The sequence below is a fragment of the Lactuca serriola genome, chromosome 4 (assembly GCF_051521515.1).
Source record: "Lactuca serriola cultivar US96UC23 chromosome 4, Lser_US96UC23_V15, whole genome shotgun sequence".
Taxonomy (NCBI): domain Eukaryota; kingdom Viridiplantae; phylum Streptophyta; class Magnoliopsida; order Asterales; family Asteraceae; genus Lactuca; species Lactuca serriola.
The window spans coordinates 301,229,892-301,301,980 of NC_136411.1; the positions used below are offsets into that span (position 1 = coordinate 301,229,892).

At 39.0% G+C, this 72,089-nt stretch overlaps 1 protein-coding gene and 1 long non-coding RNA gene across 3 annotated transcripts; one reads left to right on the forward strand and one right to left on the reverse strand.

The window, feature by feature from the left end:
- Positions 1–23,162: 23,162 nt before the first annotated feature.
- LOC145097206 (putative protein phosphatase 2C 60) lies at positions 23,163–26,946 on the reverse strand. 2 transcript variants are annotated; one of them, XM_079034727.1, is made up of 5 exons: positions 26,611–26,946; positions 25,953–26,358; positions 24,977–25,344; positions 24,056–24,292; positions 23,163–23,673 (listed from the first exon to the last, which is right to left on the reverse strand). In XM_079034727.1, the coding sequence occupies exons 2-5, from the start codon at positions 26,251–26,253 to the stop codon at positions 23,419–23,421; spliced, it is 1,161 nt and encodes a 386-aa protein (XP_078890853.1). In that variant the 5' UTR covers positions 26,254–26,358; positions 26,611–26,946; the 3' UTR covers positions 23,163–23,418. The 2 variants fall into 2 exon arrangements, with proteins under 2 accessions (XP_078890853.1, XP_078890854.1); XM_079034728.1 differs by lacking the exon at positions 26,611–26,946 and adding an exon at positions 26,451–26,596.
- Positions 26,947–61,930: 34,984 nt separating this feature from the next.
- Positions 61,931–63,080, forward strand: LOC145100658 (uncharacterized). The gene is made up of 3 exons (XR_013705184.1): positions 61,931–62,305; positions 62,552–62,695; positions 62,804–63,080. It is a non-coding gene; the product is annotated as an uncharacterized LOC145100658 (long non-coding RNA).
- Positions 63,081–72,089: the final 9,009 nt, after the last annotated feature.

The following is a 72,089-nucleotide window of genomic DNA, read 5'->3' on the forward strand; positions in this document are numbered from 1 at the left end:
TCTAGACCTCATTTGGTTGATATTTAGGGTTTTTATGGTTTGATGGAGATGATAGTGTGGGATATGTGCTAGATCTGAAGTTGTAAGTTCAGATCTGGACCCTTCTTGGGTTCTAGAGTCATAAATCTCCGAGCTTGGTCATGTATGAAGCCTCCTTGAGTATGAAACCCCCATTGTGAGCTTGGATTTGACATTAAGAGCCTTTTTAGCCATGCATGCATGTAAAGTTTGCAACTTTACGTGAAATGCATGCCTTAGAAGCTTGGATCTGTAATTTGGAGCCACTACATGGCTTAAAAGAGTCTTTATGGCTTAAGGATAGAAGGAACTCGGCGAGTCACCAGGTCAACTCGGCGAGTCATATGAAGATAGGCCTAGATCCGATGATTTGGATGAACAACTCGGCGAGTCCGATGAAGATTGCCATAGAACTCGACGAGTTGTATGAACAACTCGTCAAGTCGGTTTAGGTTTCCCCAATTTATGTGTGCGTGTATAACTGTCGAGTTACAAGAAGGAACCCGACGAGTGGCATTAGGGTTTCGCTCGTAAACCGAAGGACCTCGACGATTCACTCCGGTGACTCGACGAGTGGACAAGTACTTTAAGGAACTCAGCAAGTAGCCGAGGGCACTCGACGAGTTAGGGTCAACATGGACTGTTCACCTTGACTGATTACTTTGACTTGCACCAGGGTTTGATTAGTTGGCTTTTGGGGTACCTTAAAAGGTTGGGAACTTATGGGTATGATTATATTATGGTAATATGTGGTGGAGTTTTTGACAGTGATCTGAGGGTTGGGGTTCATCTACCGAGTCGACATATGCACGGTGAGTTATCCTTACTATATCAATAGGGTCTACGACACCAAGGTCGACCCTTAAGTTGTTATTTTTACGGTGTGCTACATGTGGTTATGATCTATTAGATCGGAATCAGGATAGACAGTATATTATGCTCTTATGATCTGTAGCGATTGGTATGTTAGTGACATGATAGGTCGGTGCTCTAGTTACGAGAGATTTCTACGATTGATGATCAGTGAGATAGATATGTTTGATGTTTGTGTATGCCAGTATATAATAGTTATGCGCACTTGATTATTTGATTGTTGGTTGGGTGGAGGCGGTCCTGCTTTGTGCTGAAGGCCAACATATCCTATGAGCGGTCCGGGGCGACTATAGGCCCACGTGGCAGTCTAGTCATGCCGAAGGCTCGGGATAGGAACAAATAGACTGTAGGCCCTGCAGGGCGGTCCAGTTAGGCCGATGGCCCAGTATGCATGTTATTGATTGTCTGTTATTGAAATGGTATTATCAACGTGGTATTGATATTTTGGGGGTAGCTCACTAAGCCCTCGGGCTTATAGTTTTCAATTTATTGTTTTAGGTACTTCAGGATATCATGGCAAGGCGAAGGCGTGACCGTACCGCTCCTCATCCTTTTGATCTAGTTATTGGGACACTCTAATGAATAATGACTTGAAAATACTTTGTAAACAAATACTATTTGGTTTTATGTATGATTGAAAATGTTTAAATTTGGCGTAATATTTTTGGATGGGTCAAGTTGGTATCAGAGCCTTGGTTTGAGCGAATTGGAAGAATGCTCGTGTGAATCCAATCTCAAATCAAGGGAATTTTTGGAATAAATACTAAAATGGTTTTCAAAATAAGGATGGAGGATGCAAAGGTTGTTGGATTAGTGTCTAAGTCCATAACTATTTTGGTATGTACTTGACTCGATTATGAGCATGGTCCTTTTGGGCTGCCTTCACCATAGTAACTTGTAGGAAGAATTAAGGAGAGAAAGGATTAATTATGATTTATTAATATATTGTAAGAAGAATATATTAAAGGATAAATCATATTGTTTAATGAATATTAGTCAAGAATTAATTGATAATTAATTTTGTGGTTAAAAGAGATTAATTAAATAAAGGGGACTGATGTTGTAATTATAAGATAGTTGCAAGAATGGGCTAATGGACTCCAGAGAGTGGAGTGGATGAAATTAATGGGGAAGCCCATAATATTTTGACCGTGGCTCTAAAGAAAGGAGTCCATGGGCTGCTTAGAGCCTAAGCAGTCATATTAGGGTTTCCTAAGTTCAAAACCCTAATAGCCTCACATATTTAAGGACCCCTAGGGCACCAAAAACTTGGCTAACTGATTCCTTAGGGTTTATAGACGTTTTTGGGTGCCTCTCCTCTTCTCCTTCTTCATCCTTATTGCTAGTGGTATTTGTAACTCCATTAGAGGTGCAACTCTTAAGGCACTAAGCTTTCTGAAGCCAATTACAAGGAGGAATAGATTGTTATTGCTACATAACAATCAAAGGTATTCTCTAAACCCTAATTCAGTTTATAATATGTTAGATCTAGGGTTTATATCTTTGGATAATTCAATTGCATGTTCATTTGACAAACTAGATCTGAAGCATTAGGGTTTTCATGTACAGCATAGGAATGATGTAGTGCTCAAAACCCATCAGAGGGTAAGATCAGTCGGAGCCTGTAAGTAAACCCCAAAATACCATACAGTTATTTGATATTATGATATGATAGAACAACATGCTAGTGCTAGGCTAGGAGTCTTCAGGAATCGCATGATAAGATTTGTCTGATTAGATGATGCCTACTAGCCTAGGGTTTCTTTAATATGGAATTGACATCATAACTGTAGATGTTTAGTGTATGCATCATGGTTGTGTATAATCAAGACCTTATAGCCTGAGAATTTCTGATTTGACCTTAGTGTAGGATTGGATATTCGAAAGTGTATCGGGTCCAGTGTTATGTGTGGCTAGCATTCACTTGTGCTGCAGGCTTGGTGAAAGTTTCATGGATGTGTGAATTGTGAGAAGCTGTAAGACCAGTTACGAGATATTTGATATTCCCCTAGGAGTGAGGGTTGAGCGCATATTATGTTGATGATAGTGTTAGGGCGTTGTAGTGATACTTGAGACAAATATGGGTAGGTGTGGAAGGTAGTATGGGTCCGTACTACTTAAAGCACAGGACCCATACGCGTAGTAAGGAAGTCACAACCTAGAGTTGTGGGAATTGGTCTCCTGATATCATGTCGTTTATCTTATGTCTTGGTTATATTTTTCAGTATGGTGGTGACGAGACGTTTTACAACTGGATCTGGATCAGGGTTAGGATCAGGATCAGGATCGGGAGATGGAGGGTCGGAGGTGCCGGTAGCACCTGAGCCCATGGTACAGATAGGTACAGAGGAGTTGGATGCCAGGATCCGGGAGATTCTGCACTTCGAGATTGCTGCGGCGTTCCAAGCGCAGCTGCCAGAGATGTTTGGGTCAATTAAGACCGCGATGGTTGAGTACTTTGATGAGCGATATGTAGCTCTAGCAGAGACAGCTGCCGCTACAGCCACATTTGCGTAACCGTGGCAGGGGTTGGAGGAGGAGCCAACAGGGATTTCCAGTATCGGGACTTCGATAACATGAAGCCCCCGACGTTTGATGGTACGCAGGATGTGATCAGGGCTATGAGGTGGTTATCTGACGTGGAGGGTTGTTTCTTCACGTGTTCATGTCCTGCTGACCAGAAGGTCAGGTGTGCCCTAAACTTGCTGAGGCTTGGGGAAAAGGACTGGTGGAGATTGACGACGGGGTCGTACACTGATGATTAGCGAGCTGCTGTTACTTGGGAGTAGTTCCGGGATATGTTCCGCACCCTCTACGTTCCACGCGTTGAGCGGGAGTGGCTTACTCAGGAGTTTTTAACATTGAGGCAGGATGGGGAGTCAGTGATGGAGATCACTCGTATGTTCACGGAGAGGGCTATGTTTTGCCTGGAGTTTGCTTCAGATCAGTCTCAGATGACTTGTTATCTGAGTATGCTTAAGACTGATATTCGACAGTTTGTTGCTACGCAACGTTGTGAGACTCCTTTGGATCTTTAGGAAGTCACGATGCGGCGTGAGTTGGAGATAGAGTTGCAGTTGAAGGAGCAGCGTCAGGTTCCAGCACAATCTCAGCTGGCACCTAAGCGGTGCAAGACCGCTGATACTCGGACCGGGGGTCAACAGAGCCGCACTTGTGGAAAGTGTAACAGGGGTCATTCTGGGGTTTGTCGAGCAGGAGGTGGTTGCCACAAATATCGCAAGGAGAGGCACTATGCCAAGGACTATCGCCAGTCCTCCCCTCCAGCAGATATAAGGATTTGTTACCATTTTCATCAGGTTGGTCACATGAAGAACAATTGCCCGCAGCTCGCCGCCAAGCCGGCGCAGTGATCCGTATCGGCTACTTTGAGGATTGGGTATGGGAGGCCAGTCAAGGTGGAGCCTTCGAAGGCTCAGGGGCGCGCCTTCTAGCTTACGGCCGAGGAGGCCAAGGCAGCACCGGATGTGGTTGCTGGTATGTTTCTATCTTCTGTTTCAGTTATTATATATCTGGTATGCTTATCAGTTGTACCTATGATTTGGTACATTTTTAGTAAACTCTTTTCCTGCTTTGGTTTTATTCGATTCGGGGGCGAGTCAGTTGTTTGTATCTCAAACTTTTAGTAGATAATTCAGTGTGTCGGTGGATGAGCTTGAGTGTCTGTTGTGAGTTTTGATCGCCAACGAGCACAGGGTCTCTTCTTCTTCAGTCTACCGGGGATGCAAGTTGGAGATTTTTAGGGTATCCTTCCCGATAGATTTGATTCCTATTCCCATGGGGGAAGTATGTGTGATTGTAGGGATGGATTGGCTCAGTCAGTTTGGCGCCATGATCGACTGTGAGGGACAGTGAGTGGTAGTTCGAACCCTAAGTGGGGGAGAACTGGTGGTGTATGGTGAGGGAATTAGAGTGGGAGCAGGGTTTTGTTCAGCCGCCAGAGCTTGGCAGTTAATTCAGCATGGGTGTGCCGGTTATCTAGCGTATGTGATGGATACGTGGATTGGAGATCATGCTTCAGTTTCAGAGGTTCCAATGGTTAGAGAGTTTGCTGATGTGTTTCCAGAGGAGCTACCTGGAGTGCCTCCGAAGAGGCAAGTAGAGTTCAGGATTGATCTAGTGTCGGGTGCAGCCCCTATCGCTAAGGCGCCATACCGTCTGGCACCGCCAGAGATACAGGAGTTGGCATCTCAATTGCAGGAGCTGCTGGGTAAGCAGTTTATTCGCCCGAGTAGTTCTCCTTGGGGAGCACCGATCTTCTTCGTCAGGAAGAAGGACGGTTCGCACAGGATGTGCATTGACTATAGGGAGTTGAACAAGTTAACGGTGAAGAACCGTTATCCACTCCCGATGATAGATGCTCTTTTCGATCAGTTGCAGGGTGCATCTTGGTTTTCCAAAATCTATTTGAGATCCGGATATCACCAGGTCAGAGTGAGCCAAGAAGACGTGGAGAAGACTACGTTTCGGACTCGTTATGGTCATTATGAGTTTGTGGTGATGCCATTTGGGCTCACCAATGTGCCGGTAGTGTTCATGCAATTGAGAGCCTTGAGTATGAAACCCCCATTATGAGCTTGGATTTGACATTAAGAGCCTTTTTAGCCATGCATGCGCGTAAAGTTTGCAAATTTACATGAAATGCATGCCTTAGAAGCTTGGATCTGTAATTTGGAGCCACTACATGGCTTAAAAGAGTCTTTATGGCTTAAGGACTGAAGGAACTCGGCGAGTCGCAAGGTCGACTCAGCGAGTCGCAAGGTCGACTCGGCGAGTCATACGAAGATAGGTCATGACCCGACGAGTTGGATGAACAACTCGGCAAGTCCGATGAAGATTGCCATAGAACTCGACGAGTTGTATGAACAACTCGGCGATTCGGTTGAGGTCTCCCTAATTTATGTATGTGTGTATAACCATCGAGTTGCAAGAAGGAGCCCGACGAGTGGCCGTAGGATTTCGATCGTAAACCGAAGGACCTCGACGAGTCACTCCGGTGACTCGGCGAGTAGACAAGCACTTTAAGGAACTCGACGAGTAGCCAAGGGTACTCAGTGAGTTAGGGTCAACATGGACTGTTGACCTTGACTGATGACTTTGACTTGGACCAGGGTTTGATTAGTTGGCTTTTGGGGTACCTTGAAAGGTTGGGAACTTATGGGTATGATTATATTATGGTAATAGGTGGTGGAGTTTTTAACAATGATCTGAGGGTTGGGGCTCATCTACCGAGTCGACATCTACAAGGTGAATTATCTTCACTATATCAATAGGGTCTACGGCACCAAGGCCGGCCCTTAAGTTGTTATTGTTATGGTGTGCTACATGTGGTTATGATCTGTTAGATCGGAATCAGGATAGACAGTATATTATGCTCCTATGATCCATATGGATTGGTATGTTAGTGACCTACTAGGTCGGTGCTCTAGTTACGAGAGATTTCTATGATTGATGATCAGTGAGATAGATATGTTTTATGTTTGTATATGCCATTATATGATAGTTATGCACACTTGGTTATTTGCTTGTTGGTTGGGTTGAGGCGATTTTGCTTTGTGTTGAAGGCCAACATACCCTATGAGCGGTTCGGGGAGATTGTAGGCCCACGTGGCGGTCCAGTCATGCCGAAGGCTCGGGATAGGATCAGATAGACTGTAGGCCCTGCAGGGTGGTCCAGTCAGGCCCATGGCCCAGAATGTATGTTATTGATTGTCTGTTACTGATATGGTATTATCAGTATGGTATTGGTATTTTAGGGGTAGCTCACTAAGCCCTCAGGTTTACAGTTTTCAATTTATTGTTTCAGGTACTTTAGGAGATCATGGCAAGGCGGAGGCGTGACCGTACCGCTCCTCATCCTTCTGATCTAGTTATTGGGACACTTTGATGAATAATGACTTGAAAACATTTTGTAAACAAATACTATTTGGTTTTATTTATGATTGAAAAAGTTTAAATTTGGCGTAAAATTTTTGGATGTGACACTAACTGCAAAGAAAACATACCCTCACCCCCTTCTTATAGTCCTGACTGTAAAGACCCTCCTGAACACATCTGAAATACCCAGATGCAAATACACGTCAAGAACTCTCATATGCCTTCCCCTACTTTCCATAACAATTGTAACTTACCTAACCTCAAATGTATATAACCTTGAAATTCTTAGTTGCAGTCATTGATGCATGAACCTGAATATGCTTCCTCTTCCATTGTTGGGTCTCCAATTCTAGTTCCCTAGTCATGGTCACAACTACAATCTCAGTGAGATTCTGACAATTGGTAAGACTCATGAATTCAAGGATCTCCATCCTCAACATGTCACAGTAATGATATATCTTCATCCTCTTTGTTCCAACATACTCAGGGAAAACCATATCCTTCTCCATAAACTTGCAGGTGATCTTTATCATCGAATTTATAATCAACTCGAGAATCAGACACTCTCGAGCCACCTGCTCCACCTTTACTGGATGCACATGATCTTCCCTAAATCGTCTCCTAAATATTCCTATCACATAGCCTCTAGCTCGAGCACATAAATGGTTTGAATAATCAGACCCCACCAATCATCCCATAGAAGGTTGACATCGTACCCTACCTTTCCCTCTTGTAAAAAGAGTGTGTGCAAAGCACTATCCACATTCGATATCCATTATATACTCAATATCGAGTCCTTCTCTCCCTCGAACATGGGAGGCTGGCAAGATGCAAAGTCGCAATAAGTGACGTCTCTAACTCTTGGCTGTCTGATCCAACTAGATTTTAAAGCAACTAAAACCCCCTCATCAATCATAGCTTCCAACTCATCATTGATGATATTTAACATACCGAAAACTCCTCAATTATGACCTTTTAAACTCTACAGCTACCAATTCACATAGGTCTGTATCACTTGAACCCGAATCTGAACCACTCATATTCTGCCTAGTCGTAACCATACTGTAGATATAAACATAAACATGATTCAAACAATACAGAATGTTACCCCATATGATGTATACCCACCTATAAGCCCCTTAGTGCCCTTATGACCCTCCCTTGATCCAAGTATGTATCTTGTGCTTTTAGTATTACGGGCTCATACTACCTTCCACACCTATCCATACTTTTTCTAAGAACTATCTCAAGTTCCCAAGTTGCCTCTCACCACTTCACTATACCTTCGATCATACATGCATGTGTCTATACACCTGCATAACACTAAACTTCCTAGACTCTGTTTAGGATTCTCGATCCCCCACTTGGTTTAATTCCAAATGAAGTTCCTATTAATATTACCAAGTTGCCACATGAATGCACAATTATACATAATTTAGAATGGTATATACATTAGAATGAATGTCTCTACACTAAGACTGCAAACCAAACAATGATTAAGCAATAAGGATGACTAAAAAATTCTACTATAATCACATCCTAATTATGTACAACCCTTATGGATTTCTCTTAACAATTCCACAAAATTAACGTAAACTCCAAAAGCATATAATAAGAAACACATCATGAAACTAGGAATCTCTACAAATCAGGTCATTCTAAAATGGAATTCCTGAACAGGTCCTTAGTCTTCATTCTAGTATATATATATATATATATATATATATATATATATATATATATATATATATATATATCAATTGCATAAATAGCACACGAAGTAATATGAGTATATTGGGAATCAGTTCCCTTCTAAGCTCCGACTAATTGTACACATCATATATCCATTCCTTTTACAAACCGAAGTTAGGTACAAGAACAATATTCCCAGTCTCAAAACAAGAACATGTAATCAGATTGAGCTTAGGTCCCAACATAACTAATTTTAAATTTTATTGACAGAAAGGTTCTCTTTTTCAAAAATCATTTTCTAAAAGTCTTTTAGACCTCGGTTGAGTTTAGGTACACGCTTGCGTTAATCCAAATCCCTTAAACTAATGCTTTGATACCAATTTGTAACGTCTAAATTTTCAAACGGAAATTTTACATTTTTAAAGCATGGTTAAAGGTTCTAAACCCATTCTTTTAAATACATATCATAACATTCGTTTTTTTTCAAAAGCATAAAGTTAAAACAGAGTTTAATTATAAAAACTAGGGAAAGTGTAAAAATAACAATATTGCTCTGATGCAAATGTACAATCATGTCACGCCCTTCTATCTCACACTTGAATAACCTGAAAAAACGTTTAACTTAACAACCTATACATCATAAAGCTTAGTGAGTTCCTCTGTATACCACACATTCTACTACACATACTATGCTTATCACAACAAGTTCGTAATTCCACATAAATACTAACTATAGATTCTCCACCATTATACAATCGCCGACTCTCGGCCATCAAAAAAACTCTAGGGTCCCAACCATCATACAAACATGGGATCTAAACCATCCTACACTCATACAAAAGCTACTATTAATATTGATGTATCACCTTATGAATGCATAGTCACACGTAGCCGAGAAATAAGATAGATGGTCGAACAATTGATCCTACCCGAAAAAACATACCAAATAAGAATGATGCAATAAGGCTAGATCAAGAGTTCTAAGGATATATAATTTAAACTACGTACAAGACCTATGGAATTCACTCAATGATCTACTAATGTTAATAATATCTCAACCAAGCAAACCTTCTAGATAACTAATACAAGACTATCCAAGTCCATCACATAATCATAAACTAACATAACACATTCAACCTACCACATATTGGACATATAATATCACGCATAGTATAGTGAGAAAACTCTCTTTATTCTAGCCGCACAATGTCATTAGCAGCCTTTGCAATGAAACAACTAGCACCAACCACCTAACACTTAACTGAGACTACTCCTCATATAATATTCAAATCCTTCAAAGTTTAAACAAAAGTCAAATTTGTGATAAAGGCAATATATAGGTCAAAGGTCATACACATCACGACTAGCTATGAATGCGATGCGTATACTAGGTGTCACACCCCCAAACCGGAACGGCGGAAATGTTCGGGGGCGGACGACTTCATGTAGTACCGTAACAATTAAATACATAGTAAAGAAAGAAATATAACCATCATATATATAATTGAAAGTTTACATTGTTAAAAGGTACATGTTCAAAACCAATTACAATATGATGCCAAAATATGAAATTAAACTGGCGCCGCATCGTCCCTTCTTCAAAAGCTGTTTGTTACCTGTAATTACTGAATCCCAAGGACATACAAGTAGTTTTGAAAGAGTAGATCAGCATTTAAGCTAGTGAGTTTCATAAGTATTAAATGACAATGTTTGTATGAACTAAAAAAAATGGTTTGTTTTTGTTTGTTTGTTCCTAGAAAATCCCATATTTTCTACTGGTATAAATGTAGCCTTCTATCAAGACCAATGTTTGTTTCTAGAAAATTTATGTTTTTCCGTATGTGGGTGGCAGTTTAGAAGTTCCAAAACTGTAACACAATAATGTTTTTCATGCCTAAAGTAGTTAATTTATGTACGTATAAAGTTCCCAAGACGTCTGAAAAACTCCGTAAATCAATGTGTTTTTAATACTCCATGTGAGTTTTATAACCATGCTATTCACTAGGACGGACTATACACAATGTTCTTCAGGCGTTGGAATGTTCTAACGTTTTTCACCCCAAATGGTGTACTGTAGCTAACAGTCAGGGCGCGGGGTTGTCAATCCCATATAGATCTATACACAAACACCATGCTCCCCCTCCAAGGGATTCTGGTATATAATACATGACTTGAAATGTGTACTCGAATGTACGTGAAGCTTAATGTCTCACAAAACTTAGTATAAAACAGATTTACGTATGAAAATGTTTGTTTGTTCTTGTACATGAAAGTATCTCTTTGAAATAGTGTTTCTATTATGTAAAAGTTCGTGATGTTCTCGTAAAACTATACCTATTATAGTTTTCCAAAAGTGTGTTTCGTTTGTATAGTAAACCCTAGTGAAATGCTCACTTGTTATGAAAAGTATAACTTTTGTAGTGCCAAAGATGGACACATATACATACAGTATAAGCAGAGTGTTTGATTTGTACATATATATAACAACATTTTTCATTTCAAAAGACAAGATGTTATCGGGATATATTTTGCATATGAAAGTTTCCCTATAATAGTTATAATCACATATGATTCAATTGATAAAAAGTGTATAATGAAACTTTATATTGTTGGATTAGCGTCTAAGTCCATAACTATTTTGGTATGTACTTGACCCGATGGTGCATGGTCCTTTTGGGTTGCCTTCACCAAAGCAACTTGATAGGATAAATTATGGAGAGAAAGGATTATATATGATTTATTAATATATTATGAGAATAATATATTAAAGGAGAAATCATACTGTTTAATTAATATTAGTCAAGAATTAATAAGAATTAAGTTTGTGGCTAAAAGAGATTAATTAAACTTAAGGGACTGGAATTGTAATTATAAGATAATTGCAATTGGGCTATGGATTGCCTTATATTATAAGGTTGGACGAATTCTATGGGGAAACCCATTAGAAATCGTCCTAGGCCTTTAAGGAAAGGAGTCCATGGGTTTCTTAGGGCTTAAGCATCCAAATTAGGGTTTCCTTGTTAGATAACCCTAATAGCCTCACTATTTAAAGAACCCTTATTCCCCAAAAACATGGTGAACTTGTTCTCTAGGGTTTCCACACGTTTTTGAGAGCCTCTTTCTCTTCTCTTCTTCATCCTCTTGCTCTTGGTGTTTGTGAACCATTAGAGGAGTGAAATTTGTGACTCTAAGCTTTCTAAAGTCAATACAAGGAGGATTTGAGATTGTTATTGCTACATAACAATCAAGGTGTGATCTAAACCCTAATTCATATGTTATATTGATTATTATATGTTAGATCTAGGGTTTATAGTCTTGGATGAATTGCATGTACAATAGAGAAACCTAGATCCAAGCATTAGGGTTTGTATGAGCACATAGGATGTTCTTATGGCTAAAACCCATCAGTGGTATCAGAGCCTGGTTGGTTTCTATTGTATTGATGCCTTGTATGTTTGTTCAAGTTGCAAAATCGAGTTTTGAGCCATCTGCCTGATGAACTCGGCGAGTACCACAGTGTACTCGGCGAGTAGGCCTCAACTCGGCAAGTACAGTGTGGTACTCGGCGAGTTCGAGCGTCAGATGGAGCTATTTTCGGGATTTCTTGCTGTTTTACTCATGGATACATGCCTTATCTGTTTTAAGTCATTAAAATCCGATTTTATACATAATTTTGAGTATATCCTTGATTAAACAAAAAATAATTACCAATTGATTAGATAATAACTTCCTTATATAATAAAGTTTAATTATTTGTATTAATTGGGTAACTTATTTTGCAAGAAATTGAAATTAGGTCAAATATAGATAATAATGAAATTAGTTGTTTAATTATATTATTTGTTATTTGATCCTTGTGTTATGAAAAGTTTCAATTTTCCCCTTTAGGTTTTATAGCTTAAATTTGAACTCAAAAGTTTGTTTTGAAATTTAAATAGTTGAAACCCTAGTGTTTTGAAAAGTCTCAAACTTTCCCTCAAGTTTTGGAATTTAAATTTTGATTAAAGGTTTGATTTTAAAATATTTAAATTCTAATCCCTAATGTTTTGAAATGTTTCAAAACTTGCCCTCAAGTTTTGGAATTTAAAAGTTGATTAAAAGTTTAATTTAGGAATGTTAAATTCTAAAACCCTAGTATTGTTTTGAAAAGTTCAAATCACACCCTTATGGTTTTATTAATTAATTAAGGTGTATAATCAAAGGAGGTTTAATAAATCCATAAAGTTTTGGTTCACAATTTAATTGAATTAAAAGTATAATTATTAAATTTGACCACATAGTATTTTAAAAGTATAAAATACACCTTATACTATATATAACATTAAAAGTCTCACATTATATATATGTATGAGTAAAAGTCAGTCTTACCGTTAGTAGGCCTCATTCACGAAGTTGGTCTATAAGGGGTGTTTAAGGAAATTGCCTATAAAATGGCGATTGAATGGGTATCCACTCTTACCCACTGCACTCTTGACTAGTGGAGGGTCGTTAGCCGAACGGGTAGGATAGGACAAAACCTTCCATTATAAGTATAATGAAGTACAAAAGTAACTAAATGTTTTACAAATTCTCAATCTTAGTTACTTTAGGCAAAAGTGAATTGATGCAATTCCATGAAATTACACTTTGTGCCCTTGCGAAGACGTTAGTGGAGCGTGTGTGGTTTACCGGCACACTAAATGGTTCTAAGCAAAGGTAGCAAAGGGTGACTCAATGTTTGTCATAGTTCGGTGGAGCGTGTGTGGTTTACCAGCACATCGAATAGGTAACTGTAACATGTGAGGGCACCATGTAGATTTGCATGGTTATTCACACCCGCTTTGTGATCCTCGGCATCCCAGTCACAAACTAGAGGGGCATATCGAGATTTAAACATGCCATTGAAATGTTCAATGAATCTCAAAGGATCTAGGAGTTTTCATAGATTTAAAACTTAAATTTCTTTTTTAATGGTGGAAATCAGTGAATCGTCATTCACTTACCTTCAAATATTTTGCAACTAGATTACGTCATCCCTTTTCTAGGTTGTAGCGTATTGTGTTGGGTCCTAGCCTTAATATCTCATTTGGGTGATTTATTAAGGACTCAATCGATCAACTAACTTGAATTTGTTTTCTCCCATTTTGTAGATGTCAAACTTCGACAACTATGGTCTTCCCAAATCCTGTGGGACAAGCATTCCACATAAAGATGATATTCCACGATTCGATCGAGGAACAAGAAATCATGTTTCACTTCCTCCACTTCCTCCAATCATTCTCCCTAACCCACAAGATCGAAGAATTGAAAGGTTCAATGTCACTAAAACCCTATTGGAAATGAAACATGAAGATGGTAAACCCGTGTGTGCCCACGTTCTAGGAATGAAATCACACATCGATAGGTTGATAATGTTGGGTGTGTCATTCCCTGATAAGTTGGCTGTGAACTGGGTTCTGCCGTCACTTCCTGAATCATATAATGAGTTCAAAAGAAAGTATTATATGATGGATCATGACGAAAACCTCATTGACCTAACTTACATGCTCATTGCTGTTGAATCAGAAATGATTTGGCAAAGCAATGGTACGTATTTGTTGGGAAAGTCAACCAACCATACTTCCGAGGACGTTCTAGGAGAACCGACCTGCGTTTGCTGCCAAGAGAAAGGGCATTGGATACAAGTCTGCCCTAAGAGCCTGAAGAGTCCAGAAGATGGGAGAGTCAAAGAGTATGGCTGTGCTTCGGGTAAAATCCACTATCTAACTCCATTAAGTTCCTATTCGTTGATTCTTAATACATGATGTGATAAGATTGCATTTGAATGTTTTGCAGGATCAGTGAAAAGAGAGGAAGCTTGATGGAAAAGCAAGATGAGTCTAATCACAAAGAAATGGATCTCGATCACATGGACTTGAAGATTAGATTTTGAGCTTAGAAAGTTATGATAGAATTGTTAGGAATATTTGACTACATAGTTTTTCAGTTGATTTTGCATTGTAAAAACAAATGTTTTCCGCTGCTTTTATGAATAAAATGAATTTTGGTTTGACTCATTTATTTATTTATCTATTTCCTTGCAATGAAATCGTTATGAAAAATTGATGTTCGTATAATTCTACAACGAGTGGATGTGATTCTTAATTATGTTGTTTGTGGAAATGTCGAGAATTTACCAAATAGGGAGAGTTTCTCATCGCCCAAGTTTCAATTGGACAGAAACTTGGAATCATGCAACTTGGTTGCACGATGAATGAGAAATTTCATATTTGGAAATTAGACTAATTCGTTGACAAAGGGTCAAGTGAAGGACTAGGAGATCGAGTACACAAAGTTGTGTGTTGATCAAATCCACCATAAGAGTAACAAAGATATTCGTCATGATTTACTAAAGGTTTAGTAAATATGATTATACTTATAAGATTAAGTGTAATTCTGAATTGATTGAAAAAGTTTAAATCAGTAGCAGAACGAATAAGAAGAATCAAGTAGGCAGAAAGATAAAAGTTTCTCTATTCTAAGAAGAAGGGAGAGTACCTTTTATGCTTTATGATATGTCTTAATGATTAAGAACCATATCTCAATTGATCCTCTAAGTAAATCTTAGTACAATTGTATGTCTAAGAAGAGGAATTAAGAATTGAAGAAATGGTTAAATCAAGAAGTCAATCATACTTCATTCCAAAACAAGTCTTAGAGTTAAGATTGTGACATTGAGTGACTAGTCTTAAGAAGGTTTATAACATTCATGTAGAATTTAGAAAAAAGTTTTCCTTATTCTTGCACATTTGAAATTGATAAGTTGTGATGACTTGGATAAGACAAAGACCAACTAGGACCAATTTTGTGAAGTGTTTTATCTTGGTAAAGGCTACACTAACTCTTGAATATTTGTTTGTCAAGAAATGTTTATCGACAAGAGAATCTTATATGTCAAAGAGTCAATGGGAGGCTTAATAGTCTTGAAAAGTTCAAAAACGAATCAAGAATAAACCTTATCGATCATCACTAGCACACGACTTGAGGTTTACAACCTATCGTGTTGACACTATATTGTTTATGTGTCGTTCCAGTTGAGTTAATTATACATGTGAGTACTATGAGTTCTCATTTGAATGCATAAAAGGCAAGGACCTTGATCAATGAAAGGTACATTGATAGTAAAGGGTGTGTTGCTTAACTACTTGGAAGACATGGTGGGCAGTTGTGTTACCATAAAGCAAGAAATCAAGATTGAGAAAGTTCGGTCCATATGAGTTTGGATTTGTCGAAAACTTTGGTTTTGACAAATTCACACGGATAGGAACACATACACCATTAAAATCTAAGTGTCATAAGATTCCCTCCTTCATGAAAATGATTGTGAGGAAATGCTTTCACTAATAGAGATTTTAAGAAGATAATGATTGTGAAATTGTATTCTCGAATTCGATTATGGTTACGGTATCCCTTTCCATGATTCGAATTATGAGATTTGGCAATTAGTCTGAATTGTTTAGATACACATATGAGCTATCTAAAGGAAAGGTGTATAAGCTTAGATAAAGGATTATCAAAGCATTAAGTATTAAAAACATGAACTTAAGAAATTCAATAGGTATTGTTTTTCTGGAAGTTAAGCTATTTCTGAATACAGGTCAAAGCTAGTGGGAGCATAAGTGTTATGGTTATAATAATCATCGTGATAGTGGGAGCATAAATGTTATGATTATATGATTATTAAGGCAAGTATTGCAAGTTAGCAATATTAATTATAGAAAACAAGATTCATACTTTGCAAAGTTGAATAGTTGTTTTGCTATAATTAAGGGAGAGAATATTTCATTTCAAATCTAAAGGCTTAGGTTGTGGAATTTTAATAAATTTAGTCAAGGATACATAGTGTGTTCTTAAGTTTCGATTATGATTACGGCATTCCTCTTCATAATTCGAATTATAAGAACGTAGCACATAAAATATTATGGCAGAAGATTGATAAAGTATCAGATCTTTATGTAAGACATTATGCATCATGTCCCATACGCTTCGAGTATAGGATTGATTGCAAATGCTATAATATTGAACCATTCTAAATTTTTCCAAATGTCGAGCGCATTTAGAGGGAAAAGGACAAGAATCGGTTTTGACTAAGATAATTAAACAACTATCAAAGGACAATCCAGAGTTCGCCGAGGATTGGTCGTTTGTGAGTAGTTGGAAGTATAGTATTGGATGGACCATATCGACATTATTATGAATAGAAATGATTCTATTAAGAATGAGTTGTCATATGGAAAATATGGAAACGTTTCCATATTGGGAGTTGGATATTGAGAATCAATGTCTAGATTAGAAACTTTTATGCAAAAGGATGTTCAAATGAATGTACTTTAAGTGAGAGACATCACATCTAAGGAATTGTATTGTAACAATCTCCGATAGAGGACTTTGTAATATCATTGGCAATAGTCAGTGTGACTTTAGTGCAGTGACATTACGAAAGGATCATTGCATAAAATGTTAGAATCTAACATATTCTATAAGTGGCAAGAATTTGACATTCTTTCACTTGTGAAAAGGATTGGGAGTTGTGGAATGAGTAGGATTGGAAATGTATTCATTTGATCTATTTCACAAAGCAAGAACCATAGGTAAACATTGTGTGCATGCTAAGAGCATGGGACAAGTGTAATAATTCAAGTAAGAAGTTGATTAACCGAAACAACAAATAATGAGTAATCGATATGGTGATAAATAAAAGGTGTTTTATTTATACTCAAAGGTTTGAGGCCATATGGGATTAGCATTATTCTTGTGTTTCACTTTGCATGTTTTGACTTCCTGAATAATTTAATTGGTTAAGAACAGTCGAATTATTCAAACTGGCCACGGTCGTTCATATGTTGGAAGTAGATATGAAAGAAGACTGTCGTGAATTGGTGTGTGGATTGTCTAAAGTGTATTGGACATAAGCAAATGTTTGCTGTAACGTTCATGAGTGCTTATGAATATGATTTGAGCATTGGATTAAACCAACGCTCACTTGGATCACTTCATGGATTTTATCACGAGTGATTGGCGAGACGATAACATCTTATATTCTTGAAACCGAGATGTGTGAGTTGTGTCTTGCGAGTCAGTTGCACATTGATAATATGTAAATGCACCAGTAACTTGGTGTTATAAAACATATTGTTGTGTGTGATTTGGTGAGTGAGTGTAAGCGAGCATTGAGTCAAAGTTTATCCGTTCCTTGTATCCAAAGTAGGATAAAAGCGATATCTGTGGGCCCTTCGATGATTTAGTGATGGCACCTAAGTGCGTGGCCAAGTCGGGACTAAATTGATGTGTTCAATTGTAGTCTATTGCCAGTCATCATAAATCTGAAGTCGGGAAACAGCACATAGACAGAGAGAATGATTTAGATCCATGTCTCAGTCTATACGATATCTAGAATAGAGGAATATATGATCCCTTATCTAAAGGACACGCGTATCTGATAAGATCAGAGTTGACAGCGGCTTTGGAAAGCTACGATTGCAGATCAGGATCTGAAGTCATACGCAGAATAGTTATTAGACTTATCCAAGTGGGAGACTGTTGGATTAGTGTCTAAGTCCATAACTATTTTGGTATGTACTTGACCCGATGGTGCATGGTCCTTTTGGGTTGCCTTCACCAAAGCAACTTGATAGGATGAATTATGGAGAGAAAGGATTAAATATGATTTATTAATATATTATGAGAATAATATATTAAAGGAGAAATCATATTGTTTAATTAATATTAGTCAAGAATTAATAAGAATTAAGTTTGTGGCTAAAAGAGATTAATTAAACTTAAGGGACTGGAATTGTAATTATAAGATAATTGCAATTGGGCTATGGATTGCCTTATATTATAAGGTTGGATGAATTCTATGGGGAAACCCATTAGAAATCGTCCTAGGCCTTTAAGGAAAGGAGTCCATGGGTTTCTTAGGGCTTAAGCATCCAAATTAGGGTTTCCTTGTTAGATAACCCTAATAGCCTCACTATTTAAAGAACCCTTATGCCCCAAAAACGTGGTGAACTTGTTCTCTAGGGTTTCCACACGTTTTTGAGAGCCTCATTCTCTTCTCTTCTTCATCCTCTTGCTCTTGGTGTTTGTGAACCATTAGAGGAGTGACATTTGTGACTCTAAGCTTTCTAAAGTCAATACAAGGAGGATTTGAGATTGTTATTGCTACATAACAATCAAGGTATGATCTAAACCCTAATTCATATGTTATATTGATTATTATATGTTAGATCTAGGGTTTATAGTCTTGGATGAATTGCATGTACAATAGAGAAACCTAGATCCAAGTATTAGGGTTTGTATGAGCACATAGGATGTTCTTATGGCTAAAACCCATCATATATAACTCACGATAATAACCGTGTGTTTTACTTGTACCCCCCCCCCCCCCTTTAAAAGCATATAAAAGCATTTATAAAACATTTAAAAGTGTGGATTATAAGGGTATGAACTCACTTTGAAAGATCGAAGAAGGCGAGATGAAAACCAGGCAGAATTTCGACTCGAGAAAGCGGATTTTCTCGGGATTCTCGGGAATCTTTGGAGCACAAATGACCTTCGGGGCTTGAGTATGGAAACCGGGGCTTCGGGATATCACGTGCAAGGAAAACGAGGCAAAAATGCAAGAAAGATGAGAGGAAATGGGCATTTTCCTCGGAACCCTCGCATCCCTTTTATAGGGGCTGGGAACCGCCTCGGTACGCTGGGCGTACGTGTGCGTCATGCGTGATTGCATCCTCGACTGCCTCGGAGCTCGGATGGGACGGGGCATAGCCTCGCATAGGGGGCGACGTGGAAGATCCGAGGCCTAGTCCTCGAGTACGCTGGGCGTACGAGCGTACGCTGGGCGTAACTCGGATTGGTCTGGTGACTCCTCCTTCGAATAATACCGAAATTTGATTTAAATTTATATTTTTATTATTTAGTAAACTTAAAAAATTTATATCTTCTCCATACAAACTCCGTTTTCGACGTTCTTTATATCCACGCGTAGGTGAGACTATGCTCTACAACTTTCGTTTAGACTCCATTGGCAAATTTTGATATTATTTTTATTATTTATTTTTAAAAAGGTCGGGGTAAGAAAACTTCGTTAGAAATCCATAACTTCATTATCCGACGTCTGTTTTTGCCAGACTTTTTACCGTTGAAAAACCATTGTCGAGACCGTCGATTCTCATTTAGGTCATTCCGGCCAAAAGTCGCTCGATCTCTGTTTCGAGTTTTTAGCTGTCTATCGCTATGCCGAACTTGGAAAAATCATAACTTCCTTATACGAAGTCAGATTTGGACGTTTTTTTTATGTACGATCACGGTTTAATGATATCTAACATAGTAGGTACCCAAATAGAGACTTTTGAACATTTTAATTTCGAAGTTAATTTCATTATATCAAAAGTGGTTACAATACTTGACTTTTTAGGTCATTACATAGATTCGAAATATCGGGTTGTCACACTAGGGGACCAACTAGTTGTGAATGGACCCTAAGAGATGAATCACGACCCTATAAGAAACATGTCATGTTTTCTATCTTAAAACCCTTTTCCCTTAAGTTTGTAATCCCTATAGACAAGGGCTATAACTCTTAGATATAAACCAAACACAGATCTTAATGGATAAAGTTTCCAATTTTATCTAGATCATTGGCTCAAACAAGCTCAATAACACACCCTAACTCTAAAAGAGACCAAAATGGTCTAAGAACAACTTGCATGGGACAAAGAGGACTCAATCATACATTCTACTCCCATCGAAAGTTACAGGGACCATCTATAACAACCTTTGGACCTGGAGCTTTCCAAAATCCATGGAAATCATGAAATAAAGGGACTAATAAGTATAAAATACTTAGATCTAAGATAAAGAAGAATAAAGGTTGAAACTTTTTACCTTTCCAAGGTCCAAAATATAATAAGAATGTAAAAAAAATTGGATGAGTCTTACTCTACTTGAACCAAAACCACCATTTTTTTCTTCAAATGGAACCAAAGAACACTAACGCTCAATAAGGATGGAAGGATGATACTCTAGGGATTTCTAGTGACGATGGAGGCTGATAAGAATAAAACCCTCGAAGTAGCCTTTAAATAGGCTTCAAAACACAAGACCCTATCGCCACGTCCTACCTATCACTTTGTGCCCCGAACAAGGATTTTTTACAAAAGACCTACATTGTTATATTACTTATATTAACACCACATAATTCAAAAAAATGCGTTACATTAAGCTAGTAGACGCGACGTGTCCATTAATGGTCACGGTTGGATCATAGGGTCAAACTGTGACTATTTTGGATTTTAGTGGGTGCAGTACGCCATGTGATGGCAGCGATGTGTCTGGGCATTGACTTTTAACATTTTAACAGATTGAATTTTGGTCCAACTTTGATAGATATTAGTATTAAACTGAGGATTGATCTCTGAATCGTATTAGGTGGTTCATGGTAGCTGTTTCGTTTGAGGAGATTGCTTTCATCTTGTAGTTTCCAGATTCATGTGAGTTTTCTCACTATATTATGTATGATATTATATGAACTTTGTATGATAGGTTGTTTGTATACTGATAGGGTACGAATGAAGAATTACACTAAGGTAAATGTAAGGGCTTATGATGGTTCATGGTTGGGAGCCTAAATGTCGACTTGTTATGGTAGGTTGAAGGTCTTATGATGGGATCATATGCCTTTATGTGGGTTGATGGTTGGGAGCATAGAGGTCATGGGCTGGAGGCGTTACGATGGAATCGTAAGCCTTCAATTTATTTTCAAAGTGTGTATGATAAAATATGAGGTATACTAGGGAACTCACTAAGCTTTGTGCTAGGTATGAGCGTTTGCACCGAATACCCGGACTAGAACAAGAAATGGAGCCAAACCAAACTAAATTAGGACCGAATAAGTTATCCAGTTCGATTCTCAGGTATGCATTTTAGGCTTATTTGGTTCTCGGGTATTTCGGTCTGGGTTGCCTAAATAACTGCTTAATTGGTTATAAAGGAACTTGTAAATTTGTTTGAAATTTGTTTAAGTTAATCGATTAAGAAAAACAAGTAAGAACATGTAGATGTAAATCAGATTTATATTTCAACATATATTTGGAAAGGTATAGAGAGAATAAGAGTACAAATGATCTAGTCTAATAAAAATTTTCTCACCCTATCCTCTAAGTACTTACCCTATTTATGGTACTCACGGACCAAAAAGTACAAGGACAAAACATCTCAATATGAAACTTAAAGATGCCTTGTAAATAGATTAACATACCGAAGTCACATGGACATTAACTATTTACAAACACAATGAAATAAAGACACTGCAATTCGACTTCTCACAATAACTTTCGATCTAACATTCTCCCCTTTTGTGAGAAAAGACGAATCTTCAAGGAAGTATCTTCATTGTCTGCAACATAGCCTTCCTTATCTTCATGTACCAATGGATGATTTTTCGAACCTCCGCTTTGTCTTCATTATCGTTTTTCTGACAGTTGTTGATACGGAGCAAAATATTGAAAAGTGAGAGTTCATGTACCTCTCCAAATCATCGGTATGAAAAAAGGAACTTGTTTAAATTTTCCCTGTTATTCTTCCCTTGGAAAACAAGGGTTTATGGATTATTTCTTCGTCTTCAAATTTCTCAATATTAAGTTTCCCCTTCAATAAATCTTTAGGAACTTTTGATTCCTTGTTGATTGCAGTGGCAAGATCAATATCAGTTTTAGCCAAATTAAAATAATAACAATCAATGAAGGCCTTGATATATGCATATCCAATAATGAATGCAGTTTGATTTTTCTTAGGATGTTTGACTTATCCAGCTGACGCAATATCTTCATCATTGTCATGAGATCAGTGAGATTCATCAATGGAAAATTTGTGATTGTAAACTCGAACCCTACATTGTTGGCTCGAACAACAGTGTAGCAAAAATTCTACATCAATCCTTCGAAATGACATCAGGGACAATTGATAGAACCTCCACTATATTCACAAGTGACCATCAGATAAACTATTAAAAATAATATAAAAATACAAAAAATAAACAAGGGAAAAATTATCTTTCAATGTTCAAAACCTCAGAAATTTTTTTATTTTGGACTTTCGTAGGAAACTTTTTGGACCTTATCATCGGTTTTTACAAACTACAGAGACGAATTTTGCACTTTTGTTTAATTTTAGTGAAGTTTCTAAGCGGAGTTTGATGCATTTGGAGTTGGGATCCACACTGTACTATGCCATTAACAACCATCACTTTCTTCAACGAGAGATAAAACAATACGTGGCATCCCTTCTCCACTTACGACAACGAATTTTATACCATTATTCAAAGTCTAGCTCATTTGCAACACTATCTATTGCCAACGAGTTCGTGTTGTTTTCAGATCACGAGGCGATCAATGGGAAACATAAGTTGAAGGTTGACATGCAAAATGGTTCAAGTTGCTTCAAGTTGTTTCTTTCATGATCAAACATAAAGCAAGACCTTAAAATCCAATCATAAATGTAATGGTCATCTACACACGATACTCCTACCATACAAGTTAAAGTGCATCAGTTTGACTAGAAGCGAGATAGTTTACCCTTAACTTAAAAATCCAAAACTAGATGCCCCATGGCGTAACTTAGGTTTTGAAGTGACACTTTGGAATGCTTCGACATAAATAACATGGACGAAAATGGACATTCATAACATAACCCCAGTTGTTATTCTTACTTACACAGAAATAACGAAATACAATGGTAACAAATGTTAATAAAATAAAAAGGATTAGCTTCAAAATAAGCTTTTCATGTCCAAAATCTTTCACCCTTTGTTTCTTCAGATTCAAACCTACAACTTTAAGGTACTTCGGGTGGGGGTTAACCTTAAATAGATTCACCAGATAACAACAATAGATGGTGGCTGATGGTGGCAGTAACAAGTTACGAGGTGGTTGATAGCGGTGTGAGAGATTTTGCCGACAGATTGATCCCACCGCCCCTCAGGGACACCGTGGGCCCGCCCTTTGAGCTCGCTTTACTAACAAGATTGGAATCTAGAAACAACACAACGACAGTGATGTCATCGTGGAAATGACGCCTTACGCCCCTATCGATTTTCTTCAAATCTGAATACCTCATTTCCCGCTTCTTTGCCGCTTCATGTAAAGCGGCTTTCAACAACCTCTTAGCACTTCCCTGCAACACACATATTTAAATTAAGTTTACATGGACCGACCATATGGGATTTAAATTTAAACTTGACGAAGCTGTCTAGGGCTATTTTTTTATGATGAGGACGAAAACATTCACGTCTTTTGCACAAACAAGAAATGAGTGCCTGACCCACACCTTTTTGGATGGGACAAAAACATCTAATTGACATCGGTCACAATCCCAATCACAAGTCCCACCTTTTTGGATGGGACAAAAAATACAGTTTTTGTTCAATTGACATCAGTCTCAGGCCTAGTCCAATGTATGTCAAACACAGTAAATGTTACATCATGTCATGTCGTGTCAAATCATGTCATGTCAAATCGGGCATGTGGAATGAAGATGGAAAAGAGGAGATGTTTACGTTATGAGGGTGTTTTTGGACAATATCAACTGCTTCTTGATTGGTAAGTTGCTCCCAGAGACCGTCGGATGCAAATATGAGAAACTGATCGAACGGTTGGATTTCGTGCACGGATATTGATGGATCGGAACTCAATATCGGCTTTTTGATAGGATCACGGAGACGAAATTTGGCGTACAAGGGCTCCCTATTAAATTCCGCTTTCTTGAGGTATACATCACCTATTGATCTAGATATCTACAACATACACAATCCCAAACATTATCCTCGGATGCAAAACTCTAAAAAATAATATATTTATTTCAACAATACATTAAAGGATTAAATGGAAGAAATAGCAATGTACTTGTTAATTTCTTATGTTGATCCAAAATTAATACACCCCATCCCTTTTTCGTTCATGCATTTAATTAATAAAAATTGTATTATGCATTAAGTAAATAAGAAGCATCCATCTATTCCACCAGACATTTAATCATTGATAGAATTAAATGTAGTTATCTCATTTCTCTATGTAAAAAAAGTGATTCTTTTTTATTTTGAAGATATAAAATAACTCATTTCACCCTTGAACTTGAATTGTGGACCTTTTTCCTGGAGGAGGTCATATACTAATGAAGTATGTTGTGTAAAACCTTAATTTTTCACCTTAAAAGCATTATGTGCAAAGAAACAAAAAAACCTAAAGCAAACACACTACTTAAAAGTTTCTCAAATTTCCATTATTTTGGCCCTACACATTATAAAATCAACTTTTTCTAGTGTAACCACAAACACTTTTCTATTCTAGACAAAAACATAAAATTTCCTAGTTCTTCCCAACTTTAATGAACTGTGATTATCTAATTAAAGTCACATCATTTCTTTATTTTGACATAGGACTACTTTTCTATTCTATATAAAAAGTCATGAAAATCATACCTGTATGAGGCCTTTCACACGCCAAACATTATGCTTTAAAACAACAATCTGAGGGTCATCAGGATGCATAGTGTGAAGCTCTTGTCTAATGGACTCTATGCTTGCATTATGTTCCACTGATAATTGAATAGCAATAACCTCCCCTGTTGCTTTCACTGTTCTTCCTAAAACAGCACGTGAATCACCAACATTTGCAATGAAAAGGGTTCCATTACAAATCACACCAATTAAGCAACAAGTTCCAACAGAAGCCAATTGTGGTTTCACTGCCCATTGTTTAGCAACAATCGATAAAAACCCCTCTTCGGTTGACTGAAACGCTTTCCGAATTACATCCACTGAGATAGAATTTTGTTCTGATGTAATCCCTACAAAATCATCAAAATTGTTAGGCAATTTAGGGCAAATGAAGAGGACAACAAGAAAGTTGAAAAGAATTGGAATCTGTTAGAGGGTATGGAATTTTGTTGGTGGGAAATGGAATGGAATTCAAGATTAAAAGGGTATTTAATTTGAGTATAAGAGAGAAATGCTGGGAATTGAATTCCATGGTTTCTAGGATGGAATCTTGAAATCCGCTTGTGAAAGTGTTTTGTGAATTCTGATGGAATTCAATTCCGTACTCATTTGCGACCAAACGAAGGATTGGAATAGAATTGAATTCCAATTCAGGAAAAACCCCATGGAATCCAGCGCTTGGTTGGCATATGAACGGAATTCAATTCAATCGGAAGTCACAAAACTCCTTTCATCAATGAATTTCAAGATTCTATATCCTAAAAACAATGGAATTCTCAGCTCCCACATTTCTTTCTTGTTAAACAAATACTAAAATACCCTTTTAACCCTAGAATTTCAGCAAAGTTTCTTGCAAACCAATCGCATGACAGATTTCAATTCCTTTTCCTTGAATACCAACTCTTCAGACAGATTCCATTCCTTCCAAAAACACTTGAATCTGCTCTCACTCACTTACTTTTAAGATTATGGAAAAGATTATCATTGACATATCGCGATGTTTCGGGCCCACCATGACCATCATATACACCAACAAAGGTTCCATATGGACCAGAATCATGAAAGCTCAAAGGACCTGACTCAATTTGGCTTTGATCTTCAAGCAACATGTTAGCTTGAACAACAGCCATGGAGTAATCGCCATTCAAATGGTGACCAGTGTCTTTAAACCAAAGAAGACCCTCCTGCCTGCCAGCTGTATCCAAACCATCTGAAGGTCGCCAGCAGGCTTTTAGAAAATTTATCAATCTTGATAACATGCCTCATTTCACCACAACGTAACACACCAATTTATCACCATCCAAAAATGGATGTCAACAACACTATAACTACTAAATCTCCTCTGATTTCAGTGTTCAGTTTCCCTGCATTAAAAGAAGAAGCAAAACTGATAAATCGAAGAAACTCAAAGCAAACCCTAGCTGGAATTGAAACCAGAATCACATAAAGGAATTACGATGAATCTTTTCGGGTCAAGTCGAATCTCGCATACCCGTCGGACAATTGAATAGATATTACGAATCAATTAACAAAAAAAAAGGTACAAAACACCCATTAGGTAAAACGGATTAAACCGATAAATAGAAAATAGAGAAAGAAGAAGAAAGACGACTCACAGTTGAAAGTTAGGCCTTTTCAGGGGTGTATTTTCTGGTGAGCTGCCAAATGAAAAGGATGGAGATCTGAAGAAATTAGAGGAAACCCATGTGGGGTTTACATGTGTTAGATCTGTAGATCAATCAAATATCCAAACCCCGTGGATACGTATACGTATACGTATACATATACGTATACCCTTTTTTCTGGTTGTATTGATTTGAATGATCAAATTCTCGTGAAGGAGAGATGATCAAAGAGTGAAGAAGAGAGGGTTGACGGAAGTTTTCCTCTCCAGACAAATCTCACTCTCCGTTTCTTGTTTTATATATTTCTCTCCTCTCCTGAATAAATCAACCCTTCAACATCGCCTTTTTAAATTGTCAAACAAGATACAAAAATATATTTATTACATTTATTTTTAATAAATGATACATGGGATAACGCGCTAATTTATATCTTATTAAAAAAAAGTTTATTTCAAATCAATATAGAAAAACAATATAGTTCAAGATAATTTAAAATTCTTTTATATTATGTTGATTTAAAACTTTAATAACTTTTTAACTTTCAACAAATTAATCATTATTATTAAATAGTTTTTATATTAACTTTCAACTAATTTGTTACTAAAAATCAAAAAATTTATCGATATTAAATTTACTTTATTATACAGTTCACATGCAGATTATATTTCTAAACTTTATACAATAATATCGAGAGAAAAATAACTAACAATATACAAATCTCCATTTTGGGATGCATGTTTTTATATAAAACGAGAAGGTGGTTATCATGGTATTCAAAGATGTTAATTTATATAAATTAATATATTTATTGATATTTTTTCTTATTGTTCATATGGTTTTTTTTAATGAAATGGTAAGTTCAAAGAAAGTAATATATGTTGATCCAAAAATTTTATAGTCAATATTTTATTTATACCCATTTTGTTCTATAATTCTTTCATGAGTTTGTATAAGTTGTTATTGATTTTATATATTAGAAATGTTAGTCTTACTTACGAATTTAGTTGTATTTAATTAACAAATCCAAATATCAATGAATAATTGCTAATAATAAGTAGATATTGATATGATAGTATATTTATAAGCAAAATAATAAAATTAGGTTGTATTTTTTTGTATATTAAAGCTTTCATTTCTTTTTATATGTTGACAATCACTATTAATATAAAAAATGAATGAAAATGTGTAACACCTGTTCGAAATATTTCTAATTTTGGAATAGTGAGTCATAAATGGATAAAGAAAAGGTTTTGGGCTTCAAGGGAATAGAGTTTAGACCATATCGGATGTTGATAATGTTGGTTAAATGATTAAAGCCTTCGGTTTATGCTTTGAAGAAAAAGGGTAAACAGGAATGTTGGTTAAATGATTAAAGCCTTCGGTTTATGCTTCGACATGTATTAAGTCGAAAGCAATTAGATAGGGTTGTGGGGCTCGTCAATACCTTTCGATGCATATAAAGATTACCGAAAATGAAGTTAAAACGAAGAAATTATGAATGTTTGAAATTGGAATGGAAGTTAATGAAAACTCGTTGTTACGAGGCGAGAAGCATATTCTCACGACATGACAAGCAGGCGGTCACGAGGTGATAACTGGGTAGCCCAAGCCCATGATTTTTAGGGTTTTCTATGCATTTAAATGGTGGTTCCATGTTTTTAGGGTATTTTTCCACCCTCCTTCACACCTAAAGCCTTTTTGAGAAAAAACCCTAACCTCACTTTCACCACGTTGAGCCTCCCCTCTCCTCTCTCATCCATTTTTAGAGTTCTTGGTGGATTTTGGAATAAATCTCTTTCAAGATGGAGTTTTGAATCATTGCATAAGAAGATCTCAGCTTCCAACTATCTTTTGGACCTTGGGTATGATTCAAGTTTCCACCTTTATTCTTACAAGTTATTAGATCTAGGCTCCCTTGCCCCTTTTCTCCATGCTTGTGAAGTTTTGAGTGATAAGGTTCCATAAAGTTGGCAACTTTATGGATCCTTGGGGTCCCTTTTAGGTTGTATGTTCCATATTTATGTCCTTTTGATAATTTGGATCTCTAGTGCAAGTTTTGGTTCATTTTTTCCATGATTATGGCCTAGAATGAAAGGGACATGCATTGGACATGTATGTTCATAAAGCATCGATTTTTATGTTGTATTTGGAGTAGAAAAAGTCAATGGGAAAGTATAAATGAATAGTTGGAACGATTAAAGACTTAATGCAATTAGGAAGCCATACTAATTCTCATGGTGGGAAGGGTTGGCCTTCACGGCGTAAGGATAGGCTGAGTGTCTTGAATGTTTTGTTTGAGGATTCTAACGATGTGACAGAAGCTCTGTTACAAGTGACGATTGATTTGAGTATGATCGAGTTAAATCAATATTGAGTTGGTGATCGGGCTGGACTCGATTTCTCACGACATGACCAAGGACCGGTCACGACGTGAGGGTCAGTTAATGGGAGAACTGACTATTGACTTTGATCGTTGACTTTTGGTCAAACTAAAGGTTTTACGGTGTAAACTGAGTGGGTACTTCTTTATTGCTATTTAGGTGTTTTGTAGTACCAGTCTTCACCATGTGAGAGCTGTTGTATTTTAGCTGCTACTTGTGAGGTGAGTATGTTCACTATACTTGTCTGTGTGGTAGTATATTAAGGGTGGGCAAAACCGAACCCAGAAACTGAAAAAACGACTAAAACTAATGAAACCGAAAAACCAAAACCGAAGCATAAACGGATTGTTTGGGTTTAGATTTTTCAAAAACCAAAAATTTTCGACTTGGGTTTGGTTTTAGGTTTGGTAAAACCGAAATAAACCGAACCGAACCAATTATATATAATGTTAACAAAATATATATTTTATATACTTAATATATACCTATTTTGTGAAACAATAACACAAGAGGCAGTTGGTTCAACTAGTTAGCGCCTTGGACATTTGAACCTAAGGTCTCAGGTTCGAAACATAGGTGATATACTCTTCCTTATTTATTTTTTCCAACAAATAAAACTTATCCCACACCGATGGAGACTTGAAACCTAACACCCACTTCAAGCTTATAAAATGATTCATCTTTTCTCATGCTCTTAGATCCATCCCATATCCGCAATAGGAAAGAAAAACAATACCTCTTGATACTTATATAATCAATGCTTCCTTGGTTAACATTCTATGGTTTGAGTTGGGTTTAAAACCGATCAACCCAAAAAAAGTCGAAAATCGAGAAACCGAACAACCTTATCACTCCAAACCAATGCATGATCTTTATCGAACAACCTTATCATTCCAAACCAATGCATGAAAACCCAGATCTAGGTCCTAGATACCAAAAGAACACGTAAAGCCTCAGACTTTCCTTCGATGCATGGGCTTTTAGGGCACAAAAGGCCATAACAACACCTTAGAGCTTGCATGGGGGCTTCAATGGCATAATGTTTGCACCTTTATGCCTTAACAACCCTTAATGATCTCAGATCTGAAAGTATCCTTGCTTAGGACATCCAAACCCCAAGGGTCAAGCTTCTTGAACCAAAACCCTCAAAAAGTGGAAACAAGTAGATCTAATGAATAAATGATCAAGTTAGACACTTTGATTACCAGAAAGTGAAGGGAATGAGATGTTGTTTTTGGATCTACAATCTTCTCTTGGAGTCCTCAAGCTTCTTCTTCTTCTACAAGCTTCAAAACACACAAAAACACTCAAAAATAGCTCACACACTCACACAATGCTCCAGGGTTTCGTGGATTAAGGTTTGGGACTTAGAGGCTGGAAATGAGGCCAAAAGGTGGGCAAGGTGGCATATAGGCTGGATCTGCCAGCCGAGCTCAGTCAGATCCACAACACCTTCCATGTCTCCCAGCTACGGAAGTGCCTAGTGGGTGATTCAGCGGTGGTACCGCTAGAGGATATACAGGTTGATGACAGCCTGAATTACATTGAGGGCCCAGTCGCAATCCTCGACCGGAAGTCGAAGGATCTGAGGAACAAGAGGGTGGAATTAGTAAAGGTGCAATGGCAGCACCGAAAGGGTTCAGAATGGACATGGGAGCCGGTGGAAGAAACGATGGAGCATTACCCCGAGGTGTTTCAGGATTGAGCAGCAGACTTCGAGGGTGAAGTCTAAAATAAGTGGGGGAGATTTGTAGCACCTGGTTCCTGGTACGTAAAAATTTATCTAAGCATTTTGCATTTTGGCCTTAGACTCGGCGAGTTGTAGGCCCGACTCGCCGAGTAGAGACGGTTTGGGAGCACGTTTAAGTTGGCGACTCGGCGAGTCCCCACTGTCTGATGAAACCCTGAATTTCAAGGGTTTGCACCTTATTTAAACCTTCTTATCCGCCCCCAAGCTCGCCCCCTTCACCCTCAGAGCTCTCTAATTCGTTCAAGCCTTGTTCCTTGTGAGATTGAAGCATTTTGGTGTGTTTTCTTGAAGATTTGGAGAGGGAAGGAGAGTAAATCAAGAAGAGAAGAAGGAGGCCAAGCATCCTTGTGTTATCTCAGCGATTTCCTTGTGGTATAACTCAGTTTCCCTCTGTTTTCATGCTTATTGTCCCTTGTAGCTCCATGAAAGTCCTTCTTGAGCCTTTCCCCAAGCTTGTTTGTGTATTAGGGTTTGTAATAAGTTGTTTAGCCTCTAGATCTAGGCATGATTGAGCTCCAGGAGCTTGGATCTACTGCCTTTATGGAGCCATATTGCATGAAAGCCCTAGATCTACTCTTTTAGTGCATTTTGAGCCCTAAAACCTTCATTAGTGTTTATTTACACGTAAAGTTGGAAACTTTACGTGTTAACCAGGCCCTAGAAACCCAGATCTATGTATAGCATGAGCTGGATCCAAGCAAAAACGAATATTTAGTGTTTGCATGCGATAGACTCGGCGAGTCGTTCATCGGACTCGGTGAGTTGAGTCGCGAGTCACCGAATTTCCCCTTTTTTGTGTTTGCGGAGTGGAGTAGTGAGTCATGGGGTGTGACTTAGTGAGTCGGAAGCTAGACTCACCCATGAAGAAACTTGGCGAGTCAATGCCCTGACTCGGCGAGTCCAAGGCAATCTTTTTGCCTCAAGAACAGACTCGGCGAGTTGTTCATACAACTCGGCGGGTCGCAGCATAGCATGTTCTTGGGATGAAGATGAACTCGGCGAGTTGTTCATACAACTCGGCGAGTAGGATGAAGGACTATTGGACCTTGGATTAAAAGGAAAACTCGTCGAGTCAACGCCTAACTCGACGAGTAGAGACGGGGTTATGGTCAGACAAAAGGATAGGGACTCGGTGAGTTGGGTCAACTGGAAGTTGACTTTGACTTTGACTCTTGGCTCGGTCAGCGGTAAACGGTCATTTTACCCTAAGGTCGGTTAGCAGTATTTGACTGGGTGTTTTGTGGGGATTTTTAGCCGGAGGACTTCCGGGACAGCAGCAGCAGAAGACAGTCAATTCCCACGCAGATCAACAGCTACTTTGAGGTGAGTTACCTTCTAGTAGCGGTAGGTCTACGGCCATAATGTCGGCCCACCAGTAGGAGTTGTATGTTAGATGATTGTCTTTGTGATATCATCTAGGTTTGCTACTACCTGATATGTTATATGTGGGCATGATATGAATATGTGATAGTAGTGGAGTTCGGTCGTTAGGACCGAAGGGTAGATCGGACTCCCCAGATATGTCTAATAATATGTTATGTTATGATATATGTGATAGTAGCAGTACGGGGTGAAATAGTCCCCAAGGATCGGTTGTTAGGACCGATGGGTAGTCAGCACCTCAGGATGGCTTGACATGGGTAGTCAGCACCCCAGAACAGCTTGACACGGGTAGGTTAGCACCCCAGAATGGCCGTACCGGGTAGGTCGGGCACCCCAGAATTGCCCGGTAGTGTGTATGATATGTGATTATATGGTATGTGGTAAGATGGGGGAACTTACTAAGCTTCGTGCTTACAGTTTTTAGTTTTGGTTTCAGGTACCTCTTCTTTGAAGGGGAAGGAGCCGGCACGGTAGCGGTACATCACACACACACCTTGTATTCCGCACTATGGAATCCTCCTGGGATTTTGTACTCTGATAGTATTATGTTTTATGAAATGGTTTCCAGACAAGCAACATCTTTTATGAAATGACACGATCCGTGAATGTTTTATTTCTAATATTTTGCAAATTGTATGTTTTAAAAATGAAATTTTTGGCTCCTATTTTTGGGATGTTACAAGTTGGTATCAGAGCCCTGGTTTGAGGGATTCGGACACGCCTTCGGGGGTGTCTGAACTCAAATCAAGGGATTTAAAAGATTTTAAGGAAGAAAATATTTTTCCGAAAAGCTAAGAGTTTTAAGAAGGAACGAGGTGTGTGATGTGCGCGAACGGCCGAGCTCAAGTAAGTATTCCCCAAAGTACCCCTACCAGCTTATGTTATGTTTATCAGTTTCGGTAGAACAACATGCTAGAATAGGACTAAAGATCTAGGAGTGATGCCTTATGTGCCTGCCTTATGTGCTTCAGTGTATGAAAATTGCATGCTAGAATTGAGTAGACAGCAGTAGGATAGCCTGTTAGGGTTATGCCTGATAGTATGTGTTTAGCATTGTATGCTAGTACAGCTTTCCTCTATGAGGACGGATTTGCCTGAGACTGTTTCCTTGTGTCTGAATGCTGCTTGCTTTGTGCTTCGTGGGGACTCTAAGTGATGGGAGTTAGACATTAGATGAATACGTCACGTCACATGTGATCAGGGTTGAATAATCTTAGAGTGCTGGATTTGGCCTTACTGCGCGGCTTCTGTCTGAGTCTAACCGTGTAGAGCCGAGTCTGTTACTCGAAGGATTATCTGAGCCTCACCACATGTGATGGTATTCAGGTAATGACTAATTGGCATTACAAGGAGGCCTTCAGCAGCTGAGGACCGGGTAGGGTGGAGTTAGAGATTTCCTGGGGCAAGCCTAGGATGAGTATAGCAGTGATCAGCGGTAGTGAAAGGGACCTGGTGGAGTCGAGGCAGTCCTTGGAAAGGGTACGGATAGATGTGGAAGGTAGTATGGGCCCGTACTACTGAAAGCAGAGGATCCGTATCCGAACTAAGGAAGGCCAAGATAAGACCAGGGAACTTGTAGTAAGTGTGATCCCTCCAGAGGTGTCAGTATCGCTAACAATTATTATTTTTGTATTTCAGAATGGTGGTACTACGCTCGAGGCTAGTAGTTGGCAGTTCAAGAGAGGGATCGGGTTCGGGATCAGGTTCCGAGCCAGTAGATGAGGGGCTACGCGAGTTCATCGCGTCAGAGATCACCAGAGGCATCCTTGAGTCGACCCCCATTATCTTCGGGTCGATCAAGGTAGAGATATTGGAGTTGATGGAGGATCGCCTTAGGGCATTCAGGAGCGACATGGCATCTGGCCAGTCGGGATCTCACACACTGTCCTTCAAGGACTTCCGGGGCAGTGGTGCGCCGGATTTTCACGGGGTAAAGGACCCCAAAGCTGCCAGGCAATGGATTGCAGACATTGAGTCTGCACAGATGATTAGTTTCTGCCCTGAGGGGTCGAAGGTGAGGTTTGCAGCAAGGTGTTTACGAGATCGAGCTAGGGATTGGTGGGAGTCCGTGGGTGACTCATTGGGAGCCTCGCCTGTCGAGGCTATGACTTGGTCGGACTTCGCGACCAGGTTTAGGGCAGAGTTTACGCCGGCTGTCGAGCTTCAGCAGTTGGCCAGGGAGTTCTTGGATATGAGACAGACGACGGAGACTGTGGCGGAGATCACCGCCAAGTTCCGGGAGAGGGCGTTGATGGTGCCCCAGTACATGGGTGATGAGGATATGAGGAGGACCCGCTATCATGACATGTTACGGGCTGATATTCGGGAGCATGTCAGTTTTTCAACTTGCCCTACCCTGGACTCTATGATTGCCAGGGAAAGGGAGAGGGAGATAGATCTAGAGCACATCTGAAAGAGGAAGACAAAGGAGGGTCAGACAGGAGGGGCTTCGGGAAAGAAGCCCAAGGGACCAGATGGTAGGCCGAAAGGCCAGTCAGGACCGAGCCGCTGCAAGAAATGCGGCAGGCCTCATGAGGGGGCATGTAGGTTGGGATCGTCAGGCTGCTATAAGTGCGGCAAGACGGGGCATTTCAGCAGGGATTGTACCACCCCTGCACCTGTGATTCGGACATCGGAGTTGTTATGTTTCCACTGCAACCAGAGGGGCCACAAGAAGGCCAATTGCCCCCAGTTGACAGCATCAGCACCGGCTAAGGCGCCAGCTCCAGCTACCCTTCAGATTATAGATGGCCGGTAGGTCAAGGCAGAGGCTCCAGTGGTGAGGAGGCGGGCATTTCAGCTGACTACCGAGAAGGCTTGCGCTGCACCCGATGTGGTGACGGGTATGATTCTTTCCCTCTATCTTATTTTTTATGATGTTATGATATTGATCTGTGCTATGTGTATATGCGTTAGGATCGTACCATGTGAACGGCATCCCTGTTCAGGTGTTGTTTGACTCGGGTGCCACCCGATCATTTGTTTCCCTTGCGCTTAGCAAGAAGTTTACTGAGTCTCCGGGCATGTTGGATTTCCCTTTAGAGGTAGAGATCGCCGATGATCGATCGGTGCGAGCGTCATCAGTATTCAGGGATTGTGTCCTAAGGTTATTTGAGGAGCGCTATTTGGTGGATTTGGTTCCCATCCCTTTGCGGGGGAACAAGGTGATTATAGGCATGGATTGGTTGAGCCCTAGTGGGCGGTGATAGATTGTGCACAACAGTTAGTGCGGATCAGGAACCCAAGTGGGGGAGAGTTGGTGATCCACGGCGAGAAGCCATAGCATGGACCCACGGTATGTTAAGCAGCGAGAGCTAGGCGCTACCTTCAGCAGGGTTGTGCGAGATATGTCGCGTACGTTATGGATACCCGGGATGCGGGTAAGGCGACGGTGAGTGAGGTTCCAGTGGTGCGAGACTACGCTGATGTGTTCCCGGAGGAGCTTCCTGGAATACCTCCGGAGCGTCAGGTAGAGTTCAGGATCGACCTAGTTCCTGGTGCGGCTCCGATAGCCAAGGCACCCTATCGGTTGCCTCCTCCCGAGATGCAGGAGTTGTCTACGCAGCTGCAGGAGCTGCTAGACAAGGGATTTATTTGACCGAGCAGTTCACCCTGGGGAGCCCCGATCCTATTTGTGAAGAAGAAGGATGGGTCGCATCGGATGTGTATAGATTACCAGGAGCTGAATAAGGTAACGGTGAATAACCGTTACCCACTTCCGAAGATTGATGATCTCTTTGACCAGTTACAAGGATCATCTTGGTTCTCCAAGATCGATTTGTGTTCAAGTTATCATCAGATGAGGGTCAAGGAGGAGGATGTACAGAAGACCGCGTTTCAGACGCGTTATGGCCATTATGAGTTCGTGGTGATGCCGTTTAGGCTCACCAATGCTCCTGTCGCGTTCATGGACCTCATGAACCGCGTGTGTAGATGTCACAACTAGAAATTTTTGGTGCCTTGTAACTACAACACTTATGTCAACTATGAATCAAAAACATGAAAGCATGCATGATGCTTACTCTATGACAACAGAATTTCAATCAAACACTTCATACAAGCACTACAAATAGTCAACAAATAATTGGAAACCCTAGAAGTCCCTGTTTAAGTCCATTTTGGACTAGGACTTCCTTATTGGGCCCAATGGACCAATAAACTTCCAATTGGAATATCATGGGCTTAGAGCTCTTGAATGGGCTCTAATTGGACCCACTTTCATTTATTTTAATATTTTGGGCCATATTGGGCCTAGAATGAAACAAAATATTTAAAGGAAACTCATTGGGCCATAACTAACGTAATTAGCCCTAATGGGCCATAAAAATTATTACTTGATTTATTTTGGGCCAATAGTTATCTATTTGGACTTAGGCATTTAAGGGCCCAATTCCTTCCTTTTTCTCTCCAAATCTCGGCCCAAGCCCAAGAGAAAGGGAAGAGTTGACTTCTTGCATGCCACATCATTTTTGTATGGGGGATAACTAGGCATTACACTTCAAACATCCATGCACTTCTCATCTTTCCATGAAAGCTCACTCTCTCTTCTTCTCCCTCTCTCCATCTCGGCCGAATCCAAACAAACACACTCACACTTCACTCAGAATTCTCTCAAGAAAACTCTCTCCACTCCTCTCCATATTTTTGAGATTAAGGAAGCTTTCAAGGAGATTTAACCCATAAAAACATCATCTAAGGTAAGTTGATGTTAGATCCATAATCTAGCTATTTCCTTTCATTCAAGAATCATCTCTTAATTCATTCAAACTCATGATCTTGCACCTTAGAAGCATCCAAGTTCAAGATCCTCCAAGAAAGGTTGTTAGGATCGAATTCTTCTTCATCTTTTCCTTCCAAAACCGAAACCACACCCAAGGTGAGTTTCATACCCCCCCCCCTTCTTTTCAGTTTTTATGAGTTTTATGGGGGATAATACAAGTAAATGTGTAGATATATGTGTAAATGTATGCTATGTGTGATTTGATGCATGTATATGTGTGATATCATGTGTTTTGTGATGAATATGTTATCAAAAAGTGTGTAAAAACCGAGATCTAAGGCATGAGAAAGGAAATAAACATATCTTAAGTTATTATACACTAATCAAGTCAACAAAAATAGTTTATGAGGTTAGGATGAACATATCCTAACATAAAACACATTTTAGGGCTTAAAATGTCAAAAATACAAAACTTAGGGTACAACACTGACAAATTTATAGTTTCTGGAGGGTCAAAAGGTTCCAAACAGTTTCTATAATAATTTTTCTGAACAACAACATTTTAAGGGACTTAAAGTGTAAATTTTGAACGTAATGGGCTAGATTTGGGCTTTTCGGCCCAATAAGCCTCAAAATGCGAAATTTACAAGTTTGAGGGGCTGGAAATGTAACTCTTTGTAAAACAGGGGATTTGAAGTGTATTAAAACTATTTCAAAGGTCAAAAATGCTTTTCAAATTAAAAAAGGATCAAAAATGTAAATTTTTTTTATTTTGGGCCAAAACTGTAAAAGTTGCGAAACTGGGGGTTTTAACCGAGAAAACATCATTCTGGAAGGGCTAAAGCTGTTTACAAAATAAATTTGGGTTAAAAATGTCTTTTTCAACAAGTTTATGATACAAAAGTGTCAAAATAATGTTTTAAGGACTAAAATGAAATTCTTTTATATAAAGGACTAAAAGTGCTATTTTTATAAAAGAAAGGTTGTGAAAAGGTAAAAATCTTACTTTTAAACAAATTAATTCACTAAGACAAAATACATGATCCACGACTACCGACGAAACGGAAAAACAAATACACTCTCAACAACAAATATCGTTACAAAACGAATTGATTCGGTTTCAAATCAATAACAAAACAAAAATCAATAAACCAAAGTATTTCAATAAACACGCGATAACTATGATGAGTCAACATTCTAACTTTGGGCTTGAAAGTTTCAAATCATGCTTGTTGGGCCTTGCTAGCCCAATAACCTGATCTTTGGGCCCGAAGGGAACGCGCTTACATGTTAATGGGCCTCCTATGACCCAATTCCATGTAAAAGGACTTTCAATAGCTCTATTGTGCTATTGGGCCCTAATGGTCCATTAGTACTACTAGTGAGGTCGAGAAGTCAAATGCGAGTTGGGCCAAGTGCCTTTTGTATTCCCGATAGCCTTGAATAACTTATGGAAATAAAGGGGGCTTCGTACCCTCCTTTCTCCTCGGTTGACCAGCTTATGAGAATTCAAGTAAACAGATTCGTGGCGTTAATCAAGAGAAGTCAGGGTGGTTGGATTATGTGAGTAGTACGGACGACGCCTTAAGGATCGTTCATAACTTGTAGTTATAAACTAGTCATTTTCATTAATGCGTGATTGTAACAACTCACAAACCCTAGTTAATCCAATGTCACCTGGGTAATAAAAAACATTCGTCGTATCGGTATAACAATAAACAAGTCATGTAATTTGCGTATTGGGAAAACATCGGGTTTTCCCAGAAAGTTCAACATTTTCACCTATGTGATGTATACAAAGTTCAACAATTATACATGTTTTCAAAATCGACAAGCATATTTACGGATCTTCACACTTTTTATAAACAAATACTCTTTTCAAAAAATATCGGATTTTCTGGGTTTTTCAAACTTCACAAAAATCATTTTTCCATAACATTACTTATGAACTCACCAACATTTCATATGTTGACGTTTTTCCAAAATAACTTGTATTCTCAGGTAACAGGTAAGCCGAAGAATAAGTATCATGAAATGTCATGGTGTTTTGCTTAAATTATCAATCAGACAGTCTATGTTATGGAATTGTAATGTTTAAAACAATGTACTGAATGTAAACAATATCAGTTGTAATATTCCAATGCATGGTGATGATTTGTGTTATGATTCATGTATATTCATTGTGATGGTATTCAATTTGAGTCACAAGAGCCCTCGGACGTTTCCGTTGTTCGGTTCGGGGGTGTGACAGTAGATCGATGCTGGATCGGTCTGTGATAGTTTTCATTGATGACATCTTGGTTTATTCCAAGACACAGGAGGAGCACGAGGAGCATCTGAGAGAGGTTTTCGAGACCTTGAGCAGGGAGACCTTGTACGCCAAGTTCTCCAAATGTGAGTTTTGGTTGCGCGAGGTGCAGTTTCTTGGGCACCTCCTCAACCAGAACGGGATTTCAGTAGACCCGGCCAAAGTAGAGGCCGTGTTGAGATGGGAGGTTTCGAAGTCTCTATCCGAGATTCGGAGTTTCCTAGGATTAGTAGGCTACTATCGGAGATTCATTCAGGATTTCTCCAAGATAGTCGTACCCCTGACACGGTTGACTAGGAAAGCCATGGTCTTTCGATGGGGCCCTGAGCAGCAGGCAGCGTTCGAGACTCTGAGGCAGAGATTGTGCGAGGCGCCAACCTTAGCCCTGCCGAAGGGTGTAGAGGATTTCGTGGTATACTGTGATGCGTCTATCTTGGGCTTAGGCCCAGTATTGATGCAGAGGGGACACGTCATCGCTTATGCCTCGAGGCAGCTGAAGCCTCACGAGGCAAACTACCCGACGCATGATTTAGAATTGGGGGCGATGGTCATTGCCCTCAAGATTTGGCGGCATTACCTCTATGGGGTTTGATGTACCATTTACATTGACCACAAGAGTTTGAAGTACCTCATGGATCAGCCGAATCTGAACATGAGGCAGCATCGGTGGTTGGACGTGGTGAAGGATTATGATTGCGAGATCCTTTATCACCCGGGAAAATCCAACGTGGTGGCCGATGCGCTTAGCTGTAAGGCGGCACCGATCAGGGATGTGTGTATGAGGATGACGGTGGTGACTCCACTGTTAGAGCAGATTCGGGAAGCTCAGCAGGAGGCTATGAAGGAGGAACATCGGAAGAGCGAGCGAATAGTGGGTCAAGTCACCTCCTTTGATTATGATAGCCGAGGATTATTGACACTACACCATAGGGTGTGGGAGCCGTATCACGGAGGCATGCGCCAGATCTTGATGGAGGAGGCGCACAAATCCCGATTCTCTATTCATCCGGGGGCGACGAAGATGTATCAGGATCTTCGTCTAGACTATTGGTGGCCCTGCATGAAGCGGGATGTGGCGTGGTATGTCGAGCGGTGTTTGAACTGCAGGAAGGTCAAGGCCGAGCATCAGAGACCGCACAGCAAGATGCAGCCGTTGGATATCTCGTTATGGAAATGAGAGGATATTACGATGGATTTTATCACAAAGCTTCCCAGGACGGTGCGTGGAGTAGATTCGATTTGGGTCATCGTGGATCTGCTGACCAAGAGTACCCATTTTATTCCGATTCAGGACAGTATCTCGGCCGAGAAGTTGGCCGATATCTACATCAGGGAGATAGTGGCGCGGCACGGGGTGCCAGTGTGTGACATCCCCTAATTTCTCGTCCAGAAAAGACCGATTTAATTTATGCTTTTTAAAATAAAATCAGAGAAATCTTTTTAAAAGATGTTGCGGAATTGGTCCCCAAACAAAATATGATAAAAGTTTATCAAAACCTTCTTTAAGAAATGTATAGTTTCATTTCATATCAAAACCTCGAGATGTCATGTTCCGATACAGATCAAAAGCATAAACAAGACATTATAAGCCTTTCAACAGTTATTTACAACTACTGGCCTATAATCCAAAAATCTCTCATCGTCCTCCAACTATGCTTGGGGTCCACTACCTGTAATCATAAAACTGAGTGGGTCAGGCTTGGGAGCCTGGTGAGCATATAGGGTTTTCAATCCACAATAATAATATACTTATTAAGTTCACCAATCAACAATAACCCTGATTACCCATTCCCGTTGTCCTCACTTTACGTCCCTAAACACCTATCACAAGGGACCTAGCCTAAGGAATATCATCGGGATGGACACTACTGCTAAGGGGTTTCCTCAGCCATACATGTCCTTAAGGCAACCATGAGGGGGATGAAGTAAGCCAATGAATATTTAATTCATCAACACCTACAAGTTGCGAACCTGCTAGTTGCGAACCTGCTAGTGTTCCACTAGACTATCTAGAAAGTCCGTGGTCGTCATCTATACTTCGCTAGATGACAACAACAACAACAACAACAACAACATCGAGGCCTCTCACCATTTTAACACACATCAACTATTTCATCTACCCATGTTCTACCCAACATATTTTGTAGATAAAAAGCATATACAGTTTAAAACTTGTATAAAACATCAATTCAACAGTCACCTCGAATAAACAATTAGCATATTTACACATAACACGTATTTCGAGGTAAATACTTCATATCTATGTGTAAATTGAAAGTAACTACACACTCATGTATTTTGGTGAAAATCGGGCAGCAATTCGTTTCCTAAAACGATCGTTTCTAATAAAACAGAGAGTTTTATTGAGAAACCGGGCTCTGCGAAAGGTCGGGCTTCGAAACCGAAAAGATAAATTTTTCGGGCTTCTCGGGCGCTTCGTGGCGTATTCCGGGCTTTACAATTGATACCGGGTCTTTGGGGGATTCTAAGATGAAGAAAATATGAAGAGAGGGGCTAAAAATGGCAAAACTCCAAAAGTAACCGGGAGCCTTCGCAAGTACCCTTCTATTTATAGGGTCCGAAGTTCTGATCCAAGGGCTGAGAGTCTTCTGATCCGACGGCTGAGAGGCTTCGCAGGGGGTGGCTCGGACATGGCTCACACATGGTCTGCGCATGCGAGGGCTCGCTGGCAGTCTGTGATTGGATCGAGGCTTGTGTCCGATGCGCAGGTGGTCAGCATGTGCGAAGGTCTCGATGGCACTCGCTGATTGGACCGCTTCGGATAAAGCCATGTGCTCGGATGACTCAGCAGCCTGGTGACTCAGCAGGACACGTGGCGCATGCGAGGCGAGGGTGACGTGGCAAAGTGTGACTATGCGAAATTTCTCGGTTTTCGCGCCAAAACTTCTAAAATCCATAACTTTCGCATACGAGCTCCGTTTTTGACGTTCTTTATATGCACGTGTAGCTAAAATTACGCTCTACAACTTCCGTTTAGACTTCGTCGGCTAATTTTGAATTTAAATTTTATATTATTATTTTTAACAGACAGGGACAGGAAATCCGTTAAAAATTCATAACTTCTTCATACGACGTCCGTTTTCGTCAGACTTTTTACCGTTGTGCTCCTAATGACGAGACCTTCAATTCTCGTTTAGGTTGTGTCGGCTAAAAATAGCTCGATCTAAAATTCGAGTTTTTAGTTGTCTACTGCTACGCTAAAACTTCGAAAAATCATAACTTCCTCATACGAAGTCAGATTTAGGCGTTCTTTTTATCGAACTTCTCGGTTTAACGAATACTACGACTTTCGTTTAGATTACTAAGGCTAAAAGTAGTTTATCGAAAACTCACTTTTTACGACATTCAGCACCGTGCCGGTTTTGTCGCGAAACTTTGACAAGTCATAACTTCTTCGTTATAACTCGGATTTTGGTATTCTTTATATCCCTGAAATCCTTGTTTCGACCACTACAACTTTATGTAAAGATATCGGGCTTATATCACACCTTAATTTTGACGCTTATTTTTATTCTTAATTAATTAAGCCTTAATAATTAAACGTAAAACACATAATTCACAAAATATTCACATAATTCCTTTTCATTTCTTCAAAATGAGTTACAAATGTTAACCTAGACTATCAACTCAATATAAATGCCTAGGCTAGAAACACGAGTGTTACACAGTGTCAGTGATATCAGATAGAGATGTGCGGTTCACTTCCAGGTTTTGGAAGAAGTTTCATGATGAGTTGGGCACTCGTCTGCATTTTAGCACCGCCTTTCACCCGCAGACGGATGGGCAGAGCGAGCGGACCATCCAGACGTTAGAGGATATATTGTGGGCATGCGTGCTAGACTTCGGTGGTAGTTGGGATACCTATCTTCCCTTGGCTGAGTTCTCGTACAACAACAGCTACCACGCGAGTATTGACCGTCCCTCATTCGAGATGTTGTACGGACGGAGGTGCAGGACCCCGATATGTTGGGGTGAAGTTGGCCAGAGGGTCATGGGGAGCACTGAGGTGTTGTTATGAATACCCTCCAGTTCTTCCAGTAACTCTAGCTTGTAAGCTTGATTCCCGATCTTCTGAAGAACTTTAAACGGTCCAATAAACCTTGGACTCAAATTTCATCGTTTCCCAAATCTTATAAGTCCCTTCCACGGCGAGACTTTAAGTAAAACCGAATCTCCAACTTCAAAGGTTATCGGTTGTCTTTTCTTGTCAGCATAACTCTTTTGTCGATCTTAAGCAGCTAACATCCTTTCCCTTATCACTTTCAACTTTTCGGCAGTCTGTTGGACTATTTCAGGTCCCATAAACTGCTTTTCCCCAGCTTCCAGCCAACATGATGGCGTTCGACACTTTTCCCCATACAAAGAGTGATAATGTGCCATCTTAATGCTTGAGTGGAAACTATTATTATAGGAGAATTATACTAAAGGTAAGTGTTCATCCCAGTTACCTTGGAATTATAGGGTACATGCTCTCAGCATATCCTCCAAAGTTTGAATCGTTCGCTCGCTCTGACCATCGGTTTGCGGATGGTAAGCTGTACTCAAACACAACTTGGTACCCAATTCCTCTTGTAGACTCCTCCAAAATCTTGAGGTAAAACGGCTGTCACGATCGGATACAATCGTTAGCGGAACACCGTGAAGCCTCACAATTTCCTTCACGTAAGAATTTGCAAGTTTATCCATAGACCATTTCTCTTTGGCTGCTATGAAATGCACACTCTTAGTGAAGCGATCAACGACCACCCAAATCATGTCATGACCGTTCCTTGTTCTGGGCAGTTTAGTCACAAAATCCATGGCGACGTCTTCCCATTTACCTATGGGTACGGGTAAAGGTTCTAAACTCCCATACGGTTTCTGATGTTGTGCCTTAACCCTAGCACAAGTTACACACTCGGCCACATACTTAGCAACATCGAGCTTCATCGTCGGCCACCAATAATAGGGTTTTAGGTCCCTATACATTTTTGTACTGCTGGGATGAATTGAGTACATGGTCTTGTGAGCTTCTTCCATCAGAAGATCTCTTATTCCGCCCGTCTTAGGTACCCAAATCCTATCTTGGAATACCTCCAACCCTTGGTTGTTTGTACCGAACACTAACATTTTGCCCAAACGTTCTTCCTTTCGGTCATTTTTCTCTAAAGCTTCCTCTTGAGCTTTCTTTATACTTTCCACAATTTTCGAGACAACTTCAATCTCAACGCTCTTGGCCTTTTCTTTTCAAGGTTTACCTTCCGACTGAGAGCATCAGCAACCACATTTGCTTTACCAGGGTGGTAAAGTATTTCACAGTCATAGTCCTTGAGTAACTCTAGCCAGCGTCGTTGCCTCATGTTCAATTCCTTCTGATTAAAGAGATATTGGAGACTCTTATGATCAGTGAAAAGTTTACACTTTGTGCCATAAAGATAATGCCTCCATATCTTCAAGGCAAATACTACCGCTGCCAACTCCAGATCATGAGTGGGGTAGTTCTTTTCATGTTCCTTCAATTGCCTCAATGCATACGCGATCACTTTATCCCTTTGGGTCAGAACACAACCTAACCCAACTCCAGATGAATCGCTATAAACTGCAAAGTCATCAACTCCTTCAGGCAACGAAAGAATCGGTGCTTCACACAATCTCTTCTTCAACTTCTCAAAGGCTTCCTTATGCTTCTCATTCCAAGCATAAGTAGCTCCTTTGTGGGTCAAAGCTGTTAATGGAGTAGCAATCTGAAAAGCCTTGGATAAACCTTCGGTAATATCCAGTTAATCCTAAAAAGCTTCGAATCTCCGTAGGACTTTTTGGTTGTTCCCACTTCATTACAGTTTCAATCTTTGCAGGGTCAACCATTATTCCTTCTTGGTTAACCACATGACCTAAAAATTGGACTTCTTGAATCCAAAATTCACACTTGGAGAACTTTGCATACAACTTCTCCTTTTTTAGGACTTCTAGCACTTCACGCAGATGCTTTTCATGATCCTGCTTGTTTTTCGAATAAATCAAGATATCGTCTATGAACACTATCACGAATTTATCTAGGAATGGTTTACAAACCCTATTCTACAAATCCATGAAAGCTGCTGGGGCATTGGTTAGTCCGAACGACATAACCAAAAATTCATAGTATCCATATCTCGTTCTAAACGCAGTCTTTTCGATATCCTGCTCTCTCACCTTTAGTTGATGGTATCCCGACCTAAGATCGATCTTCGAGAAATAGCTCGAACCCTGCAACTGGTCGAACAAGTCATCGATCCTTGGCAATGGGTACTTATTCTTTATCGTCACTTTGTTCAGCTCTCTGTAATCGATGCACATTCTCATGCTTCCATCTTTCTTCTTTACAAATAACACAGGGGCTCCCCACGGTGATGAACTAGGTCGAATGAAACCTTTGTCCAATAACTCCTGAAGTTGTGTCATAAGTTCTTTCATTTCGGTTGGTGCTAATCGATAAGGCGCTTTTGCTATCGGCGTCGTTCCTGGTAACAAGTCGATAGGAAATTCTACTTGTCGATCAGGGGGAAATCCGGGAAGATCTTCGGGAAAGACTTCCGGATACTCACACACCACCGGAATATTCTGTACCTCCTTCTTTTCCATCTTAGCATTGATCACGAACGCTAGATATGATGTACATCCTGATGGGTTTTGAGCATTCTAACACTTCCTAAATGTACATGCAACCCTAATAAACCTTGGATATATGTTTGTCTAAGATACATGCAAATAATTAATTTTCCAAGGTTTATATCCTAACTAGCATGGCATGGGGAACATGAATCAAATAAAGCTAGTAGATATACTTACCTTGTAGTGTAGTTGATTGCTTGGAGTTTTAGAGCCTAGCACCAATAGTGTGGATGCCTCAAATGAAAGTCACAAATCACCACAAACTTGGAACTTTGAGAGAATAGTCACTACTATCTTGAAATTTCCCTCACCTCAACAAGTGTCAACTAGTGTCATTTCAAGAACCAAAGCCTCCTTTATATAGTGTGGTGGATTAGGGTTAAACCCTAATAACCATGTCTCTTCATTTCCATGAGATCCATGGGTTAAAGCTCCATGGAGTATCCATGGACTTTTCTATCCAAGCCTAGCCCATTCTAAATAAGCATTAGCCCACACAAATAAATATAGAAGCCCATATTTAATTAGTAATATCTTTGATCACTAAATTAATCCTAGATTAATTATAGATCACTACTAATTAAATAATATGATCTTATATTAATATATTAGAACTTATAATATATTAATAAATCATAACTTGTACTATTCTCAAATATTATTCATAAACTATTCGGGTGAAGTGCAACCCAAATGGACCATGCCGGGTCGGGTCAAGTACATACCAAATATAGTTATGAACTTAGACACTATATCCAACAGTCTCCCACTTGGATAAGTCTAATAACTATAGTTGCAAGTATGACTTCAGGAACCGATCAGCAATCGTAGCTCTTTAAACTCTGTTGAACTAGAACGTGCCATTTCAGATAAGTGATCATATAATCCCTGTTCTAGATATCAGCCGGACAAATACATGGAACAATGTCTTACTTATTGTCCAACAGTTTGTTTCCCGATTTCCGATTTGTTTGACATAGAACTCAACTGAACACATCAATTTAGTTCTGACCGGGCCCGGTACATAGGTCAAAACAAAATCATCGAGGGGCCCAGATATCAGCTTCTAATCCAAGAAGGAACAGATAAACTTCGACTCATATGTTTGTTCTACCACTCATTGAATTACACACAAAAGCATGTTTTATAACATCGAGTTACCAATGCGTTTTCGTACAATCAATGCATAACCAACTTGTAAGTAACAAATCATATCTCTAGGTTTGAAGACTTATATGATATTACCGTCTCACGATCACTCGAGATAGAATTCCATGAAGTGATTCCAGTGACCGTGGGTTGAGTCCAATGCTCAGAACTTATGAGCACTCATGATTGTTGTAGCCTTGTCCAACACCTTAGACCTCTGCAACCAATCATGACAGTCTTGATTCATACCTACTTCCGACATATGACCGACTGTGGAGGTTTGAATAATATGTTATACCAAACAAAATTATTCTGGAAGTCAAAACATGCAAACGAAATATAGTAAATGATCAACAAGAGATAGCAACACTTTACTCATAAATAAAACACTTTTTATTCATCATCTAATGTCAATTACACTTTACAAATTTCGAGGTTATCTAACTACTAAATCTAATATCATCCTTCAGCACTATGCTCCAAGCATGCTGGAGATGCTTAACCCTACTCAGTCCCTTCGTGAGGGGATCTGCTGGGTTCTCATCTGATGATACCCTCTTTGCCACGAGGATTCCTTCTTCTATTCGATGTCTGATGAAGTGATATTTTCTATCAATGTGTATGGATCTCCCATGATCTCTAGGTTCCTTGGCTAAGGCAACCGCACTATTGCTGTCATAGAAAATTTCCATTGGCTCTTTTATAGCTGGTACAACTCCAAGGTCTCCGATGAAGTTCTTTAGCCATATAGCCTCCTTTGCTGCCTCGCTTGCTGCTATATACTCTGATTCACAAGTGGAATCAGCCACTGTCTCCTGCTTGGAACACTTCCAAGTAATTGCTCCTCCGTTTAAGGTAAAGACCCAGCCCGACTGAGAGCGGAAATTATCCCTATCAGTCTGGAAGCTAGCATCACTATACCCTACAACTCTCAAGTCATCACTCCCATCGAAGGTAAGGACCCAGTCCTTAGTCCTTCGCAGGTACTTGAGGATATTCTTTACCGCAGTCCAGTGTTCCTTGCCAGGGTTCCCCTGATACCTGCTAACCATGCTTAAAGCAAAGGCTACATCAGGTCGAGTACACGTCATAGCATACATGATCGACCCTACAGCTGAAGCATAAGGTAGTCGACTCATTTCTGCTATCTCAGCCTCAGTACTAGGGCTTTGTGTCTTACTCAATCTGGCATTACTCTAAATGGGTAATTCACCTTTCTTGGAGTTATGCATGTTGAATCTTTTCAACACTTTGTCCACATAGGTGCTTTGACTAAGTCCAATTAGTCTTTTACTCCTGTTTCTCAAAATCCTTATCCCTAGGATATAGGCAACTTCACCAAGGTCCTTCATAGCGAAACACTTCCCAAGCCAGGACTTACTTCCTGCAAGGTTGGGATATCATTTCCTATGAGTAGTATGTCATCCACATACAGTACCAAAAAGCTGACTATGCTCTCACTAGCCTTGATATAGACACAAGATTCATCTTCACTCCTTGAAAAGCCAAATTCCCTGACTTTCTCATCAAAGCAAAGATTCCATCTGCGAGGTGCCTGTTTCAATCCATAAATGGATTTCTCGAGCTTACACACTCTATTGGGGTACTCTTTACTGACAAAACCCTCTGGCTGAACCATGTAAACATCCTCAGCCAACTTTCCATTAAGGAAAGCGGTTTTGACATCCATTTGCCATATTTCATAGTCATGAAATGCAGCAATGGCTAACAGAACCCTAATAGACTTTATCTTGGCCACTGGTGAAAAGGTTTCATCATAATCAACTCCCAGAGTTTGAGAATAACCTTTTGCAACCAGTCGTGCCTTATAAGTGTGTACATTACCATCCATGTCGGTCTTCTTCTTGAAGATCCATTTGCACCCCACTGTCTTACGACCTGATACATTTTCAACCAAGTTCCAAACTTGATTGTCATACATGGATTGTATCTCGCTATCCATTGCCTCTTTCCACTTGGCAGCCTCAGGGCCTGCCATGGCTTCCGTGTAGCTGTTAGGTTCATCCAGACCTACTAGTGTCTCATCACTAATAAGTGTCTCGCCTTCCGCAGTAATATGGAAACCATAGTAATGCTCAGGTGCATTCCTAACTCTCGTGGAATGCCTCAGAGGTACAGGCTCGTCAACTGGCTCAACAGGAGTTTCCTCCTCAAGTTGAGGGCTAGTGTTTGAAGTTCCTTCACCGCTTGACTCTTGAATTTCTTCAAGATCAATTTGCCTCCCACTATCTCCTTGGCTTATAAATTCTCTCTCTCGAAAGACTCCTCTCTTGCTACAAAGACCACATTGTCACTAGGTCTGTAGAAGAGGTAACCAAAGGATTGCTGTGGGTAGCCGATGAAAATACACCTCTCGCTTCGAGGTTCGAGCTTATCATGAGTCTCGCGTCTCACGAAAGCCTCGCAACCCCAAATCTTGATGTGGTCTAGTTTAGGTACTTTACCAGTCCACATCTCGTGAGGAGTTTTGGCAACTTTCTTTGTAGGGACTAGATTAAGAATATGGGCGGCAGTCTCTAAGGCATACCCCCAGAATGAGATTGGTAGCGTAGCTCGACTCATCATGGAACGAACCATATCTAACAAGGTTCGATTACGCCTCTCAGCTACACCATTCAACTGTGGTGTCCAGGGAGGTATCAATTGTGAGACAATCCCACATTCCCTAAGATAGTCGAGGAACTCTAAACTAAGATACTCACCACCTCGATCGGATCGAAGCATCTTAATGTTCCTGCCCAATTGATTCTCGACTTCCTGTTTAAATTCCTTAAACTTCTCGAAAGTCTCTAACTTATGCTTGATTAAGTAGACATATCCATATCTACTGTAATCATCAGTAAAAGTCAAATAATAACGATTAGCATCCCTTGTGGCATGTTTGAATGGTCCACACACATCCGTGTGTACAAGGTCCAACAAACCTTCACCCCTCTCACATGAGCCTGTGAAGGGTGACTTTGCCATTTTTCCAAGTAAGCATGATTCGCAACTATCATCTGACTTTAGGTCAAACGACTCCAAGACTCCATCCTTTTGGAGTTGGCCTATGCGCTTCTTGCTTATATGTCCAAGACGACAATGCCATAATGATGCTTTATCCAAGTTATTATTATTAGTAGAATCAATACACAAAACATTATTTCCTAGATTATCTACAACAGATACAGCTTCATACACACTATCACAGGGTAATGCTCTAAAATAAGAAACATTATTAAAGAAAGCATCAATAGAACCAACTTCATTATTAAATGAAAAGGTAAACCCTTGTTTGTACAAAGCATGAAAGGAAATAATATTTCTTTCCATTCCTGGCGAATAACAACATTTATTCAAATCTAAACTAAACCCACTACTTAGCGATAAAGTATAAACTCCAATCTTGGTGACAGGTGAAGCTTTCCTATTCCCCATGATCAAGTTTATTCTTCCTTGCTCCACATTCTCACTTCTTCTTAGTCCCTGCAAGTCACAACAAATATGAATACCACAACCAGTATCAAGGACCCAAGATTTAGAATGGGGTGAGTTATTAGATGAGATAGTGTAAATACCTGCGTGGTTGGGTTTAACTTTCCCATCCTTCACATCCTGCTGGTACTTTGGGCAGTTCCGCTTCCAATGAGCCTTTTCATGGCAATAGAAGCATTCAGCCTCTTTTGGGTCAGAAGAAGGAGTGATGAAACCTTTCTTGGTTCCACTTGAAGAGGATCCATCAAGGGTCCGAGCCTTGGTACCCTTCGAAGAGCTCTTTCTCTTCCTCCCTCGACTTTTCCCGATTGACAAAACCGGAGTTGAGTTTGGAGTAGGAGTGATAGCAACCGACTTCCCCTTAAGACCTGTTTCTGCGGTCTTTAGAAGTCCCTGAAGTTTGGTGAGTGTGACCTCTTCCTTATTCATGTGATATGTCATGCGGAATTGATCATAATACGATGGTAAGGAGTGCAAAATGATATCTATTGCAAGCTCCTCAGGGAAGTTCACATTAAGCTTCAACAACCGATCCACATACCTTTGCATTCTCTGCATGTGGCTCGTGACGGATTCCCCGTCCTTCATCATGGCTGTTATCATGGGAGCAGATGATTTCATACCTTTCTTGTCGTGCACTTTGATGGTATCTTTCCATCAAATCTTGGTGCATTTCATAAGGGTAGAAATCCTCATAAGACTTTTGGAGTTCCGCTGTCATTGTGGCTAACATGATGCAAGCCACTTTGGTAGCATCTCTTTCATGAGTATGAAAGTCAGCGATCTCCTGGGGAGTTGCAGTGGTCTCATCAATATCCTTAAGCTCCTTGTCAAGGACATATTCTTTGTCCTCGTAGCGGGTAATCATCCTGATGTTTCTGATCCACTCATTGAAGTTGGATCCATCAAAGGTAACTTTCCCACACAAGCTCATAAGAGTAAAGGAGCCATTAGGATTCGAGCCAGAAGCAGCATTGTTTGAGGGCATCTGAAAGAAGCGAACAAGATTAGTTTAGATATAAGAGAGTCCTTAATAAAACACCCAAATGTAATATTAAGGCTAGGATCCAATCACAATATAATATAACTTAGAAGAGGTATGTCGTAATCTAAGCTATACCATATTTGAAAGGTAGGTGAATGACGATTCACCAATTTCCACCACGAAAACCGAAACATTTAAGTATTAGGTTTTTGATTGGTTCTTAGAAATTCCTAGATTCTTTGAGATTCAATGAACTTTTCAAAGGCATGTTTCAATCTCGAGTGTGCCCTCCACGTTTTGTGACTGGGATGCCGAGGATCACAAAACGAGGTGTGAAGTAACCATGCAAATCACTTGGTACCCTTAAGGTTTATCACTCAATCGATGTGCCGGTAAACCACACACGCTCCATCGATACTATAATAAACCCTAAGTCACCCTTTACCTACCTTGTTAAGTCCAAGTTAGTGTGCCGGTTAACCACACATGCTCCACCAACGACTTAATCAAAGTGTAAAGTGTAATTTCATGGATTAGCACCTTATTCACATTTTTCCTAAAGTAACTAAGATTGGGAATTTAATAAAACATTTAGTTACTTTATAATATTCATCATACTTTAAATGAGAATTTATAAGTCCTTGTCTTACCCATTCGGCTAACGACCCTCCACCAGTCAAGCAAGCGGTGGGTGAGAGTAGACACCCATTAAGTCACCATTTTATAGGCAACAACCTTATACCCACCTTATAGACCGGCTTCGTGAATGAGGCGTACTAGCGGTAAGACGACTTTGTTCTTATATATATATATATATATATATATATATATATATATATATATATATATATATATATATATATATATATATAATTATTAAATCATAATATAAGTATAAGGGTTGAATTTTAACTTTTAAAATTCTAAGGGTTGGAACTAAAGTTTAACTTAACTTTACTTGTTCCAAAACTTGAGGGCAAGTTTTGTAAACTTTCAAAACTTTTCATGTCTTGTAACTTATGAGTTTAATAGAGTAATAAAATGAAGACTCTTCATTTTTCTAACTCTTGTGTTCTTTTAATGGTTTTTAATCCAAGAGACTTTTGGTTTTCCATAACTTGAGGACAAGTTATGGACTCCATTAAAACACATTATGATCAAGAATTAAACTACCACATAGGTTACAAATAATTCCTATGATCATCTAAACTTCATAAGAACAAGAACATGAATATGAACACTTTCAAGAATCAAAATCACATTAAACTTTGTAATTTTGATAACTAGTTGTTGTAAATGAATTAGCAAAAACATTACACCATCTAAAACAAGTTTTCAAGTACCAAAACAGTTTAGGGTAATGTTTCCAATCCATTTCCAGCAACTAAAGTCGAAAATCTGCACTCTGTCGACCCTACTCGCCGAGTGCATGAACCTACTCGCCGAGTAGGTTGAAGATACAAGTGAACTCGACGAGTCCCTCCATGGACTCGCCGAGTCCATTCGTCAGACAGCAAGTTTTTCGACTTTTTTTTTCAACTTTTAAGCACAAGTATCAAACAAACAGACCTAGGCTCTGATACCACTGATGGGTTTTGAGCATTCTAACACCTCCTAAGTGTACATGCAACCCTAATAAACCTTGGATCTATGTTTGTCTAAGATACATGCAAATAATTAATTTCCAAGGTTTATATCCTAACTAGCATGGCATGAGGAACATGAATCAAATAAAGCTAGTAGATATACTTACCTTGTAGTGTAGTTGATTGCTTGGAGTTTTAGAGCCTAGCACCAATAGTGTGGATGCCTCAAATGAAAGTCACAAATCACCACAAACTTGGAACTTTGAGAAAATAGTCACTACTATCTTGAAATTGCCCTCACCTCAACAAGTGTCAACTAGTGTCATTTCAAGAACCAAAGCCTCATTTATATAGTGTGGTGGATTAAGGTTAAACCCTAATACCCATGTCTCTTCATTTCCATGAGATCCATGGGTTAAAGCTCCATGGAGTATCCATGGACTTTTCCATCCATGCCTAGCCCATTCTAAATAAGCATTATCCCACACAAGATAAATATAGAAGCCCATATTTAATTAGTAATATCTTTGATCACTAAATTAATCCTAGATTAATTATAGATCACTACTAATTAAATAATATGATCTTATATTAATATATTAGAACTTATAATATATTAATAAATCATAACTTGTACTATTCTCAAATATTATCCATAAACTGTTCGGGTGAAGTGCAACCCAAATGGACCATGCTGGGTCGGGTCAAGTACATACCAAATATAGTTATGAACTTAGACACTATATCCAACACATTCCTTGGCCAAACACTTTCTGGCTTTCATTAGGGAAATGATTCCAGAATTTACTCTGCGTTTGTCTCCATACACCATAAACGACTCTTTCCCTGGCGGGTTTACTTTTACTATCTTCTTTCTACATAATATTTCTGCATCGTTGGCGCTAAGCCAATCCATTCCTAAAACTATGTCGAATCCATTTAACTCGATAGACAATAATTCCTCTTGGAACTTATTCCCATCCAAGTCAATGAGGATGTTTTTCAGACGATGGCTAACAGGTACAAACTTGCCACTAGCAATCTCGACTATTATAGCATTAACTAGCATATCTACAGGCAAAGCTAGCTTTCTACCAAATTCATGTGATATAAAGGAGTAGTTGGCTCCAGAATCAAACAAAATTTGGGCAGGCAATTCGTTTACGAGAAAGGTACCTGAAGCAACATCGGCTTCTTCTTTCGCAGCTTCGAGTGTCATCTGAAAGGCTCTCGCCTTCGACTTTAGTGGTAGATTGGGTTTTGCTGCGTCCTTCTTCTTCGGGCAGTCCCTCAAAATATGCCCTTCTTCATTGCACCCAAAACATACGTTCTTATTGAAGGTGCATTCATTGGCATAATGCCCTGGCTTTCCACATTTGTAACAAGTGACTTCCACGCTACACTTCCCAGCATGTTTCTTCTTACACTTGTCACACCACTTGGCTTCGCTTCCTCCTCCAAACTTTCTCGAACCAGTCTTCGAGAACTTGTTCTTTTTATTGGAACCTGAAGTTCCTTCAAACTTTCTCTTTTCGCCAACTTCAACCTTGCTGGCGGCTCTCCCTTTTATCATATCTTCAACAGACTTGGCAGCCCAGATAGCTGCCTCCAAAGTAAGTGCCTGACGTACTGGCACCGCGTACTCCCATGGAAGTCCCTTTGCGTACCTATATATTTTTGCCAACTCATCTGGGACAATACGCAAAGCAAACTCCATTTTGTCTGTGAAGTTATTCGTATATTCGTCAACGGTCATACTCCCGTTCTGCAACGTTAGAAATTGGTTTTCTAACTCAAGTATGTTTTGGGCCGAGCAGTACTTGCGCTTGAAGTGCACTAAGAACTCTGCCCAAGTTAATTGCAGTGGCGCATTAGGGCTTAGGGTTTTCCCCAAAGTGCTCCACCAACGAGCAGCACTACCCCTGAACTGACGTACTGCAAACGTAGTTTGTAACTTGCCTTGGCAATCACAAGTCATGAAAGCCAACTCCATTTCCGAGATCCAGTCCATTACTCCGATAGGATCTTCTTTTCCATTGAAGGTCGATGGCTTGCAAGTCATAAAGTCCTTATACTTGCACCCATTTCTCTCCACTCTACCCTCGTGGTTATTTCTCCCAACCACAAGCGATTCACTATGACCAACCAATCTGCTATTGTTCCCTTCTTTGGATCGATCGTCATTTAGTTCACGTTGTTCAACAGGAATTGAAGGTTCATCCCTGTTGTTCAGCAACATTTGCCTCAATTCCTCCCTCTGTTCAGCCAACATGGTCTGAATCATAGTTCGTACTCCAGCCATGGTGATGGGTTCGGGTGCAGCTCCTACTATAGGCACCTGTTCCACCACTTGAGGTTGAGGTTGTTGGTTTCTGTTTGCATTTCCAGCTCCACTCCGAGTTCTTGCCATTACAATCTATATACCGAATAAGGTGAATTTAGGTCTTTATTCTTGTTAGACATGTCAATTCCCTTATCACTCCGAAACGTTTATATGTTAGTTCTAATCTCGTAATCATACGCTTAGAATCCTACACACATAAAGTTTCCAGATCCGGTCGGCAACAGACCATAGATCCGAACAAATAATGGCACACATGGCAAACACATAGCATTTAGCGCATAAGGGCATTTTAGGCATCTTCCCTAAAATAAACTAGTGCTCGTGTCTAAAATATGGTAGACACTCATCTCACAATCATCACTTAGCATTCTAAGTTCAAGTCTAGAAATTCTATAATTTCTTAGTTCGCTTAAACTAATGCTCTGATACCAACTGTGACATCCCCTAATTTCTCGGCCAGAAAAGACCGATTTAATTTATGCTTTTTAAAATAAAATCAGAGAAATCTTTTTAAAAGATGTTGCGGAATTGGTCCCCAAACAAAATATGATAAAAGTTTATCAAAACCTTCTTTAAGAAATGTATAGTTTCATTTCATATCAAAACCTCGGGATGTCATGTTCCGATACAGATCAAAAGCATAAACAAGACATTATAAGCCTTTCAACAGTTATTTACAACTACTGGCCTATAATCCAAAAATCTCTCATCGTCCTCCAACTATGCTCGGGGTCCACTACCTGTAATCATAAAACTGAGTGGGTCAGGCTTGGGAGCCTGGTGAGCATATAGGGTTTTCAACCCATAATAATAATATACTTATTAAGTTCACCAATCAACAATAACCTTGATTACCCATTCCCGTTGTCCTCACTTTACGTCCCTAAACACCTATCACAAGGGACCTAGCCTAAGGAATATCATCGGGATGGACACTACTGCTAAGGGGTTTCCTCAGCCATACATGTCCTTAAGGCAACCATGAGGGGGATGAAGTACGCCAATGAATATTTAATTCATCAACACCTACAAGTTGCGAACTTGCTAGTTTTCCACTGGACTATCTAGAAAGTCTGTGGTCGTCATCTATACTTCGCTAGATGACTACAACAACAACAACAACAACAACAACATCGAGGCCTCTCACCATTTTAACACACATCAACTATTTCATCTACCCATGTTCTACCCAACATATTTTGTAGATAAAAAGCATATACAGTTTAAAACTTGTATAAAACATCAATTCAACAGTCACCTCGAATAAACAATTAGCATATTTACACATAACACGTATTTCGAGGTAAATACTTCATATCTATGTGTAAATTGAAAGTAACTACACACTCACGTATTTTGGTGAAAATCGGGCAGCAATTCGTTTCCTAAAACGATCGTTTCTAATAAAACCGGGAGTTTTATTGATAAACCGGGCTCTGCGAAAGGTCGGGCTTCGAAACCGAAAAGATAAATTTTCCGGGCTTCTCGGGCACTTCGTGGCGTATTCCGAGCTTTACAATTGATATCGGGGCTTTGGGGGATTCTAAGATGAAGAAAATATGAAGAGAGGGGCTAAAAATGGCAAAACTCCAAAAGTAACCGGGAGCCTTCGCAGGTACCCTTCTATTTATAGGGTCCGAAGTTCTGATCCAAGGGCTGAGAGTCTTCTGATCTGACGGCTGAGAGGCTTCGCAGGGGGGTGGTTCGGACATGGCTCGCACATGGTCTGCGCATGCGAGGGCTCGCTGGCAGTCTGTGATTGGACCAAGGCTTGTGTCCGATGCGTAGGTGGTCAGCATGTGCGAAGGTCTCGGTGGCACTCGCTGATTGGACCGCTTCGGATAAAGCCATGTGCTCGGATGACTCAGCAGCCTGGTGACTCAGCAGGACACGTGGCGCATGCGAGGCGAGGGTGACGTGGCAAAGTGTGACTATGCGAAATTTCTTGGTTTTCGCGCCAAAACTTCTAAAATCCATAACTTTCGCATACGGGTTCCGTTTTTGACGTTCTTTATATGCACGCGTAGCTAAAATTATTCTCTACAACTTCCGTTTAGACTTCATTGGCTAATTTTGAATTTAAATTTTATATTATTATTTTTAACAGACAGGGACAGGAAATCCGTTAAAAATTCATAACTTCTTCATACTTCGTCCGTTTTCGTCAGACTTTTTACCGTTGTGCTCCTAATGACGAGACCTTCAATTCTCATTTAGGTTGTGTCGGCTAAAAATAGCTCGATCTAAACTTCGAGTTTTTAGCTGTCTACTGCTACGCTGAAACTTCGAAAAATCATAACTTCCTCATACGAAGTCAGATTTAGGTGTTCTTTTTATCGAACTTCTCGGTTTAACGAATACTACGACTTTCGTTTAGATTACTAAGGCTAAAAAGTAGTTTATCGAAAACTCACTTTTTACGACATTCAGCACCGTGTCGGTTTTGTCGCGAAACTTCGACAGGTCATAACTTCTTCGTTATAACTCGGATTTTGGTATTCTTTATATCCCCGAAATCCTTGTTTCGACCACTACAACTTTGTGTAAAGATATCGGGCTTATATCACACTTTAATTTTGACGCTTATTTTTATTCTTAATTAATTAAGCCTTAATAATTAAACGTAAAACACATAATTCACAAAATATTCACATAATTCCTTTTCATTTCTTCAAAATGAGTTACAAATGTTAACCTAGACTATCAACTCAATATAAATGCCTAGGCTAGAAACACGAGTGTTACACAGTGTCAGTGATATCAGATCGAGATGTGCGGTTCACTTCCAAGTTTTGGAAGAAGTTTCATGATGAGTTGGGCACTCGTCTGCATTTTAGCACCGCCTTTCACCCGCAGACGGATGGGCAGAGCGAGCGGACCATCCAGACGTTAGAGGATATGTTGCGGGCATGCGTGCTAGACTTCGGTGGTAGTTGGGATACCTATCTTCCCTTGGCTGAGTTCTCGTACAACAACAGCTACCACGCGAGTATTGACCGTCCCCCATTCGAGATGTTGTACGGACGGAGGTGCAGGACCCCGATATGTTGGGGTGAAGTTGGCCAGAGGGTCATGGGGAGCACTGAGGTGGTGCTCAAGACGACCGAGAAAATCCAGCAGGTTCGAAGCCGGCTTCAGACTGTGCAGAGTCGGCAGAAAAGTTACGCCGACAAGCGTCGATCAGACCTGGAGTTCCAGGTCGGGGATATGGTTCTCCTGAAAGTGTCGCCTTGGAAAGGCGTCATTAGATTTAGGAAGCAGGGCAAGTTGGGCCCGAGATTCATTGGTCTGTTCAGGGTTGTAGCCCGGGTGGGCAAGGTGGCATATAGGCTGGATTTGCCAGCCGAGCTCAGTCAGATCCACAGCACCTTCCATGTCTCCCAGCTACGGATGTGCCTAGTGGATGATTCAGCGGTGGTACCGCTAGAGGATATATAGGTTGATGACAGCCTGAATTACATTGAGCGCCCAGTCGCAATCCTCGACCGGAAGTCGAAGGATCTGAGGAACAATAGGGTGGAATTAGTAAAGGTGCAATGGCAGCAGCGAAAGGGTTCGGAATGGACTTCGGAGCCGGTGGAAGAAACGATGGAGCATTACCCCGAGGTGTTTCAGGATTGAGCAGCAGACTTCGAGGGCGAAGTCTAAAATAAGTGGGGGAGATTTGTAGCACTTGGTTTCTGGTACGTAAAAATTTATCTAAGCATTTTGCATTTTGGCCTTAGACTCGGCGAGTTGTAGGCCTGACTCGCCGAGTAGAGACGGGTTTGGGAGCACGTTTAAGTTGGCGACTCGGCGAGTCCACATTCTGGACTCGGCGAGTCCCCGCTGTCTGATGAAACCCTAAATTTCAAGGGTTTGCACCCTATTTAAACCTTCTTATCCGCCCCCAAGCTCGCCCCCTTCACCCTCAGAGCTCTCTACTTCGTTCAAGCCTTGTTCCTTGTGAGATTGAAGCATTTTGGTGTGTTTTCTTGAAGATTTGGAGAGGGAAGGAGAGTAGATCAAGAAGAGAAGGAGGCTAGGCATCCTTGTGTTATCTCAGTGATTTCCTTGTGGTATAACTCAGTTTCCCTCTGTTTTCATGCTTATTGTCCCTTGTAGCTCCATGAAAGTCCTTCTTGAGCCTTTCCCCAAGCTTGTTTGTGTATTAGGGTTTGTAATAAGTTGTTTAGCCTCTAGATCTAGGCATGATTGAGCTCCAGGAGCTTGGATCTACTGCATTTATGGAGCCATATTGCATGAAAGCCCTAGATCTACTCTTTTAGTGCATTTTGAGCCCTAAAACCTTCATTGGTGTTTATTTACACGTAAAGTTGGAAACTTTACGTGTTAACCAGGCCCTAGAAACCCAGATCTATGTATAGCATGAGCTGGATCCAAGCAAAAACGAATATTTAGTGTTTTCATGCGATAGACTCGGCGAGTCGTTCATCGGACTCGGCGAGTTGAGTCGCGAGTCACCGAGTTTCCCCTTTTTTGTGTTTGCGGAGTGGAGTAGTGAGTCATGGGGTGTGACTCAGTGAGTCTGAAGCCAAACTCACCCATGAAGAAAATTGGCGAGTGAATGCCCTGACTCGGCGAGTCCAAGGCAATCTTCTTGCCTCAAGAACAGACTCGGCGAGTTGTTCATACAACTCGGCGGGTCGCAACATAGCATGTTCTTGGGATGAAGATGAACTCGGCGAGTTGTTCATACAACTCGGCGAGTAGGATGAAGGACTATTGGACCTTGGATTAAAAGGAAAACTCGTCGAGTCAACGCCTAACTCGACGAGTAGAGACGGGGTTATGGTCAGACAAAAGGATAGGGACTCGGCGAGTTGGGTCAACTGGAAGTTGACTTTGACTTTGACTCTTGGCTCGGTCAGGGGTAAACGGTCATTTTACCCTAAGGTCGGTTAGCAGTATTTGACTAGGTGTTTTGTGGGGATTTTTAGCCGGAGGACTTCCGGGACAACAGCAGCAGAAGACAGTCAATTCCCATGCAGATCAACAGCTACTTTGAGGTGAGTTACCTTCTAGTAGCGGTAGGTCTACGGCCACAATGCCAGCCCACCAGTAGGAGTTGTATGTTAGATGATTGTATTTGTGATATCATCTAGGTTTGCTACTACCTGATATGTTATATGCGGGCATGATATGAATATGTGATAGTAGTGGAGTTCGGTCGTTAGGACCGAAGGGTAGATCGGACGCCCCAGATATGTCTAATAATATGTTATGTTATGATATATGTGATAGTAGCAGTACGGGGTGAAATAGTCCCCGAGGATCGGTTGTTAGGACCGATGGGTAGTCAGCACCCCAGAATGGCTTGACATGGGTAGTCAGCACCCCATAACAGCTTGACACGGGTAGGTTGGCACCCCAGAATGGCCGTACCGGGTAGGTCGGGCACCCCAGAATTGCCCGGCAGTGTGTATGATATGTGATTATATGGTATGTGGTAAGATGGGGGAACTTACTAAGCTTCGTGCTTACAGTTTTCAGTTTTGGTTTCAGGTACCTCTTCTTCGAAGGGGAAGGAGCCGACACGGTAGTGGTACATCACACACACGTCTTGTATTCCGCACTATGGGATCCTCCTGGGATTTTGTACTCTGATAGTATTATGTTTTATGAAATGGTTTCCAGACAAGCAACATCTTTTATGAAATGACACGATCCGTGAATGTTTTATTTCTAATGTTTTGCAAATTGTATGTTTTAAAAATGAAATTTTTGGCTCCTATTTTTGGGATGTTACAGGTTTAAACATCAAGCTTGATTAGGCTCACAAGCCTAAACAAATTTACACAAATTTAGTTATATAAACTTTAAGTTGAAGCAGATGCAAAGTTTTTTAAGCCAACTTAGTTGTTTCCCAGACCTGCTTGCTTCTTAGCGGCTCAAGATATAAACCTCCTTCCGACGTTTGTTTTCTACCTTTGCTCCCACTACACATATGTCCAAAGATGGTTAAAACTGGGGTTGTAAAGCTAAAACCTTGACTACTTTCAACAAACAAAGAAAAAAGAAATCAATATAAACGCGAAGCAGAAGGGCCAAAAATCAATATATTGAGGTCTGGAACGATACTCTTGAAAGGCTATATTTCTTCTGATGATCAAGTACATTTAGCATTATTGATTGAATAAAAAGATACTTGTGATTGTTGGTCATCATATGATGCTGATTACTTTCCCTTTTTACCCCTCAAGTGAAAATAGTAAAAACTTGCAGGGAGCTAGGTATAGGGGATGGAGGATTCTACCAACCTGGGTATCATAATCAAGCAAAACTACATTTTAAAATGATGTGTACTTTCACCTAAGAGTTAAACGTGTACAACTTTTTTCCAAATCATTTTTGGGATTTTTTTCTTAATTTATAAATCAAATTTCAGTTCTATTCACACTGATTGCTATTATTTTTGAAATTTTGGTAGTTTTTATTTTCTAATCTATACTTTTTGTGTTGTTCTGGTATGATGAAGATACACATATAACATATAATTAACTTATATTGGTTTTTTTCCACTTAGATCCCCTATCATGTTTTTGAAGTGCACCAAGGTTCTCCTCTTTTCACCTTTATAGATAAATAATATAGATAATCATGTAAGCCTTTACACTCAACAATGCCATTGTGTTATTATAAATAAATAATACCATTTGATATAATATGTAGATATGTATGATTTTAAAGTCCAACCCCGCACTTTGAAGAGAATAGGTGTAAACGCAATACCAACAATTGAGGAAGTTAACATTTTTAAGGATGAAACAATTATCCGGTTCTTAAATCCCAATGGTACTAAATTTATCAATAAAATCACTTTTTTTTTCTTTTATTTCTCAGGTATCTTCACATTTTGAGCTTTTGATATTTTCCATTTGTGGACCCGGATGGGAATCTATGGGTTAGGGAATCCGGACATGAAGATGATGAGGTAAAATGTGTAATTTTGACCCCTTTACCAAAAAGTGAGTTGATTTTGGGTTATGTTAATTTGTTAAAAATAAAAAGGATGAAAAATTAAAAGTCGGCAAAAAATGAAACAAATTGAGACTTGAAAGTTGCCCGACGTCTATTTAAATCTTACAACCTCCTAAATTGTTTTATTTAAGAAAAAAGATTTAAGTTAAAGGGATAATCATTAAAATGACAAAATTCCCTATTTGTAATTTGATTGTAGGGTCAAGATGTAATTGCTTTGCTGACATGGGACGAATGGTGGAAGAGATTGGCCTGATGTTCCCAAATGATGCCTTTGAAAATGAATTGCAGGCTTTTCTTGCTATAAGGAAGCAAAAAGACATTAAAGGGTAACTTTGCTCAGGTGCTTATTTATGTAATATTTCTCATTGAATTGTTTACATTGTTGCTAGCTTTATAAACTTTTTTTAATTGGTGTTTATTAAAATTTAAAATTAATCAAGTGTTGCAGGTAGGACGGGTTCTTCCTTATAGTGCAGTCTAACCACCGCAATTTCTTAACAACCCACCCTTGCTTGGTTCAGTAGGATCAACTCCTTTGAAGTCAAAATCGAGAGGATTTCTCTTTTGTTCCTTATAATTCGCATGATGTATGGATTTTTAAGCTATAATGTGCGTTTGAATTGTTGGTAATCCTAATTCCTAGGATCTGGGGTATAAATTTTCATATGAATTGTTTTGTTGCGCATTGTGATTTATATAATAAGAAGATCAAGGTTTAACATGGAAACCAGTCTTTACAAATGGTCAAAAAGATGTAATGGTACTTCCAATAATAGTATTTAGTATTTACATGTAAATTTTCGGATTAATTTGTTTTTGTTAAATTTTCGGATTAATTTACATATGTTTTACAAATGGGTCACAAGATCCATGGAAAAAGGTATATGCGACATTACTTCAGGGGCGGATTTAGAAGAATTAATTAAGTTTTGGAAGAAAAATGGCACCAAAATTTCACTAATGTTTACAGGTTTTGTGAAATGCTTACCACCGCTGCTAACTCAACAAATTGCATACCTTTACTTAGAAGATCTCTAACGAACTATAGTAATGACTTTTTTTTTTCTTCCTATAAATAACATTCATATAATTGGGTATATTTTTCAAAATAAAGTAGGATGTTATACTAAGTAGATTTCCATTTGACTCTATATTAACATTTAATAAAATCAGGTTTTGTTGTTTAGAAATGGTAACGAACTTTGAGAGGGCGCCCGCAAATACTGTTGGCCATTCGATCCCCGCAATGCGGGGATGCCTATATATATATATATATATATATATATATATATATATATATATATATATATATATATATATATATATATATATATATATATATATATATATATATATATATATCAATCATGTACCTAGGGTTATCTATTGTAAACTTATCCAAATCAAGTGTAAATAAATGATTCAATTTTATTCGCGACATGAATTTCATCTCACTTGTTTATTAGGCCCAATGGATAGGGTATACCTTTTTTTTTACATTTCACTATTCTTTTGTCACCTAAGTGCTATCTCATTTTTTTTATCTATTGTAAACTTATACAACTCAAGTGTAAATAAATGATTCAATTTTATTCACGACATGAATTTCCTCTCTTTATTGGGCCCAAAGGATAGGATATACCTCTTTTTTACATTTCACTATTCTTTTGTCAACCTAAGTGCTATCTTATTTTCCGTTCATATTATTTTCGCTTTTCAAAACCTAGAAAATGGTCTTCATTTTTTTTTAAATCCATATTTTAGATCAATATTATACTTTTTTAGAGAATTAAAAATCATAAATTTTAATATATATTTTATAATTTTTTAGTATATATATATATATATATATATATATATATATATATATATATATATATATATATATATATAATAAAAACTAGTAAAAGAAGAAAAAATAAAAAAGAAAAAACACATTGTAAAGCTGTTGTCCAATCAGGAGAGGAAAAAAAACAAGACCCCATTTGCTTTCACGCTAAACCGCATCGAAGGTGTGGTTCACTAAAATGTTGGGTTCGGTTCTAACCACACCGTCAGGCCGGCCTTAAGTCCAATTGTAGTGTAGGAGGTTTGGTGTTCGATATTGAGTTTTGATTGATATGCATGCACAGAATCTAACCTTATGATTACTTTTCTCATATATTTGCACGCCGTCTTATGATTTGTGAAAGCACCTTAGCAATCAAGAGGCAGTTGATATAGTTCCAAACCACTCTTATAACCTACCTCCTCCATTAATTACACCTTCATTACATAATGTGAAAGGGTAGTGATATTTCCACTTAATAATTTGATCCATCCATATCAGGTATAACATCTTTGCAACTATCGTACAAGTTGGTAAAACATACATTTCAAGTGGATAAATCAATTTATCAAGTGGAAATATCACTTCCCAATGTGAAAGGGCATACAGGGTTAATTTGTGTGTTACAGGGAATTGCCAAATAAGTCGGCAAGCTATAAAATTGATGTAATTGACTAAAGTTGCCATAGTCACTCCTTGTAAATTTTCTTTAAATCTGAGTACTTCATTTTGTTGCTTATCGGTAAAGCGAACTTTCACCTTACAAGCTTCAAACTAACATAATGATGTCCACATGTGGAAATGTGATCTTATTTCTTTGCCTCCTCTTCACACAAATTAATTAGCCTTCTATGCCCTTTTACCATTATATACATCTAAGATGCAATGGAGTGGCTGCATGGATTATGTTATATGAAGCTGATTTTGGAATATATCAACTACTTCTTGGTTGCTAAGGTGCTCCTACAGACCATCGTATGCAGATATGACAAATGACTTCGTGTATATATTTTAATGGATCAAAATTCAATAGTATAATTATACTTCACATGGATCATCAGATGCGTATAGGGATATGATCACGATTATTTCTAAAGAACATGCCAGAATAACACACAATACAGGAGAAAGGTTCAATTACTTAAGGCTATTTTGGTAATTATGTTAGAATTCTGGAAATTATATATATCATTATTTAAAAAGTTAGTAAATAAATATAACTAACAGTTATAGAAGTTAAGGGTTTAGTCGTTGTCATTGAAGGGTTGCAATGTTAGGAATAAAAGTCACGAAGGTTTGACTTGTATTTACATGTCATGTAACTTTGTAACCGAAGATTCTTGAAGCCTTTAACAAAATTCTGGTTTGGTGTTCTAGAATTCTCCTTTTCCTCCATTCATGTAACAATGATCTTTCTTGCACTTTTGTGATTTTGGGCTTAATCCCAACAGGTTTTTAGCGCAACTAAATCAAGTAGGAAGAAAGATCAAGAGAAGAACAAGAAATGGCATGGCTTATATTAATAATTCCAATCATAAAAACAACAATTTGAGAAGCCAGTCATCTCCTAAAGGATAAAATCCTACTAATTACAGAATTGATACCCTCAACAAAGGTCTCTCCCACTAAACTAATATACAGTTAGCTAGAGTAACAAACTCTATAATTAAACTTCCAAAATTACCCTCCAAGGCCACAGCTATTCTATTCTCCTTTATTATATCCACTTTACTCCACTTGGAATAATAAGTGAACTGTAGAGGGGGCTTAGGAAAAATCAAACCTTACATATGATCACTTTCTCGTATTTGCATCAGATGGCCTATGGGAAAACCTTAACAATCAGAAAAAGCAGTGGATATAGTCTCAAATGATAACCTTTGTAAATAACCTAATTACTATCTCCTCGATTCCATCATCATCCTTAACATATATATATATATATATATATATATATATATATATATATATATATATATATATATATATATATATATAATGTGCATATGCAATCAGAAGCAGTTGGTTTGCGTGTTTTAGGGAAGTGCCAATAAGCTGATGAAAGCCACCTTATTAGCTAGAGGAATTGCAAAGAAGCGAGAGATAAGGTATCAAGATACCTCATCTTTGGCTTCTTCACCACCTCCTCAAGAGAGTTTTCACCAGCCTCAGCATTTTCCTCCTTCACAAAAACTAGCCTTTATGCCTGTTATATATCAATACGTACTGAAGATGCAATTAATAGAGTGGATGCTTATGTTATGAAGGTGATGTTGGAATATATCAACTGCTTCTTGATTGCTAAAGTGTTCCCAAAGACCATTGGATGCAAATATAAGAAAGGCATGTATTGTAATGTAATTGAAACTCAATAGTATACTCACTCTACACCTATTTGACCTCTACAGTATCATAAACGTATTGAACAATTTTATGATTTAACTGCTTGTATAGTACAAGCTCATTACCTCGAAGGCAGACTACAATGGAATCAACGTGAAATTAAAGCTATGGTTGTAAAAGTTAAACGGTTATGAGCGTATTTAATTGGCTCTGTGCTCATTTTATAAGAAACTTTTCTTTCTTCATATCCATCTCTGTGTCGATGTGGGACACTATACATCAATCATCAGGCAAATTGGAAATAAACTTACTCACCACGCAATGGATCGCCACTATGGTAGGGCAATAGGCATACAATTGATTTCATGGCCTTTCGCTCTAAACTCATGGTGTAGTAATTTTGATTAGAAATCCAAGTTTAGAATAGTTATAATTATTAAAAACACGTTCAAAAAAGTCTAGTTTTTAACTAAAAGGTTGTAGTCATAGGCGTGCGCGTTGAAGAAGGGTAAAGTGGGCAGCTGTACAAGACCTATTTTTTTATTATATATTTTTATTTAAAAGTCAAAACTTATAATAACGAAAATGGTCATTTTTCTCTGGTTTGTCGTGGGTCTTTCAGGATATTTAATTCCTCAGGACCGGCTCTGGTTGTAGTCTTAAAAAAGTATTGTAGTCTTAAAAAAGTATTGTGTTTAATCTAGTACGAAACGACATACTTATAAGGTCTATACTCTAAACCAATCAACCTGACATAAAAATAAATTGATTGACATGAAAATAAACGGGTTGAATCATGCACTTCAATACGCTCATGTTAAACTCGTACCTCAATTTGCCAAGGATAATAGTAACATTTTGGTAGCAGTTAGTCTTGCCTTCGATAGACAACAAACACATATTTGTTTGAACTTTGATACCCTTATTTCACGCACGCACATGTGCGCACATAAAAAGGAAAGACAGAGATCTATCTGAGGGATGTGTATATGTATCCCTTATCACATCCTTCCCAAATTTGCAATAGATAGAAAGAAAACAGAGGGAGAAAGAGGGCAGATGGATTAAGGTTTTAAACAACCAATAGAATGAAGAAGAAAATGAGTATTAACGAGAAAGGTTATCCCATAGATTTAAGTATACATGATTAGTAATATTATGTATGTTTTGTGGTTATGTATCATCCCAAAATTCAAGGCCAAAAATTTCATTTTTAATATAACTAAAAACACTATTATAACTTTGTTCACACATTGAAAAGCTTTTCAAATAAAACATTTATCAGAGTTCATTCCCAGAAATCACATATTGCGGTAAACACGAGTGTATACGTTACTATCATCCCGAGCTGCTTTACTTGAAACTGGAGGTACCTGAAACCAAAACTGAAAAACTGTAAGCACAAAGCTTAGTGAGTTCCCAAAATACCATATACCATACATATCAACTGATCCATACATTTCATACATAACCGTGAGCCATACATATCATTTATATATCATAATCAAATAAGGTGCTATGTGTCACACATAGTCTTGCCATTAGGCCACAGGCCGCCACATGGTCTTTCTTACCAAGCCAGGGGTCATCTCCTGAGTCTTGCAGACAAGTGCCAAGAGCCACCTCCTGGTCTTCCATGCAAGCATCACAAAGACAACTAGCATATATACTACTCTACTTAGCCAATTAGCATACAGTGTGCCAAGAGCCACCTCCTGGTCTTTCATACATAGTGCCTAGGGCTAACCCCTGGGTCTTCCCACAATACATAAACCAAATGGGTCGGCATTGGTGACTTCGACTCGTACAAATAGTGAGGAGACTCACCTCAAATTTTGAAGCTCACTGCAAAAATCCTTAGTTGTTGCTCTAACAACTCCCTGAGCTATCAATACCAAAATATCACCCAATTAGCAATTGGGTCTCAACCATGATCCATAATCCTCACTTGGGGTGAAATAATTATTTCATCCCTACCCATCAAGGCCCAGACTATAAAATCCATGAAAGCCCATCAATGGTCCAATTTTCCAAAATAGGCCCAAACCCTTACATGCAACTGCCCTTAGAACCCATTATGTACTTCATAACCCTCCAGGGGTCAACCTTAGCCAATAGTCAAGTCTAGGTCAAAGTCAACATCCAAGTCGTGGTCAAAGTCAACGCTCCAGGTTAACTCAACTCGTCGAGTTGTCCTTCAACTCGACGAGTTCCCATAAACCACAGAATCATGATTCAACAAATCAACTCGTCGAGTTCTCTCCTTTTTAACAGAATCGGGACACTTCAAATTAACTCGTCGAGTTCCTCTGATGAACTCGTCGACTTCTTTAGCTTGTTAACCCCTTATTAATGCATTAAGCCTTTATTCTTCAAATCTGAACCCAATACTCTAGATGTAGACTGGAAATACCTTTTAGAAGGGTAAAGTTTCCAACTTTACCCATTAATCCTTTCCTAAAGACAATAAGCTCAAACCCTAACTCCAAAAGCTTAAATGTGACAACCCGATATTTCAAGACGATATGTTGGGACGCAAGTCAAATTAAGGTCAAAATTTAACTTTCCTAAAATCTTAGTTGGGTTAAATAATGTAGAAGGAATCGTATCAAGGTTTCCAAGCATATAAAGAACGCTAAAATCCGAGTTATAACGAAGAAGTTATGACCATTCTAAGTTTTCCAACAGAAAAACGGCAATACGAAGTTACGTAAAAACTCGAATCGGAAATCAAGCGACTTTTGGCCGGAATGACCTAAACGGAAATTGAAGGTCTCGACAATGGTATTTCAGCGGTAAAAAGTCTGGCAAAAACCGACGTCAGATAAAGATGTTATGAATTTGTAAAGAAATTTCTTAATCACGTCATTTTAATAAATAAATAATAAAAATTATTTCATAATTTGCCAACGGAATCTAAACGAAAGTTGTAGATCCTAGTCTCACCTTCGCGTGGATATAAAGAACGTCGAAAACGGAGTTCGTATGAAGGAGATATGAATTTTTGAAGTTTATTTAATATAATTATAAATTTAAATGAAAACTCCCGGTATTATCCAAAGGGGAGTCATCGGATAGGGCCGGAGTACGCCCTGCGTACCCTCGTACGCCCCGCGTACTCAGATCGAAGGCCTCGGATCGTCCACGTCGCCCTATGCGAAGCTACCGACCCGCCCGTCCGACCCGCTCCATCCGAAATACGTAAGCAGTGACGTTTAGTACGCGCTGCGTACCCTCGTACGCCCAGCGTACCGAGGCGGTTCAGCACCCCTATAAAAGGGATGCGAGGGCTTCCGAGAAATTTGCTAACTTCTTCTCTTTTCTCTTGCGTCTTGCCTCATTTTCCGTGCCCGTTCAAACCCGAAGCTCTGGCCTTTTTACTCAAGTCCCGAGGGTCGATTTTACTCCCGAGATTCCCGAGAATCCCGAGAAAAATCCGTTTCCCGAGACGAAACTATGCCCGGTTTTCCATCTCGCTATCTTCAAACTTTCAGGTGAGTTCATACCCCTATAATCCACACTTTTAAATGTTTTATGAATATTTTTATATGCTTTTAAGGGGGGGAATACAAGTAAAACACACGATGATTATCGTATGTTATATAAAGTTTCGTTTTATACTTTTATCAACGGAATCGCATGTGATTTATAATCATTATAAAGAAACTTTCGTGTGCAAAATGTATCACGATAATATCATATCTTTCGGAAATTGAAAAGTGTTGTTATTTTTATATAAATCAAACACTCCGCTTATACTGTATGTATATGTGTCCACCTTTTATACTACAAACATACGATTATTTTGGGACACTTCTTGTTAATAAATCAATCATATGTGATTTATAACTAGTATGCAAATAGATTCACTACAAGTTCAACAGTTTCACCAAACATATTACTTCAAATGATTTTCTTAAACGTTTTTACATGATTAAAGCTCGTTATCAAACTGTCTTACATACTGTAAGCTTCCTTTCAAAATCGGTTACAAAGGTGTTTTCAAACAATGGTTTTACGTGTACTTAAACTGTCTTATCAAACAAAATACTTTCAATCATTTTATAAACTGACATCAAGTCACAAATCTTTATTAGACTTTTCAACGGTTTTACAAAACTTCTTTATGCTTTTATATTATAAATTGCATGTCTCTATATGTATAGTTATATAAGAAATGTTTAAAAGACTTAGAAAGGCTATCCACCCTATTTCCTTTTCGCGCCTTGAGATGTGGTCTGGTGGGATATTGGGTATTCGTCCGAAAGTCGTTTAAATATTAGTTATATATTATGTATACATATATGGTCATAAATGTTCCATCAGTTAATTTAGTTCCGATACAAATAGATATCAATGGTGTATAAACCTACTTGGTCACTCATCAATTACATTCTAGTAAACTATTATAGGAATAGTTTAGAGTAAACAAAACATTTTCACTACTACAAGAAATTACACCAGAGTCAGTTCATTCATGAGTCCAGACTACATGTTATATGAAGGGATACTTTTACATGAATACTTATACATGAATACTTTTACATAGACACTATATGGCAGATTACTACTACATGTTATATGAAGGAATACTCTTACATGAATACTTATACATGAATACTTTTACATAGACACTATATGGCAGATTACTACTACATGTTATCTGAAGGAATACTCTTACATGAATACTTATACATGAATACTTGTACATAGACATTATATGGCAATTTAATATTACATGTTATATGTCTAGATACGGTTATATTGTTCGCCTTTCTATCTTTACCTTGTGATTCAATCACATCATCGACGAGGTAGACTGGGACTTTATCTCCTAGTACCACATCATACTTTAAGGGACTAACCATTCCGACAACCACTGCTAGCTACAGAGGTGAATAAACAATCTACGGATGTTCTAGGTTGATACCATCGTGGGTATACATAAGGGACTAACTATTCCTAAACCCGGCTGTTAGCAACAGAGGTAAATGAACAGTCTACGGATGTTCTAGGTTGATACCATTTCAGGTATACTTAAGAGACTACTAATAAGAGTTAAACAAGGAAAAACCATCACATTTTCAAGAGATGCGTACTTTCGAAACAGTCAGGTCTAGGTAAAAGACTACTTTCAAAACATTCGAGTCTTGGTAGAAGACTACTTTTATACTAGTAGGAAATATGGGATTTTCTAGAGCTTTTCATACTTATACTAAATGTTTCATCATTCATTTACCAGTCTTTCATATCAACTAATCAAAGAAATGACATTAAACGCTTATGAACTCACCAGCTTAAATGCTGATCTACTCTTTCAAAATAACTTGTATTCTCAGGTCACAAATAGACAGGTGTCGATGCAAGGTTTAGAGAAGACGGAGCAGTCAAGACTCGTCTTTTATTTTGATAAGTTATTATCATGTCTTGTACTATGAAAGAAAACACTTGTAACTAAAATTATACTATTAATGCAATGGATGATGTTGTTTCTTGTTTACTACTTTACATTTGTTGTGATGCATACATGACGTCCTTCGCCCCAGAACGTTTCCGCCGTTCG

Coding starts and splice junctions, on each gene's coding strand:
- LOC145097206 (XM_079034727.1), bottom strand. CDS start 26,253: ATGTTATCAAGATTGATAAATTTTCTAAAAGCCTGCTGGCGACCTTCA. Junction 25,345..25,952: donor TCTTTTCCATAATCTTAAAA/GTAAGTGAGTGA, acceptor ATGATTTTGTAG/GGATTACATCAGAACAAAAT. Junction 23,674..24,055: donor TCCAAAAACACCCTCATAAC/GTAAACATCTCC, acceptor TGTGTGTTGCAG/GGAAGTGCTAAGAGGTTGTT.